Raw genomic sequence first — 72,089 nt, forward strand, 5'->3', positions numbered from 1 at the left:
AAAAACCCTCTAACTGTCTGTCCCCGTTTGTGACTTTAATTCTTTCCTTTTCTAATTCTGTTTCATTTTCTGTTTCTACTAAATACCATGACCTCATCTTACCGGAGGTACGGCCGGATGGCGTTCACACAGCACCATCTCACTCTCCATAACTATCGGGTGGAATTCACATAGTACCAACCCGTCTTAGTGACTACCAAGTGGGGATCACAAAGCTCCTACTCTTTTTTCCTAACTATCGGGTGGAGATCACTTAGCACCTACCCGTTCCTCATGACTTTTGGATAACGATCACCAAGCATTAATCCGTCCTAGCACTGTCGGGTGATATCACAAAGCATCACTCACTTATCTAATAACTATCGGATAGTGATCACAAGCTCTACCCCATTCTATTACTCATTGGGTGACATCACAAAGCATCGACCCTCTCTCTAAGGGCTATTCGGATGATACACAAAGCATCAATCCGATCCCATAACGGTCGGTGATGATCACAAGCATCATCCCAACTATACTACTCTTCTCATTCATTCTATTGTAGCATTTTCAATGCTCTCTACCCTTAGAGTAATTTTACCCAAGCTCTCTACTCATAGAATTGCATACACCATTTCCTTACACTTTCTTAGGTCACTTTTCCATGTACAACTAGTGCCTATGGATGGTTCATCTTCACCAATGCACTTATGAGATGCCAACATGCAATGGGCAAAAATTAAGGTTCATTACTCACACTCAACCTCTATTAGGCTTTCATCAAACAACTCATGTGCACTATAAAACTCTATCATGCCATGATTCTAAAACTTTTCCTAACCATCCAAAATGGGGAAAAACCCCTTCACAAAGTCATAATAACCTGTCAACAAAACACTTCAAAGAGGGTTCCATACACCTCTTCAAATCCATCTCAACTACCTTGCTATCCAACAACCCATTTCTCATATTTGCAATGAATAACAAATCACAAGGCATAAAAATCTCTATTTAATCCTTCATACATGACATATTACATGCTATCACATACATACATCAAGTCTATCAAAACCCTAATCAAGAAATTTCATAAATCTCAACTTGGGTTGAGTTTTACTTACCTTGTTATAGAGAGACTTCACCAAATCTTCCTTTCACTTGGTTGCTTGACTTTTTCTCTACTCTTAACCAAAGAATAAAAACTCTCAAACTTCAATATAAACCAAAACTCAAAATCACACACTTAAGAAATCCTTACCTTAGGAAGCCTTAGGTTGCTTTTCTACTCCAAAATCACTTCAAAAACCCCTTGAAAAACCTTGATCAAAAGAAAAGAGAAGTTGAGAGGAGAAGAATGAAGAGTCACGTTTGAGAAGAAGAAATGAGGGGTTTCTTTGATTCTAATTCCTTTTAATGAAATATAAACACACTCATTCCCATTTTGCCCTCATTCTTCTTTGGGAATTCCATCCATATCCTTTGATTCATTACAAACTCACCCCTATATCAACATATTCTCCATGAAAATTCTTTACAATTAACTCCCCACTTTTCCTACTAATTAGGGGTAGAATGGTCAAATTGCTCTTAGGGAAGAAAATATCTAAAACTTCATCAACATTTTATTCGGCCTGTCGCCGCGGTGAAGAAACTTCTGTCGCCGCGGCGAAACTGTCCAGCAGCTCCCCCCATGGCTTCAACACCTCTTCGCCGCGGCGAAGCTTCTTCTTCGCCCCGGCGAAGACTGAAATACTAACTTTCTTCTATTTTCAACCAATTTTCAGGGCAAACATTCAACAAACCACTCAAACAAACAATAATAACAAAAACCAACTCGATTAAGGGCAAAAGAGGAAACAATAACAACGTACCTCAAGTGGGGCGTTATAACCTGCGGTTCCCTTCCCTGGCGTGTGTGCCTTACTTTTATACTTAGCCGCTTGAGGCTCCTTTTATATTGTACTTGTGATTCTGTTTTGCTACTTTGTGGATGAATGAGTTGATTACTTGTTTGTTTGTAGATGTACTAGGGGTTGAACCGGCTTGTGATGTGATTTTGACGAGGCCAAGTGGCTGAGTCGTGTGGACTGTCTAGTGGATTGGGTCGATGGCTCGTTGGTTGGAACTACGAGTCTTATGTTCGATCTAGGCCGATCGAAGATATAAATCTATAAATCGGTTTGGGTCGATCGAAGGTGTGAATTGAGAAATCGGTCTGAGCCTATCGAAGGCGTAAGTTTATGAATCAGTCTGAACCGATCGAAGGCGTAAACTTATGAATTGGTCTGGGCCGATCGAATGTGTAAACTCATGAATCGGTCTAAGCCGATCGAAGGCGTAAACTTATGAATTGATCTGGGGTCGATCGAAGGTGTAAACAGTTCTATTGTTGAATAACACTTTATTGTACTCGGGTCATGAGGCCGACTGACGGTGATGGAGGTGGATAGGCCCACTCATCCTTTTAAAAACAGAAAATAGAAAACAGAAATGTCGATGGAGGAGTTAAACTAAAAGTAGTAACGTTTGAGGTGGACTGCATTCCAACTGTTGCTGATGTCTTTGCCTTCGAGAGTTTGGAGTCGGTAAGCGCCCTTTCTTACTTCCTTAGCAATATTGTAGGGACCCTCCCAAGTGGTGCTGAGCCTGCCAGAGTTGATATCCCTAGTGTTTTGAAAGACCTTGCGGAGGACCTAGTCGCCTATTTTGAAAGATCTGATTCGGACGTTGCGGACGTAGTGTCGAGCGGCCTCCTGCTGATAGACTGCGTTGCTGATGTTCGCTCGCTCACGTAGTTTGTCAACGGTGTCTAGGTTCTGGCAAAGGTTCTAGCTGTTGGTTTCTTCGTCCTCCCACTGGAGTCTGGTGGAAGGGACTAATACTTTAGTTGGGATGACTGCTTCAGATCCATATGTAAGGAAGAAAGAGGTTTTGCCCGTGGATAAGGGGGCTGTAGTCCGGTAGGACCAGAGGACTCCAAGTAGTTCATCTGCCCATGCGCCTTTGGCTTTCTGCAGGAGCTTCTTTAAAGTCTGCATGATAATTTTATTTGACGATTCGGCCTAGCTGTTGGACTGGGGGTTGCGGGGGGTAGAGAAGCTAAGCTTGATCCCCCACATGTCACAGAAATCTCTGAAGCTTGAACTGATAAATTGGGATCCATTGTCAGTGATGATTTCCTTCGGTATCCCAAACTTGCATATGACGTGTTTCCAGATGAAAGCTTTACCTCTCGGTCTCTGACTTATGCAAGTGCTTCGACTTCGATCCACTTAGTAAAGTAGTCGGTGACTGCCCACATGAATACTTGCTACCTAAGCGCGGTTAGGAGCTTTTCGACTATATCCATTCCCTATTTCATGAACGGCCAAGGTGGGAGGTACGAGACGTGGGCGAACCTCTGACAACTGTCGCATTTCTTCATGTAAGCTGCTGAGACAGTGCAGATGGTTGGCCAATAGTAGCCAACGGTGATCACCCGGTGTGTGAGGCTATGTCCTCTTGCATGGTTTCCACATTCGCCTTCATAGAGTTCGGCGAGAACCCGTTTGGCCTCTTCTTTGCTTATGCCCTTAAGGTAAGGACCAGAGTATGACTTCCTAAGGAGCTAGCCCTCATATATGGTGAACCTGGCTGCTTTCGCTCTCAAACGGCATGCCTCATTCTTGTCGTTGTTTTCCAAGTATTTTACTATTAGGGTCATCCAGGAGTCGACCAGTTTGATGTCCATTACTTCTTCGGGCGACTTGTTCGTTGGTTGTTCCTTCTAGTCAGCCGGCCATTGGAGGAATAGTAGAGGGATGGATGACTAGGAACAAAATTGAAGGGCTGAGCCAAGGTTAGCAAGGGTGTCAACGTGGGTATTCTCTGTTCTTGGGACTTGGGCGATGGAGAATTCTTCGAAGGCGACTTGCAATTCTTTCACCAAGCTCAGGTAGGCTATCATCTTCTAGTCTCGGGCTTGGTAAGTGCCTTGTAGCTGGTTGACCACGAGTTAGGAGTCGGACTTTACCTCCAGCTTCCTTACTCCGATTTCTTTGGCGAGGGAGAGTCCAGTGATGAGTACCTCATATTCAGCTTCGTTGCTGGTGCACTTGAATCCGTATCGTATGGCCCGCTAGATGACATCTCCTTTCGAAGCAGTAAGTACAACACCGAGCCCGCTTCCATTCACGTTGCTTGAGTCATCCACTGAGAGAGTCCACTTTGAAGGCGATCCACTATTCATGCACAGTAGTTCTCTTTCTACTTGGTCAGTGGTGTTTGGGGTGAAATCAGCAATAAAGTCTGCCAGTGCCTGGGATTTGACGGCAGTGGGTGGTTGGAAAGATATGTCAAACTCACTAAGCTCTACTGTCCATTGTATGAGTCGGCCTGATAACTCTGGCTTATGTAGTATCTTCTTGAGTGGGAAGGAGGTGAGTATGACTATGGAATGGCATTGAAAGTATGGCCTGAGCTTCCTGGATGCATAGACGAGGGCGAGTGCCAGTTTCTCTAGCTGACTATATCGTGTCTCCACGTCGAGGAGTGACTTGCTTATATAGTAAACCGGTAGTTGCTTCATATTATCCTCCCGAACTAACACTGCTGAGATTGCTGTCTCTAAAACTGCCAGATAGGTGTAAAGCTTTTCCCCATCCTTGGGCTTGGAAAAGAGTGGAGGGGAGGTTAGGAATCTCTTCAACTGTTGCAATGCTCCCTCGCAGGAAGGGGTCCATTCAAACTTCTTAGATTTCTTGAGTGTGTGGAAGAAATGGTGGCACTTGTCGACGGATCTGGAGAAGAGGCAGCTCAAGGTGGCTACTCGTCCTACCAGGCATTGGACGTCTTTGATGCAAGTTGGTGACGGTATGTTGAGGATCGCTTGGATTTGATTAGGGTTGGCTTCTATCCCACGCTGAGTTACCATGTATCCTAAGAATTTCCCTAAGGAGACTCCAAACGAGCATTTGGCCTGATTCAGCTTCATGTTACACTTTCTTAGGACGGTGAATGCCTAGTTGAGGTGGTCGAGATACTGCTCGGCCATGAGGGACTCGACAAGCATGATGTCGATGTACACTTCCATGGTGTCCCCAAGGTGCTCAGCGAACATTTTGTTGACTAGCCATTGATAGGTAGGCCCAGCGTTCTTGAGACCAAACAGCATCACCTTGTAGCAGTAGGTCCCCCTCTCTGTAATGAAGGATGTTTTCTCCTGGTCGTCTGGGTGTATCAAAATCTGGTTGTACCATGAGAAGGCATCCATGAAGCTTAGGAGTTTGTGGCCTACTATCACATCGACCATCATGTCCATATGTGGGAGCGGGAAAGAGTTTTTAAGGCATGCTTTGTTTAAATTCGTGAAGTCTATATAGACCCTCCACTTTTCGTTCTTCTTCTTCACGACCACCATGTTTGCCAGCCAGTCGGGATAATGGACTTCTCTGATTAGGCCATTGTTCAATAATTTGTCAACCTCCTCATTGACGATCCGGTTGCGTTTTGGTGCAAATTTCCTACGCCTTTGCTTCACTAGGGGGTGATCCGGATCTACTTTAAGGTGATGGACAATTGCCTCTAGGCTGACTCCTGTCATATCTGCGTGGGACCAGGCGAAACAGTCTTGGTTTTGTTTGAAGAATTCTACGAGTCTCTCTCTTATTTCAGACCCGAGGCATGAGCCTATTTAGGGTCTTCCTTTCAGGGTCATCCGGGTGTATCTACACTTCATCCAACTCTTCCATGGATGGTTGATCTATCTTAGTCGAAGGAGTTGGGTGAGACTGTAATTGCTATGAAGCATGACCTTTGTTTTTGAAGGAGTTTTTGTCATAATCTCTAGAAGCCTTAGGATTGCCCTTGATCTCTCTTACTCCCCATCTCGTTGGAAACCTTATGGTTTGGTGGAAGGTAGATGGAATAGTGCGCATGTCGTGGATCCAAGGTCAACCCAAGATGACGTTGTATGGTGAAGGACAATTGAACACTAGAAAGATGGTTTACTTGTTGACTTTGTTGGTGTAGACAAGTAGAGCGATTTCTCCTATGGTGTACTTTTGCTCGGAACTAAATCCTACCAATATGGTTGGTCGTCTGCTGGTGTTTGTTTCATCTATCCCATGGCCTTCATTGCTTCAAGGAAGAGGATGTTTGCCGAGGAACCCCCGTCTATGAATACTCTTTTGACCAGGATGTTGGTGATCTGGAGGGAAACAACTAGAGCATTGTGATGAAGGGCGGCCAAGGTGATTGACTCATCATCTTCAAACTGAATTACCTGGTTGGTGTGTGACCAAGGGGACGGATGGATGGATTGGACTTCATGGTGATGGTTGGCCCGGGCGTAGCGCTTGGCCGAGGAATAGTTGACCCCACTGATCTCCGACCTTCCAAAAATAATTGAGCAGAGCCCTTTTGGTGTTGGTTCTCGTGGAGACGGAGATGTTTCCTTCGAGCTCCTCTGGTTGATTATATTTTTCCCTCTATCCGTTAACAGATCTCGGAGATATCCCTTCTTCAATAGTGTTGCAACCTCCAACCGTAGGGCGATGCAATTCGCGGTGTTATGACCATGGTCACCATGGAATTCGCACCACTTAGTCGTGTCCCTCCTCGCTTCGAGATTGAGCTTGTTCGGCCACTTAACGGTAGGTCCCATCCCTTTCATGATTGCCACAACCTGGGTTGGTTTAACGTTAAGGTTGTACTCCGAAACTTTGTATTGGCTCGACTCGGATGGTCTGTTGTCGATTCTAACTGGCGGGCAATCATATGGTCTTTTAACCTTGTTTAGATTGCGTGGAGTGGGTTGGTAACGGGGCTCAACTGACCTGAACTCTAGCCTTCTATCGTTCCATCTTTGGTGATGGTCGTCGTACCTAGCATGCCTCATCCTGTTCATTTCATCTTCCTCTCACCTTATTTGAATTACAACTCTAGCTAAGGCATCTTCCATCGTGGTGCAACCGAGCTTCATCAGGTCTTTATATAGTTCTCCATCAGGGAGGAGACCCTTTCTGAAGGCATCTACTGTCGTCTTTAGGTTACAGGAGGAGATGGAGATTTTTTCTTTGTTAAACCTGCTGACGTACTCTCTCAGCGACTCCCCCCTCTTCTGATAGACTCGGTACAGATCGACCGATAGTTTCTCGAGTTTCTTACTACTGACAAATTATTCAATGAAGGTGTCAGTGAGCTGTGCGAATGAGTTGATTGAATAGTTTGGGAGGTTAGTATACCACTGAAGAGTTGGGTCGGAGAGGCTTGAACCAAAGCTTTTACACATGCAGGCGTCCCTTAGTATTCGGGGTATCGATATGGCAAACATCCGCTGCTTGTAGGAGGCTATGTGGTCATCTGGGTCGGTTGTGCCATTGTAGGGCTTCATGCTGGGGATGGTGAACTTGTGTGGTATCTCAGCTAGTGCGATTGCGTCTACGAAGGGTGAATCGGCATAGCAGTGAGGTTGGCTCTTTTTTGTTGGGATTGGCATTCTGGGTATGCGCCTCATCATTGCCTATATGTCGGCCAATGTCTGTTCCATAGGAGATGCGGATACCACTAGGTCGTCTTGGTTAACTTGGTTGGCCACTTGATTCGCACCTAGTGCGTTTTGGTGGGTCAATCCACGTGGTGTAGCTTGACGGATCACTTTGTTATGTGCCGTTTAGTAGCTTTGATCCCCATTCATTCCCTCTGGTTGGGTGACTCCCCTTGTGACCGATCGGGTGTTTCGCCCCCTATAGATTGTAAGAGGTGTTATTTGGGATTCGCTCGGCCCGTTGGGATGAATGCACTCGAGCGGGATGGTTTGAAGGAGTGGGGGACCGCTCAACCCGCGAGGATGAGCCGAGCCAGGTGGAGTTTGGGTAAGGATGACTAATTGAAGGTAGGATGGGATGGCGAGGATGGGTGGTTCTTGTAGTGGGCTTTCTATCACTTGGATGCCTTGATCTCGTGCTTGAAGTGGATCGACTGAGAGTGGTTCTATCGGCGGCCCCCATTCACTATTAGTCGGGGCTGAATCATCAACTAATGACGAACATAATTGGCGCAACCTCGTATCCGAGATTGTGGGTCTGTGCTCTAGAGTTTGGAGAAGCTACATAGATAGAATCGAGGCGCGAAACCGATTGGGTTGTACCTGACAAGGCAGAAGCTCAAGATCATAAAACTGACTTACCTTCTCTTTTAGAGATTGATTCTCGGCCCTGATGGTGGCGTTTTCAGTTCGGATGGCAGTGTTCTCAGCTTCTAGTGTGGCCACCTTGTCTGAGTGCTATTGCATAAGGGCGGTTAGAGCCTCCAGTTTGGCCTCGAGGCCAGGATTAGTGTTATCAGAATTGTCAGCCATAGAGAGTCTCTTCACGTAGCAGGGTTTGTGAGACGAATGATTGCCAGAGGCCCCATGGTAGGCGCCAAACTGTAGATGCAAAAATCTACTATTACGGAAAGAGGGACTGATCCCATAAGGTTGATGCCACTAGCGATCTGCTACACCTGCACACGTAAGAAAAAAAGTGTGAAGCAAACGAAAAACACTGGAGTGGTGTTTTCCGTAGGCACTCCGACGCTCAAGTTAGCAAGGCTGAGTGAGGCTAGTCTAGTGAGGGTTAGGGAAAGGAAAGGTTACCGGAAGTCTAGTTGGGGACTATGACTACGGTTGTAATGCGAAATTCTCAAGTGGGAACTCCAGGGTCTGAAGGTGTAATGTCTCCGTCCTTTGTGAGAAGGCTGGCCTCTGTTTAAATAGTGACTGCTGAGTCTTCGAATCCTGGTGAGATTAAGGGTCCTTACAACGGTGGTCCCCTGAAAGAGTGGAGCCTTTGGCTCCCTTATCTCAGTAGGAAAGGGAGTCTCAGTTCGCCTAGGATACGAACCTTGGACGAGTTAGGATAGTGATTGACTTCCTTAGTAGAGTTCAAGCAGTACTGTAGTTCATAGGTGATTGTGGGCTTCGAGTTAGTCGTAAGTCCAAAAGGTGCTCTAGGATCAGAAGGCCTAGGTCCAAAGGGTGAGGAACTGGGAAAGCACACCGAACGGGCCTCATATACAGAACTCTTATTTGGGCCCCATCGGAATTGGGCCTGAGTTTTACCCTTTGTTGGAGGTATCTCCGTCTTTGGGCCGATCTGGGCCCAGGATATTTTTTGACCCTAACAGCTGTTATGAAGAAATGATCAAATGAGAACGAGGGGAGATAGAGAGAGGAAGAGAGCGGTAAGAGACAAGACAAAATGAAATGAAGAAAATAAGAAAATAAGAAAATAATGGAGAGAATGATGTGTTATGTACATTTTTATTTTTACCTTTATTAAAACTATTTTGATTTTAAATTATAAGACAAAAAAAGACTTTATTACATGCAAGTTCTTGTAATAGCCGGTAGTTTTAGGGGGGAATTGTAATTTAATCTTAACGGTTGTGATTCTAATGTTATATCTACCGAACCTCTAGGTCTAACCTTTCCCATTATGATCGGATGACAAGTCCTTTAGCCACTGAGTTAATTATACCCATTAGGTCTTGTATTCGAGTCATAGGAGAGGGAATTACCAATTACTAGGTTTACCAAAAAAAAACTTGTGGGTCTAAGCTTACTTAGGCTAAACCTTACGAATGTTCTTGTTTTAAAGCCCTAAGACAATTATGATGTTAATAGTTGAAACTTATAATTTTTTTTTAAGAATAATACTATATGTTCAAACTCATTGTATAAACTCACTCTCACTCATATAAATTAATGGATTTAAATGTGATTGAATGATTTTAAATTAAAAATAACTAAATAACAATAAATGATATATCAAACATACAAGGTTGTCACTTCAGTTTGTAAAATTAATTTGTATACATAGTATTACTCTTTATTATTTTCTTATAAATTAATTTGGTTTAGTTTGTGAAACCTTTTTTCTTTTAGTGGAGAACATAAAAGTTCTTTTTTTTACTTCTATTTATTTTCTTTCGTCAGTGAATAATCTTTATCAGAAGGATATTTGATTATCTTTCTTTTTTATTTAAATGAAAGACAGGACATACAAGATTTAAGATTTAATAGATATGTCCTTCTAAAATGTTTTAATCAAGTTTTAGTTTAATAGAATTTTTAGTAACATTTTAGCCTCTAACATTAGGAAATTAGATAGAGATGGCAATTCTACCTGAAATTTTGGGGATTCGCCCCGCCTGCCTTGTATGGGGTAGGGATTCTTCAAAATAAGCAAGGACGAGGATAAAAAAGTTCTCTGAACATGAGGATGGGGTGGGGACAAGGATAGATATCTCTCCATATCTCCTTGCCTCGTACCCACCCTCCCTCTGTTTAAACCTCAATATAAAATTACTAAATTAACCTTTACATATTTATATAATTACAAAAAACCCTCCATATATATAGCCAAAGTCACCTAAATCCTAAACCTAATTTCTCCCTATAGTGTGGGGAATGAGGCTGGGATTTTCTCTCTAGAATTTGGCCCCTAGTTCAGGTCGATGTTGGAACAGGGTCAATATTTCCCCATGGGGCGGGGACGGGTAAAAGTTCATCTAATAAGGACGGGGCTGGAGAATGGGAAATCCGACCCCACCCTCCCTCATTGCCATCCTTAAAATCAGACTAAATGTTACTAAGGGTCTAAGAGGGACCAAAATATTTTTGAAAAATTTTAATCTAAGTCAAATGTAAGGGACAAAATGATTAGCTGCAAGGCCGATTACCACAATTATTTGCTTCACAAACAGTGCTCATAATTTTGGCTTATTTCTTATTTTCCTTTAGCTTCCCTCACAAACTTGTACAATGGATAAGATCTGCATTCTTTGATCCTATTGGGAATCGCTGCATTTCCATTCTCCACCACAATCCTAGCACTCTCCACCACTTTAGGCAAAACGGCCTTCAATTCCTCCTCAAAAGCTCCAATCTTTTAGAAGATTGAAGAGTTCGCATTCTTCTCATTTTCGCCATTGTTCACTGCATGATCAACAAGTACTTGTCTTAGCTTTTGCATCAATGGATAGGTGGCACTATAGGGGTCATCTATGTAAGCGAAAACATGTTCGCGATCGACCACTTTGATCAGATCTTTCTCACAGAATCTTGATGGGTGAAGTTCTCCGTTTGCTCCAATAGTTAGAACTTTCTTAGCCACTTGGCTCACGATGCTCTTGACTGTGTTCTTCAAATTCTCCTCCAAGTGCCTCAGATCAATGGCTTGGCAAAGTGCTACAAAGTATGTAGAAGACATGAGCTTCAAGATGTCAACAACTTCAGCAGTTATCCTTGAAGAGATGAGTCCCAAGGAGTTCACATCTTGGTTGTGTTGCCCGACACTTTGGACATGGCTGGTGACTTGGCAAGGTATTGGAGCTTTGAACAATAGGAAGTCATGGAAATTTCAGCACCTTTGAAACCATAATCCAAGCTTGGATTTCTGCCGCCAGAGAGATTTGATGGCAACCCATTGTTGTAAAAGTCGTTGACAAGCTCCGAAAATTAGGCAAATATAAGTTTTCCAATCAATGTAATAGCCAAACGTGTATTGTCCGTGGAGACACCAATTGGGGTCCCCTGGAAGTTGCCTCCATGTAACGCCTTGTTCCTTGAAACATCGATCAGAGGGTTGTCGTTGATGGAGTTGATCTCCCTTCCAATGATGGTTGAAAATCTGATACTTCAATCAGTGGGCCAAGCCATTATGTGAAGTCCTGAGAGCATAACGATCCTGTTTTGGCTTTTGAAGACGGTCCATCTCGTGAAATTTTTGGTAGCTTTAAAATACGAACTGCCATCTAAAATGTGTTCCATAATAGCGGCAGCCTCCATTTGGCCTGGATGGTGGTTTAACTTATGTGTCAAATGGTCAGTGAAATTCAGGCTTCCTGCATCCACTTTCGCAAAAATTACTGACAAAACTTCAAAAAACACCAAGAACATTGGCCTCAAAAAGAAACATTGAAGCCATTCCAGAACCAACAGCAGTACCATTCCATAGAGCAAGGCCTTCTTCGGCTGCAACTAAAACAACTCAAAACCGACGAGTTTAGAGGCTTTGAGCATTATGATTTCTCATTAGGGCCAGTGGCCTTGGAATTGGAGCGACCGCTAAGTAATCCAGCAATGTAAGACAGAGTGTGAAACAGTGAATGCTAGAAATTTGGTTGGAAATTCAGTTTGTTTTTGAATCAGTTTTTGGCGCCAAAGAACTGCTGCTGTCTCCTCGTCTGTCGTGTATGAACTGCTGTGATGGTGGGTTTTTGTTGACATGTTTAGGTGAATCAGTTAAGATTAATGATGTATTTGGGTAAATCTTAGTTTTAAATTTCAAATCTGAATTGCTGTTTTTAGTTGGTGTAACAGTAAGTTTTGGATATATAAATTGTATATGCTGTAATGAAGTAGACTTTTCTCTTAACCAAAATTCATCTCATCTTTTCCTTAGTATTCACCGGCGCTAAACACAATAATTGGTATTAGAGCCACACTAAAAAAAACCTGAAATCTCTCCTGCAATCAATCACCATCCCAGCTCAAGAACACCTCCCAATCTCAGCTCAAGAACATTATGTTCCAGCCTTCTATTTTTCCTGCTTTGACATCTAAACTGAATCAATGGTACTCAATCAGCCTTGATGTCACCTCCAGTGTTTAATGGGGAATATATCATATATGGGCTGTAAAAATGAAAGTTTTTCTTTCGGTAGAGGGCTGTGGCAATATGTGGAAGAAACAGGCAGCCACCACCGTGGGACCAAATCTTACTCTAAATCAGATGCGAACGCAGAGGAAGAAGTTGCCAAAGCACCGAGAGCCTATCCACATCCATGCGTTGTAACAGACCTTGTATTCACAAGGATTATGGCTTTAGAAACTCCAAAGGAGGCATGGGATAAGTTGAGAGAGAGGAATACATGGGAAGCAACACAACAAGGAATATGCAGGTGCTGAATTTAAGAAGAGAGTTTGAGATGCAAAGGATGCAAGAATCAGAGAAGGTTAAGGATTATGTTGATAGGTTGATGAGTATGTCAACAAAATAAGGGGCTGATGAAACAACCAACAACATGCATGAAGAGTGTGGAAATGAAGATTGAAGCATGAAAGGTTACATTCAAAAAACGTTTTCAAACAAAGCTTGGAAAAAGGATTATACCTACTCCTTTGCTCTGGGTTGATGAAGACAAGACTCAAAATGATGAGACATCCACGCTTAACACCACCTTGAGAGAGTTAGAGAGTGGCTTGGCTAGGGAGAGAGAGCTTTAGTTGCTTTGAGTGAACAAAGTGAAGTTATAAACTAAAATGCAACCTTTGCATTTATATATACTTGGGCAATTTTGCAATTATTTATTTTTCACTTCCAATCCCAATAAAATCTTATTTAAAAGGGACCCCACGAAATTATGCTACCTTTAAATAATCAATTTATTCAAGGGCCCATGTAAACTAAAACTAGTTTATATTAACAACCCATAAATTTACCCTTTTCCCTTTAAACTATTAAAGGTTATTTTCGTTCATCTCATTAATTAACACTTTAAGATATAATAATTAATATAATTAATTATTGCTTGACCATTTTAACCTTAAAATGTTACAAACAATTTTCTATGTAACTATTACCATAGAAATCCGTCATTACCCTCGGAAGGAGCTAGCCCTCTTGGATAATCATTTCTCTCTCTATCATTCTCTAACTTCCAAGGCTATTGGTGGGACCATGTAGGGCCACCATGGATTAGCTGTGAGCTAGTTCTGGTGAATCCGGAAACCTGTCCGGAGGCCCAACAACTATGGTAAAATCTAGCAATGTGCTAGGTCCCTAAACCACAATGAAGAAATACTTCATCGAACCCATTTCAGATCATAGTACCATGCAGATAAAGTCCCTCATTGATGTATCCTGATCGAGCACGGATTCATGGAATGTCAAAATCCTAAACTCGATCTTCTACCGAATCATCGATCAATATGTTTGAACTCGTCATCACAAACTTGCTTTTGTATGACTAATAAAGACTCTGGCCAGAGATTCTGATTTCACATTATCGACATTCGTCTAGGAACTCAAATCCGGATGGAATCAGCGTACTCCCGATCCTAATTTTTGAGTCAAGGATCCCTTCTTGACCATCGTTCGTTTCCGCATATGAAAAACACATGACCAAATAGGCTTTATTATACGAAACATAATAGTCTCGTATATACCCCGTATGAACCATACGCATCCGTATCGGATCCGATACATGTCTCAGGTTAAAGGACTACATCGTGCACTGATAAACCAAACGATAAATCATTGACTACATGTTTCCAAGTGATTTGTCGTTATTCGTCACGTTCGAAAAACAGTTCACCAACCGCTAATCCATACCATGCCCAGTGACATGACTATCATCGTCATCCATTCTTATATCAACTCATGATATCTTTCGGAAGCATCCGATAGCCTACTGCAATATAGTTACCAAAAATATATTGCTTCCGTAGGGAACCCTTTCGATAATCATTTACCAATTAAATGAATCATCTGGACATTCATATACATACTTTATTTAAATGCATGACTGAATAAAGGAAGCAAATTATATATGAATTGAAGAACTTTTCTTTTATTATTTATAAAATATAGACACAAGACAAATGCTCTGAAATCGACAACACGGATGGTTTCTAGGGCATACACATATACACTAACAAACTCCCATTTGCACTAAAGCCATTCGATGTTGTATCTCATACCCATCTTCTGAAGATGATGGTCCAATGCTTCAGTGTCATCGCCTTAGTCAGTGGATCAGCTACATTTTCTGCTGAATGAGTCTTCAGAATCATAATCTCTCCAGCTCCAACAAATTCTCTCAAATGTGGTTATCGTGAATGTGTTGAATTTTGGTGTGCCCTGTTTCCTTTGCTGTCCAATAGCTCCAGGATTGTCACAAAATATGCTTATCGGGTAAGCCATGTTCGAATCACACCAAGTTCGATTATGAACTTTCGCATCCAAACAGCTCCTTCGCTGCTTAAAGAGCAATGTATTCAGCTTCTGTAGTGGAGTCAGCTATGGTTGTCTATTTGGAACTTTTCCACATAACATCACCTCCATTACATATAAAAATGTACCCTGACGTAGACTTTCATCAAAATCTGATTGGAAATCAGAATCTAAGATCCTTGAAGTTTAACTCAGACCTAGACCTTAGTTTTCTACAGTACTTAAGGATCGATTTTACAACCCACAATGTTTCTCCTTGCGTTTGACTGATATCTGCTCGTAACACTTACAGCATAAGCTATATCAGGTCTTGTACATAGCATTGCGTACATTAAACTGCCTACGGCAGAGCAAAAGGCACATTAGCCATCCGCTGCCGTCTTCATCGGTCCTTGGACCCATCTCTTAGAAAGATGAAGACCGTGAGTGAAGGGCAAGAGACCTCTCTTAGAGGTCTCCATTCATTACTAAAAACTAGGCACAAACAAGAACATGCATGTCACTTTCATACATGATAACACAAGAACACTTGGAAAATGTCCTTTTTGTCTATAAATTCGACATGCAAGGAGCTTTTAGCTCTGATACCATTTGAAGAACCAACAACATGCATGAAGAGTGGGGGAAATGAAGATTGAAGGCATGAAAGGTTGGATTCAAAAAAACCGTTTTCAAACAAAGCTTGGAAAAAAGGATTAACCTACTCCTTTGCTTTGGGTTGATGAAGACAAGACTCAAAATGATGAGACCTCCACACTTTAACACACCTTGAGAGAGTAGAGAGTGGCCTTGGCTAGGGAGAGAGAGCTTTTAGTTTGCTTTGAGTGAACAAAGTGAAGTTATAAACTAAAATGCAACTTTTGCTTTATATATACTTGGGCAATTTTGCAATTATTATTTTCAATTCCAAGCCCAATAAAATCTTATTTTAAAAGGGACCCCACGAATTTATTATGCTACCCTGTAATAATCAATATTATTCAAGGGCCACAGTAAACTAAACTAGTTTACATTAACAACCCATAAATTTACCCTTTACCCTTTAACTATTAAAAGGTTTTTTGTTCATCTCATTAATCTTAACGTTTTAAGATATAATAATTAAATATATATTATTGCTTGACCATTTTAACCTTAAAAGTCACAAAAAATTTTCTAGTAAACTATTACCATAGAAATCCGTCATTACCCTCGGAAGGTGCTAGCCCTGTTCGGATAATCATTCTCTCTTCATCATTCTCTAACTTCTCAAGGCTATTGGTGTGACCATGTAGGTCCACCGTGGATTAGCCGTGAGCCAGTTCTGGATGAATCCGGAAACCTATCCGGAGCCCCAAGACTTGGGAAAACTAGCAATGTGCCATAGCCCCCAAACCATGATGAAGAAATACTTCATCGAACCCATTTCAGATCATATGTACCATGTAGATAAAGTCCCTCCAGATGTATCCTGATCGAGCACGGATTCATGGAATGTCAAAATCCTAAAATCTATCTTCTACCGAATCATCGATCAATATGTCTGGAAATCGTCATCACAAACTTGGTTTGTAGGCTAATAATAGACTCTGGCCAGAGATTCTGATTTATAGATTATCGACGTTCGTCTAGGAACTCAAATCCGGATGGAGTCAGCGGTACTCCCGATCCTATATTTTTGAGTCAATGGATCCCTTCTTGACCATCGTTCATTTCCGCATATGAACAACACATGACCAAATAGGCTTTATTATACGAAACATAATTAGTCTCGTACTTATACACCGTATGAACCATACGCATCCGTATCGGATCCGACTACAATGTCTCAGGTTAAAGGATTACATCGTGCACTAATATAACCAAACGATAAATCATTGACTACATGCTTTTCCAAGTGATTTGTCGTTATTCTGTCACGTTCGAAAAACAGTTCACCAACCACTAATCTATACCAATGCCCCAGTGACATGACTATCATCGTCATCCGTTCTTATATCAACTCATGATATCTTTCGGAAGCATCCGATATGCCTACTGTGCAATATAGTTACCCAAATTATATTGCTTCCGTAGGGAACCCTTTTCGATAATTCATTTACCAATTAAATGAATCATCTGGACAATTCATATACATACTTTATTTTAAATGCATTACTGAATAAAGGAAGCAATTTATATATATGAATTGAAGAACTTTTTCTTTTATTATTTATAAAATATAGACACAAGACAAAATGCTCTGAAACCGACAACACGAATGGTTTCTAGGGCATACACTAATATACACTAATAGCTAGGAGTGGAGTTAACAGACAAAAGAGTGGTGGAGAAAGTCTTGGAAAGCTTGCTTGAAGATTTGAGTCCAAAATCTTCTCTCTTGAGGACTCAAGGGATATGGGGCAGGTTACTCTTACAGAGCTGGTTCATGCACTGTAAGCATAAGAGCAAAGAAGGCTCTTGAGGCAAGAAGATGTAGGTGAGGGTGCAATGATGGCAACTCACAAAAGTAAATAGTTCAAGGGAACAATAGGAGATATGCCGGTGATAAGATGGGGAAAAAAATGAGCAATGGTCAGTGGGGAAAACCAGGTAGGATGAAGGAATATCCACTTTGCTCTCCTATAAAAGGAAACGGTATTCTGAGAAAAGATGTTGTTTAGGCCAGGGATATAGTGCAAGGCCTGTAAACAGTTTGGCCATATGGAAAGGGTTTGCAAGAACAAAGGAGAGCAGCCCCAACAGTAAGCACAAGTGACTGATGATCAGCAACCTGAACAAGGGATAGAACATCTATTTGTAGCCTCCTGCAGTGCAACACCAACAAGCTATAAAGGCTGGCTGGTTGACAGTGGATGTACAAACCATATGACACCACACCTGCGGGATTTTGTCAAATTAAATCCAGCACATCGGTCCAGAATCAAGATTGCAAATGGTGACTATGTTGAAGCAAAGGGAAATGGAGATGTTGCAGTCCAGACCTCTACAGGTACAAAACTCATTTCTAATGTACTATATGCACCCGAAATTAGTCAAAGTCTTTTAAGTGTGGGACAAATGTTGGAAAACAATTATGTCTTGCATTTTGAGAATCAAATCTGTCAAATTTTGGACAGTAAGTGGTGTGAGCTGATGAAAGTTAAAATGGTGGGGAAAAGCTTCCCCATTAAGTTGAAAAGAACTAAAAATAGAGCTTGTAATGTAAGGGTAGATGAATTTGAGAAATGGCATAAGAGACTTGGTTACTTTCATTATCAAGGTCTCAAGGAAATTCAAACCAAGAAATTGGTCCAGAATCTGCCCAAAATAGAGGAGAGTAAAACAGTATGTCCAGCTTGTCAACTTGGCAAGTTGAGTAGGCAGTCCTTCCCTGTAAACCAAGCCTGGAGAGCAGTTGAAAAACTCCAGCTCATTCACACAAACGTGTGTGGTCCTATGGAAACCTTGTCATTGAGTGGCAGTAGGTATTTTATATTGTTTATAGATGACTGGTCCAAGATGTGTTGGGTGTATTTTTTGAAGTAAAAAGGAGAAGTTGTTGGTGTATTTAAGCAGTTTAAGCAGCTGGTGTAAAACCAAACTGGAAAAACTATAAAAACGTTGAGAAGTGACAATGGTACATAATACACTTCTCAAGAGTTTGAACTAGTATGCAAAGAAGCTAGAATTAGGCATCAATACAGCAGCCCCTACACTCCACAGCAAAATGGAGTCAGTAAAAGGAAGAACAAATCAGTTGTAGAGATGGCAAGATGTATGGTGGCAGAGAAAAGGTTGCCAAAGAATTTTTGGGCAGAAGCTATCAACATAGTAATGTTCCTGCTTAATAGGCTTCCCACAAAAGCCTTAGATAGGAAAACACCTTATGAAGCCTAGTATGGAGCTAAACCAGTAGTAGATAGGCTCAAAGTATTTGGAAGCATATGTTACATTTTGGTTCCAGTAGCAAAAAGATCCAAGCTGGACGAGAAGGCCTTAATTAGCATTTTTATTATTATAGTAGTCAATCCAAAGCCTATAAGGCGTATGTTCCAGAAACCAAAAAAAATCATATTTCCAGGGATGTCAAAATAGATGAGGATGGAGTTTGGAATTGGGAAGAAAATAGAGCTGATGTGGAGACAAAACCAAAATGGACAGAAGCTGCAGGTGATCAGATTATTGAGGATGAGGAGAGTAATGCCGAAGAAGAACTCTCGGTTAGAGGTACCAGACCTTTAGCTGATGTTTATGAGAGATGTAACATGGCTTCACTTGAGCCAACATGTTACTTTGAAGTAGCAAAATCAGAGGTTTGGAAAGTTTCCATGAAGGAGGAGCTAGCAATGATTGAGAATAACCAAACTTGGAACCTGGTAGACAAACCTCAGAACAAAAAAGTAATCCAAGTTAAATGGATTTTCAAGAAAAAGCTCAGCCCGGATGGCTCAATTCTTAGGCTGGTTGTCAAAGGTTTTGCTCAGCAGTATGGAGTTGACTTCCTGGATACCTTTGCACCAGTTTCAAGGCATGATACAATCAGGTTGTTACTTGTAGTGGCAGCACAGTTTGCATGGAAATTTTTTCAGTTAGACATCAAATCAGCCTTCCTCAATGGATGGTTGAATGAGGAGATATATGTTGAACAGTTGGAAGGGTACAAGATCATAGGAAAATAAGATAAAGTTTATCTCCTAAAGAAGAAACAAGCACCAAGGGCCTGGTATAGCAGGATCAATGATCACCTATTGAGTTTGGATTTTGTGAGAAGTCCAAATGAGCACACATTGTATGTTAGAGAGATTGATGAAGATGTGATGATTATCTCCTTATATGTTGATGATCTACTTGTGACAGGGAGCAAACCAACTTAGTTGGAGGAATTCAAGAAATCCATGCTTGATGAGTTTGAGATGACAGATTTAGGTGAAATGGCTTACTTTCTCGGGATGCAGGTTTATCAAAGCTCAGCTGGAATTTTTATTAATCAAGAGAAGTATGCAATTGAAGTTCTAAAGAAATTCAATATGGAGAATTGCAAATCAATGGACATTCCACTGGTTCCTAATCAAAAGTTGTTAAAGGATGATGATGCAGAAAGTGTTGATGAAGGGTAGTATAGGAGCTTGGTTGGCTGCTTGTTGTATCTAACAACAACCAGACCTGATATCATGTTTGCTACAAGTTTGTTGTCCAAGTCTATGAATCAGCCCAAGGAAACACACTTCAAAGCTGCAAAAAGAGTGCTTAGATATGTAAAAGGGAGCACCAACTTTGGAGTGTGGTTTAGGAGGTCAGAAAACTTTGGATTAAGGGGATTTTCTAATAGTGATTGGGGTGGTTCTATGGAAGACATGAAGAGCACTTCAGGGTATGCTTTCTTCCTGAATTATGGTGCAATTTGTTGGCTTTCAAAAAAACAGGAAACTGTGGCACAATCCACAGCAGAAGCAGAATACATTTCGGTTGCAGCTGCTGTGAACCAAGCTGTTTGGTTGAGAAAAATTCTGGAAGACTTAAAACTGAAGCAGAGACATCCTACTATAATTATGTGTGACAATCAGTCGACTATGGCTATGGCTAAAAATCCAGTCCATCACGGAAGGACTAAACACATAAAGATCAAGTTCCATGCAGTGAGAGAAGCTGAGCAAGAAGGGGAAGTTAAACTGGTTCACTGCAGTGGTGATGATCAAGTGGCTGACATCTTGACTAAAGGATTATCCAAAGCCAAGTTTGAAGACTTTAGGCTCAGACTTGGTGTTTCCAGCAAAATTATCAAGGAGGAGTGTTGAAACAGTGATAATTTGCTAGAAATTTGGTTGGAAATTCAGTTTGTTTTTGAATCAGTTTTTGGCGCCAAAGAACTGCTGCTGTCTCCTCTGTCTACTGTGAATGGAACTGCTATGGTAGTTGTTTTTTGGTGACATGTTTAGGTGCAATGGATTTATTTGTTGTAAATCTTAGTTTTAAATTTCAAATCTGAATTGTCTGTTTTTAGTTGGTGTAACAGTAAGTTTTTGGATATATAAATTGTAATATGCATTGTAATGAAAGTAGACTTTTCTCTTAACCCAAAATTCATCTCACATTTTCCTTAGTATTCACCGACACTAAACACCAACACAGAGGAACAAGATCACCGGAGGCAGTGATTGTGCGGCGAAGTGGGAGGCATGGAGTAATGTTGTTATTGAGAAGACTCGAAATTGCTTCCAAGATTTCAAACCTGATTCCAGAGTAGCCCTTGAAAAGAGTGCTAATCCTCACAAGCATGGCTGCTCTTGTTGCGGAGTGAGGCAGTGTGTGGCACGATTCTGTTCCATTACCAAAGATTCCAGAATTCAAGAATCTAATGAGCTCCCTCTGAAGAGCGCCACCGTTCTTGGTTCTCCTATGGGAAGTTGTGCCGAAACCAATGGTGACACCATAACTATCGGTTCCATTATTCATGCTCTCCATGACCCAATCGCTGCTAGCCTTAACACCATCTCTGGCAGACTCCGAAAGCTCAACTTTGACGCCATACTCATCGGTTGCAATGGCAGCAACCTGGGCTATAATCAAAGTCTCGCCACCGAGCTTCACCACCGGCTTCCTGTACTCCGCGACCATACGCTTCACTTCATCCAAGTGACTCCCTTTTAGACATTCAGCCACTAGTCCCTAGTTCAAAGGATCATTAGAAGTCGTGCACAAACTCTTCAAACAACCGTTTTCATGACCGTTAACTGCAGCTGCTTCCATTGCTTTACCGTGTATAAAATAGACAAATACTAAAAATAAAGAGAAGTGAAAAACTCAGGTACAGAGCTGAGAAATCTATTTAAATAAATGTATGATTATGGATGGAGTCGTCGGAGGTGCTCATGATCAATAGGTTATATATGGAGAGGAAGATACTCAAGTACTCAATGGAATTTTTGGACTTGGTAGTCAAAAACGTGCCTTGATTCTTCTTCATAGATTTGGTTTAAAAATTTCCTATTGCATGGGTAATAATCTCTACTGCCATGAAGAGTGGATGTAGGTAATCAATTGATTACTGAACCACTATAATGATATGTGTTACTTTATCAGTTTTCTTTTATGCTCTTTTGATTACTCATATATGATTGTTTGTGTTCTTGCTGAATTAGAAACTTAAGAATCTGATTTACTCTAATTCGATCAGTCTTGAGTCCTACAGTCTTACGATCCTTCCCATTCTTCCACATACGCTGATTATCCTTGTCGTTACGATGTCTGCAACATTTGTACTATAAAAATAAGTGCATGTACCAAATTTCATATGTAGATGATACCAACTCAAATGGAACATTTGCCTCTTAGCAATTCACATTTGAGACATCAGACGAGGGCACAACCATAGTGAAAGATGTAATCTTTGGTTGTAGTACAAGCCACAAAATTCATGGTGACCATCGACAACCAATAGGACTGTTTGGACTTGCTAGTCAAACACCTACCATATCTATTTCTAATAAATTTGGCTTTAGATTTTCATAGTGCATTAGCAATATATCTAATCTAGAATATAGCCAAAACAAATTAATATTAGGGCGACGATATTGTACTTAAAGGCGATTCAACCCCTCTCAATTTCAATAAAGGGTTGTATATATTATGTTACTCTTAAAGGGATTAGTGTTGATGACAAAATGCTTGATATAGACCGTAATACATTCAAGAATGATAGCAACGAAAGTCAAGTAACAATCGACTCTAGTACTACAGAGACTTGGTTAGTCACAAAGGCATATCAAATTCTTCAGGAAGAAATCAAGCATCACCTCAAAGGGTTCTCAATCACAAAGTCTCGAACAGTAAAGAAATGGCAATTGTGCTACTATGGATCTTCAAGGATTTCCAGTGGTCACATTACATTTTGCTAATGGGGCTAATTTAGTTTTGGGTGAGTGGAGTATATTTATACAGATAAATATTTCAATGTTTTGCTTGGCTTTTGCTCCAAGTGAACAACATAATGAAGACTTCCACAGCTTGAATGTGATAGGACTTCAAGCTCAACAATTTCATAACGCAACTTTTGATGTTGTGGGGGATAAGTTGTATTTTCTGAGAATTGATTGTGATCTTCTTGAAAATTAACTATATTAATAGAGATAATATTGTTTTAAGAGAATTGATAAATTTCATTCATCTCTTATGTTGTAGTAATATGCATATATAATATTCTCATCAAATCTAGGTTTTTGAAGCTTATAAAAGTTATACGAGATGAACTATTTTACTTGGTATTAATTATATTATACGGACTTCAGCTCCAATAATGAAGTAGAAATTCCCTCACGCTCTAATTCAGTGGTCTTGTTACCATCTCTGTATCCCTTGATGGGTTTCGATGTTTCAAAGGCTTCATAGTTCTCTCTGCTCACTTCAAGCACGAATCAGTTTTTTCACCATGTTTGAACGCTGCAATAAACAATAGTTAATACACTATGTCCAAGCCCAAAACCATATTACTACCCCAAAAAGCTCCATCATTTCTGGGCCCTGCAATGGTATTATTGATCCAAAGAGGGCGAATAAAATTGAATATTAAAAAGTTAATGACAATCTCGAAATAGTTCTTTTGAAGTTTTTAAAATAACAATAATCCTTATATGATAATTTTTAAGTGTTAAAATCAACGGTGGAGAACAATTATATAAATATATATCAACTTATAATATTGTATTTCCCAATGACTAACTAACGGTTTACTAATGATAAGAACATTTTATTGTTAAATAAAACCTTTGGGGGTCAAGTTAACCCTAAAAGTACGACCAAAAATTCAATTACCTCTCTAATCTTTGCTAAATAATCACTATAAGTCAATTATTAATATTTTAATCAAATACTTGTAAAAGATTAAAAAAATTTATATTGACTATCTCAAGCTTCAACTTTGTTAAATTTCTGTTACTTTCAAAACAGTAAGATTTTTATTTTTTGTATTGAGTTTGGGTTTGATGGATTGAGAAGGAGTTTGAATGAAGGATTAGAAGTTTAATAAATTGAATAAGATTTGATTTTTAGGAACTTAAAATTTTAGGGTTTCTATAGTATTTTAATTTTTTTTGGTCTTAAATTTTAGTGTTTGATTTGATTTGATATAAATATTTTAATTTTTGTGTTTGAATTGTTTTAATAATATCTGTAAATACTTGTATACATACTATATGTACATTCTAAATTTATAATATATTTTATGATAATTATAATTTATAATTTATAATTTATTGATATTTTAAATCTTAAAATTAGTACTTCATTAAATATTTTGTTACATCTTATAAAGGTCTAGGAGAAGTTTGATTAAAATGTGAGTAATTGGCATAAAAGCGTGATTTAACAAAGATCTGGGAGTAAATTGATTTTTGGCCTTAAAAGTATTATGCCAAACCTTATCATCAAGGTCAACCCTCGACACATTGTACATTGTACGTAGCCTTTCATTTTTTCTAATGGTCACTAGCTTTATTAAACAACTAACTTGATTCCATTCTACTAACAAATTTTATATATCTCCTGATTTATTTTTTTATACTTGTAAATAATCTTGTATATCAATTCACCCAAGATAAATCTCAAGGCCCTTTACACTAGGAGTGTTCGGTTCCGGATACTCAGTTCCGGTTCCTAGGTACCCAGAATCAGAACCTGTAACAATGGTTCCGGTTCTGGTTCTGGGTATCCTATAAAATTACATGACCCCTCAAAAGTTTTTAAAATTGAAAAAAAACCCTTAAAAACTTACAAATACCCCCCCACCTGGCACTTGTTAACAAAAATAAAATTACAAATTATAAATTCAAAATTACAAACTCCATTACTTTGTAAAGGTAGATTCTCAAAAGGCAAACCAACTTACTTTAAATGTTATGAAATATAAATATAAATGTATTCACATTACTTTTTCTACAAAAGTTTTTATTAACCCCCTAATCTTTAATTTTATTTTATATTAGTCTCGGTTCTTGGTTCCTGGTTCCGGTTCCGGTTCCTAATTATAGGAATGGAACCGCACAGTAACGATTCCAAAAATTTGGAACCGGAACCTACCCATTGACGACTGGTTCTGGGTAGGAACCGAAACCAAACCCAGGGTACCCGCCGGTTCCGATTCCAACCGGTTCTTTTGAACACCCCTACTTTACACACTTTTAATAAAATTTAGAAAATTTTTATTAAACCCCCATGCGTTTGAAGAATTTGAAAGCACCCATTGGTTTCGGAAATTGGACTCTAGCCTCCATTCCATTAAAAATTTCGGTTAACTTAACTAGAAGTTAGATAAACTTGTTATTTTGAATTTAAAGTAAGGGCATTCATGACTTTTCATGTCCCTAACCAAACCCTATTTTTTTCTCACCTTTTCTCCCTTTTTTTTCTTCTTCTTCTTCTTCTTCTTCTTATGTTTCTCCCTTATTCTTTCTTTTCTCTCCCTCCCTCCCTCCCTCCCTCTTCTTCCTCCCTTCTCACCACCAGCAAAGGCCTAACGAGCTTTCCCAAGGCCAGATGAGGCATTTTTGGAAACCCTAAAAGCCCATCAATTTTTCGTCCAGATGTGTATTGTTGGTCCAGATTCCACATCAATTTTCCATCCTAGGCATTTTTGGAAACCTTGGAAACCCAAGAATTGAATTTTCAATTCTACTTTCTTGGGAAAGTTAGGTGAGGTTAGCAAGCGGGAGATGGATTAGAAGAAAAATGACAAAAGTATCCTTGTTTATATTTTAAACATACATTTTGTGCTTGGGTTGGGCCGAATATGGCCTTTAATTAATGATACCAGGTTGGCCGAATACGACCTCTCACGATGTCAGCAAGCCAGATTTGGCCTCACTTATGCCAAGACTTTATCTGGCTTCTCGACCTCAGAAAAGGCTAGATCCAGCCTCTATGGCTCTAGAAAGTGCCATATTGAGCTTTTGCCAATGTCGAAGGGCCATATAATGGCCTCAATTGATGCCAACTTGAGGCCTCCAAACCTTTTCGCGGCTCCCACGAATCTCCATGCCTTTCTTAGTTGCCCCAAGGCTTATGGTGGCCTTCAGCTGCTTCCCCAAGGCCTAAAAGGCCTTTAACGACAGCCCCAAGGTTAAATTGTCGTTTCTGTTGAGCAATGGATGTTCACTATCAGACTTGGATAGAATAAGGGTTGGGTTCCTATTTCTAGAACTAGTTGGCGGTTAGTGAATTCATTAAACACATGGGGGTTTATAGAAATTTCCCTAAAACTTGTTCAACAAAGATTGACTCATAACCTAATCTCACAAATTTTCTCTCACAACCCCTACGTGGCAGCTTGCAATTGGACAGGTGGAACCCACAATTGGGTAAGCAAGATCTACTGCAAACTAACTAATTATGAGTTGCTATGTCGAGGTTGTGAGAGAAAGTTTATGAGATTGAGTTGTAAGTGTTGTATTGCCCAAACTTACTAAGAGAATAAATAAAAGATGGTTTTTAAAGTGGTTCAGATGCTCAAAAGAGAATCCTACGTCCACTGTATTGTATTAATAGATGGTTACTGTTAGTAAACGGTCCCGTATACGCAGCGGAAACGAAAAATATATTATAACAGGATCGTTTACGTGAGCCAAGATCAAGGGTATGATTTTACAATTTATATTAAATAAAATCTGCATAAATATTCAACATGAGTTAAGAGAAACAAACGCACGTTGAAGGCTCCTCCAAATTTGTCGACGAACGTTTTGCTACCGATCCAAGTGTAGGATCGAACCTGCGTAGTCCACACGAAGACAATCTTAAAAGAACCAAAGAGGGATTTGCTAGATCCTCTTTGGCTTCAAGATTAAGAAGAAAAGAAAATCAAGAAATTGATTCCAAAACCAAAGTGTTACTAGCCGTGGGACTGCCTTTCCAAAAGGGGCTGTGTTTTTTGGTTTTTCAAAGAAAAATCATCATTTTAAAAATCACACACTTTTCCTTTATAACTTAAAAAAAATTTGCCCTAATCCCATACGGGATAGGCTTGGGCTCCAACCCAAACCCCCATGTTGCCAAACACTCCCAATTTGATTTATTTAATTTCCATCATTATCTCAATTAAAATCAATTTATATAATATTTAATATATATTAACATTTAACAATAATGATAATATATTTAATATGTGCGAACACACTTTTAAACGTAATTTCACTTATTAATTTTTCTAACAATTAATAAAGGCTACTACCTCACAAATTTAATTCCACTGTGAAATTACCAAATACCCTTTCGCCTTAAAAGACGAAAACGCCCTTCTTTCTTCTTGCATCTTAAATTGTCTTCTGTGTGTGTGACCCTTAGGTTCCTCATCATATCGGCAGTGTACAGTATTGCGATTAACACCAATTAATCGTCTCACTAATACACAGACCAAGATTGGCCCCAGCGGCATCATGGCCACCGATAGATTCGGATTCAGCAAAGTAGCTACCTGTCAACGATATGGTTACCGTGCAATTCGATCCTTTCATCATACGTTATCTCGACGAGACGAAGGCATAGAAATAGTGTCAACCTTCGTTTACTCCGATATTATTATTCAGTTTCTGACCAATGACCCGTATTAAACTGTATGAGCAACAACTCATCCCACTGTGGCCACAGTTTTTAGTGTCATTGCCATATACTGAATTGCGCCGTAGATAATTTCCCGTACCCGGAGTGATGAATCCTCTGTCAACCCACCATAGTCTTGATACACTCCTTGATGCAGCCAATCACCACCGTATTGACAGCTCTGAAGAACTGCGTTAGGCTATTGTCAAACTACACTAATCGGTGCACAAGGCGCTCCGGTGACTCAAGTCTAAGGATCACATGCACCACCATTCGTTAGAGGATTTTTTCCATAGACACTGGGTTACCATCCATATGGAATCCGCTGGTTCAGTCCAGTGAACTTATTGTGGTGTATCGCCTACAACAAACACCCATGTTGCACCAGGTTGTCACCAAACAACCTTGACAAGTGAGATCAGTCACTGCCTTTCGACAGGGTCGTTCAACACTATGATAGCCTACCATATTACTATGCCTTAGTTCAGAAATACTGGGCTACGGACGTTTCTAGAATGGCCACCATATGTGCTCATAGGTTCTCACTATCAAGATTTGAACACTTGATACCCTCGTCACGGCTCTACCATTCTAAGGACATATATCAAACATATTGCATAATAATGATTTACGCATATAGAATAAAATGCCTTTTATTATTATGAACATTATTACAAAGAGTCAATTCTACAATAATTGATTGGCTCTAGGGCATCTACTCTAACAATCTCCCACTTGCACTATAGCCAACATTCATGCCCTCAACACTGATGACCCAAGTGCTTCACTGTAGCCAGTCATTCAGCACTCAACATTGAATGACCCAAGTGCCCATCATGCTTCTGCTACAACAGAAACTTTAATAGTGGGTTGGTAGGTATTCTGCAAATCTGCACTTCCCTTTCAAATCGATCCTTCAGATCAGATTGAATCAACTAAGTAAGTGTTTGATTACTGGTGAGCCGTGATTCCTCAGCCACAACAATGGCTCCATTGTTATCGCAGTACACTATGCTGGATTAGCAATGCTTGAAATCACATCAAGTTCAGATGAACTTCTTGATCCAAACCGCCTACCGGCTGCATTAAAAATGCGGTACACTTAGCATCAATTGTAGAATCCACTGCAGTACACCAATTTGGCTCTTGCAGCTCACTGCAGTTATATTGAGACAAAATGTGTAATCCCAAATTGCGAATTAAAATCCCTTTTCCTGTTTGGAAATAGCGTCACTGTATTCTCTTCAGTGAGCTCATCTTTCTTCCATAATCCAAGAATAATATTCTTAACCCTTTTCAAGCACTTAAGAATGTCCATTGCCACTCACCCAGTGTCATTCACTTGGATTTAGTTGATATCTTCTACTAGTGCTGAATGCACATAAGACATCATCTAAGTACATAACATATTGCTCACTTGAGCCTGATTGACATCCACTCAAATGCTGAATGCACTATAGATATCAATCTGAACATAAAGATGGATCCACTTGCTAAAGCATGTGGGATCCTCTTCATTCTATCTATCTCATTGTGTGGTTAAAGACACATATCCTTATAGAGATAGACACCATATGCCTCAGAAGAAATCCCTTCTTAGATTTTTTTATACTGAATGTGTTCAGTCCCTTGTCTATGTACTTGACTTAGTTTGACCAACCTCACGATCTATCACAATAGATCTTTATTCCAAGGATGTAGGCTGTTCCCCTAAGTCCTTCATGAGAAGCACTTGGATAACCAAGTCTTTACCGACTGCAAGTTCGGTATATCATTCCCATCTATTGTAGTCATCGACATACAATACTAGGAGCTACTGCGCTCCCACTCACTTTCTTGTAAACACAGTCATCTCGTTCTTGATAAAACCGAATTCTTTTATGGCTTCATCAAAACGAATGTTCCCCTCCTTGAAGCTTGCTTGAGTCCATAAATGGATCTCTGTAACTTGCTACCTTATTGGTTTGACTATCAGAACGAAACCATCAGGTTGTGTCATGTAACCATCCTCCTCAAGGTTTCCGTTCAGGAAAGCAGTTTTGACATCCATTTGCCAAATCTCATAGTCATGATATGCAGCAATTGCAAGCATAATCGATGGATTTAATCATGGCAACCGGCGAAAAGGTTTCTTCATATCAATGCCATGAATTTTTTTTTTTTTTTTTTTGAAACCTTTGGCAACCAGCCGTGCTTTATAAGTATGCACGTTGCCATCCATGTCAGTCTTCTTCTTGAAGACCCATTTACACCCTATGGGTTTACCCCTTTAGGTGGTTCCACCAGAGACCACCTTGGTTCTGGTACATGGAGTCCATCTCAGATTCATGGCTTCAAGCCATTTAATGAATCTGGATCCAATATAGCGTCTTCGATTTCTGGGTTCATCGTCTTGTAGACTATTACGTCACCATGTTGAGTCACGAGATAACCGTATCTCTCGGGCTCAGTGGCGTACTCTCCCAGATCTACGTAGCTCATGTTACTTGAGGTAGTTCACTTTGATCCATAGTTGTGGAGTAACCTCCTCATGATGCTCAACCACTTCCTGTGGCACATCATCCCGTCATTCGCTAGTATATCCGTGGTCCTAGAACTTCATCAAGTTCTACTTTCTCCCCCTAGTACTTCTTAGAAAATATTCATTTTCTAGGAAGACACCAGATCGAGCAATAAAATTTTGCGCTCTTCTGGGTGGTAGAAATAGTATCCTTGGGTCTCCTTTGGATACCCCACAATATACATTTACAAGATTTTGGCCCAGCTTGTTCGAAGTCAATTTCTTAACATAAGCTTCGCAACCCCAAATCTTTAAATAAGACAAGTGGGCTTCGCCCCTCTCTAGCAATATGAAGTCTTATCTACAGACTTTGACGGCACACGGTTCAAAACGTGAGTCGCAGTCTCTAGGGCATAACCCTAGAACGATGTAGATAAATCACTAAAACTCATTATGAACCTAACCATATCAAGTAAGGTCTTGTTCCTCCTTTCCGACACTGCTTGTGTTGGGGTGTATAAGGAGGAGTGAGTTTGATACTATCCCACATTCCTTCAGGTATGTTTAGCTCAACTTGCCAAAGTTGGCATAGTAGTCTTTGAGATTATCCTTGTTGCTTTCTTAAGAACATATTATATGAACCAGTTCCATAAAGAATATTATTATACTCAAGACAATAATCCATTTGTAAACTATTTCTCATTTGTCCTATGTGGACACAGAAATATATAATTCTAGAAACTGAAGAAAAACCATAATATCCACAAGTTCCAAGAAACAAGTCCATCGGCTAAATCAGACGATAAGATCCTACAGCAAATGTAGCAGCACGTGCTTCATTTCCAACTGGTAGGTCCACCTCCCTCGGCGAGCAATCTACTCTACCGTAGTTCCTACACATCAATCAAATGTGAGTACCACATCTTGTGTCAACTAGATGTTTACGGGAGAAGTTAATCTCAATAACGTACTTGACGAAGAAGTAACATTCTTCTTCTTTTTTGCTAGGAAGCCCTTGCAATGTTTTCTCCAGTGACTGGTTCCCACAGTGAGGACAAACGCCTTTCCTTTCTGCAACGTTCTTTCCATCGACTTCTGAGCCCTTTTTTTTCACTTGAGTTGGCTTCAACCAACGTCAATGTTTCTGACATTTTCATGCCTGACTAATAGTCTTCAACAAATCCAGAAGCTCGGAAAGGGTATTCTTCTTATCTTCCTCAATAAAGTCATAAACAAATTGAGAATAAGAATCCGGTAATGTGTATATTAGGTTTTTGCTAAACCTTCTCTAAGTCCGCATCCCAAAATCTCAAGCTTGTTCATATACTCGATCCACTTGAGTATATATCGCCAATTTTGGTACCCTCTTCCATCCTACATCTGAATATGACCGAGACACCATATGCTTCTCATTTCTTCGAAGAAAATGAAGAATAGAAGCTAAATCCTTTCTGGCACTGCTCTCGCAGTAATGGTGCCATTGATGCAAGCACAATGTATCTAGTCATTTCTGCTTTTGCATCATGTGTATGCTTCACATATACATACCCAGTCTCATGGATAGAACTATCAGCAAGCTCTGGTGATAGAGCTTGCTCAATGGTGTATAATCTTCGCTTGACTGAAGTATATTATTTATACTTCTTACCAGTCAACGAAATTTTCACCATTCCATTTCTCTCCCAGTTCGATGATTTGTCGCAGTGATATTTGGGATCATTTTGCTCAAATTTAAGTGAATCTACAAGTGCAGAAAAAGTAACCGTTATTACCATGTTCATTATTATTGTTTAATATGGTCTTTTATTAAACGAAGCTCCCACTATTTTACCCAAGCCAATAGCCCTCCATTAACTCGGGAAAGCCCGTTGACTTTCCTAGTGGTCCGAGATCCCCCTGCCCTTTCAAACCTTCGCTTTGGCGAACAAGCCAAAATGAGTTGATTAGGTAGGCCACAAACTTATCCACACCAGTTGATAGCTCCCACTATCAACCTCAAATGTGAGAAAGCCAACAACCAATCACACAATCCAATGGACAGTACATGCCATTGTCCTCAATGTGATTCTCAGTATCAGTAGAGTGGACACTACATGTCACCACGTACACACAATATGTGTACTGCTCTACTATGCCTATGACGCATGTTTATCAACCTGCTTTTGGCGAACAAGCAAAACCGTCATTTAAGTCGACCCTCACCATTAAGGAAAACTCCAATGTATTTTAACCTCCCACTGGTAGAAGTGTACCCTTCGCTTTGGCGAACAAGGTTTCGACGAACAGTGGTTTGATTAAAACCATGGTGATGAAGGCTTTCGTGACTTAATATACTTTAATTGAGGGTTTTGTTATTTAATGTCTCACCAAATTATTATCTTTGTTAGAATGACATTGTTTGACATGTTATCAAACATTCAACCTTAGCATGCATTCTAACAAAATTAACGTGCCGGTACATGGCCCAACTAAAACCGATTTCCTCGAGCCTAGAGGAATCGGTGGGTCACCTAGGGGTCCTGTATAAAATCTTGAGTCTTCAAGTATGGTTGCCTCGTCCTTTGCTCCGACTTCAAGTACATTACAAAAATATCTTTCTAAATTACAATAAATAATTATAAAATTCTTTACATCAATAAATTTAGAAACCTCGATTTACATTCGAGGGGAATTAGATGAGAAGAGAATGTACATCGAGAAGAGGAGAAAGGCAGGACACGCAGGCCCTATTTTAATAAAATACAACCATACATTCCCAAAATAATTAAAACATTCACCCTTAGGTCTAAGGCTCATGTACCGGGCACCATGCATATACAAACAAGTACAAAGCATACATTTCAAAAACAATCAATTTCTGAATTTATGGGTTAATTACAATTTACCCCCTGATTTTACAGATTTGCAGTTTGGTCCAAAAGTTTTGAAACTTGCATTTTACCCTCTGCACACTTGGAAGTGCGCTCGCTGCAGCGATGAGTTAGATCGCCGCGGCGTTCATTGGTTTTGGTATAGCGCACGTCCGAAGGACGATCGCCGCGGCGATGGGTTATATCGCCGCGGCAGCGTTGTTTTCGTACAACGCTCGTCCAAAGGACGATCGCCGCGGCGATGAGTTATATCGCCGCGGCGACGACGATGCTGCGGCGATGGATTATATCACCGCGGCGCGACGATCGCTGCGGCATGGATTATATCGCCGCGGCGACGTACACAGATCTGGGCTCCGGATCTGTTCATACAGCAACCAAAAACACTCTAACCAGATTTTGCAATCAATCAAACACATTGATCTCACAAAAATCCATCATCATTAAACCAACCAGCAGATCATCAACAAATTAAATTAATCGATTAATCAGTTTCTTAAAAACATATTTCAAGACAGATTTACACAGATCATATGGCAACATATTATCATCAAATACATGTTATCAACCATACACATAAAAATGTAAAATTCAGTACCCTAGGCTCTAATACCACTGTTAGTAAACGGTCCCGTATACCAGCGGAAACGAAAAATATATTATAACAGATCGTTTACGTGAGCCAAGTCAAGGGTATGATTTTACAATTTATATTAAATAAAATCTGCATAAATATTCAACATGAGTTAAGAGAAACAAACGCACGTTGAAGGCTCCTCCAAATTTGTCGACGAACGTTTTGCTACCGATCCAAGTGTAGGATCGAACCTGCGTAGTCCACACAAAGACATCCTAAAGAAAAAAAGAGGATTTGCTAGATCCTCTTTGGCTTCAAGATTAGAAGAAAGAAGAATCAATGAAATTGATTCCAAAACCAAGTGTTACTGCCGTGGGACTGCCTTTCCAAAAGGGGCTATGTTTTTTGGTTTTTCAAAGAAAAATCATCATTTTAAAAATCCACACTTTTCCTTTTATACTTAAAAAAAATTTGCCCTATACCCATACGGAATAGGCTTGGGCTCCACCCCAAACGCCCCATGTTGCCAAACACTCCCAATTGATTTATTTTAATTTCCATCATTATCTCAATTAAAATCAATTTATATATATATTTAAATATATATTAACATTTAACAATAATGATAAATATTTATATGTGCAACACACTTTTAAACGTAATTTCACTTATTTAATTTTTCTAACAAATTAAATAAAGGCTACTACCTCAGCAATTTAATTCCACTGTGAAATTACCAAAATACCCTTTCGCCTTAAAAGACGAAAACGCCCTTCTTTCTTCTTGCATCTTAAATTGTCTTCTATGTGTGTGACCCTTAGGCTCCTCATCATATCGGCAGTGTACAGTATTGCGATTAACACCAATTAATCGTCTCACTAATACACAGACCAAGATTGGCCCCTAGCAGGCATCATGCCACCGACCCATAGATTCGGATTCAGCAAAGTAGCTACCTGTCAACGATATGGTTACCGTGCAATTCGATCCTTTCATCATACGTTTCTCGACGAGACGAAGGCATAGAAATAGTGTCAACCTTCGGTACTCTCGATATTATTTATCAGTTTCTGGACCAATGACCCGTATTATAAACTGGATAGGCAACAACTCAATCCCACTGTGGCCACTTTTTAGTGTCATTGCCATATACTGAATTGCGCCGTGAGATAACTTCTCCCGTACCCGGGAGTGATGAATCCTCTGTCAACCCACCATATCTTGATACACTCCTTGATGCAGCCAATCCCACCGTATGACATGCTCTGAAAAGAACTGCTTAGGCTAGTGTCAAACTACACCAATCGGTGCACAGCGCTCCGGTGATCTCAAGTCTAAGGATCACATCACCACCATTCGTTAGAGGATTTGTTCCATAAACACGGGGTTACCATCCATATGGAATCCTCTGGTGGTCAGTCCAGTGAACTTATGTGGGGTAATCGCCTACACAAACACCCATGTGTTCACCTGTGTCACCAAACACCTTGACAAGTGAGATCAGTCACTGCCTTTCGACAGGGTCGTTCAACACTATGATAGCCTTACCATATTATCTGTGCCCTTAGTTCAGAATAATACTGGGGCTACGGACGTTTCTAGAATGGCCACCATATGTGCTCATAGGGTTCTCACTATCAAGATTTGAAACACTTGATACCCTCGTCACGGCTCTACCATTCTAAGGACATATATCAATACATATTGCATAATAATATTTACGCGATATAGAATAAATGCCTTTTATTGATTAATACATTATTACAAAGAGTCAATTCTACAATAATTGATTGGCTCTAGGGCATCTACTCTAACAGTTCATCAGCATGTAGCGAGTTGAGTTCAATCTAGAGAGAATATATATATATATATATATAATTATTGGAGAGAAGAGAGAGAGAGAGAGAGAGAGAGAGAGAAGAGAGAGAGAGAGTGTGTGTGTGTGTGTGTGTGTGTGTGTGTGTGTGCTGTTTAAGACTAAAGGTAAGTCAATCCCATAAATGAAAGAGGAGCCCTCTATTTATAGTAGGAGGATTCAAGGTAATAATCATGAGTCTGCAATCCGGCAAGTGTGGTACAATTCCTAACCCGTTTCCTATTGGTTGTCTGCACGAGAGACATCATTAAATTCCGTAGGGCTTGGGCAGGTGGACGATTCCTAGCCACTTGCAAGTCTGGCCTTCACCTGCTGCACTTATGAGAACCATACCTCTTTCATCATTGCGCGACGTGGCAACGTCTTGACAGCACAAAGCCTTCCTGAATTCTGATTGGGTCTTGCTGACGAGGGTCCACGTCAGCTTTGACCTTTTAGGCATAACAGAAGCCCCCCAGTTTTTAAGGTTTAAGGATTGAACCTCGAGAACTTCATGATTATGCTGCAACTTGACTTGTCCCAAATGACGTTTGGTCAAGCTGATCGAGCCACAATGAGGTTGCAGAATAGGTCTCTAAGAATAGCACAAGCGACCTGCCTTCTCCCATAGGTTTAACAACCTGGGTCAAACCCTACTCAGTGCCATACCAACGTGCTTTGAATCTCATCCGTACTTCGCAACCTGAGAATACTTAGCACATTTTTACCGAAAGCAAGGAATCACATTGTCTCGAAACCGATACACGGCGAAGAGTATTTTACTTGAACGACCTCTTCAAATATTATCCGTTGCGCTTGACAGCTAGTCTGGTCAATAAAATAATCTTTATTTTGACAGACGTGTCTATTGCACAATAAGTGCTAGCCATGCGCATTAAATGTAAGTCATGCTGAAATGACATTCTCTTTTAGAGCATTAAACGCGGATGAGAGCGCATTTAATGTGGAGGAGATAACTGTGCTGACGCTTGGTAGCTCCAATGAAGGGAAGCGTCGATTGGCATTCACGAAGCATGGAGGTTACTTTTTCTCGCGGATTAACGACACGTGGTCGCAATCAATGGCGAGAAATATATCCCGCCCAAGCGTCACTTGCCTAGGGAAACCAATCGTCGTTTTGCCCCCTATAAAACCCCGGGCTCGCTTCAAGTTTTGTCATAGAACTCATATTTTCAGAGAAAAGACAAAACTCTCACGAAATCAGTCCGTCCTTCTTCTAGTTGATGTGCACTCTCCGTTATGACAGGAAGTTCATTCCCAACAGCCAAGAGGTAAGAAGGATTTCTCCTTCGTTTTCTTTTATTATTTTGTTAATTGCTTGACTTTTGTAGTAATGGTGGGTATGAACTGTCTGGCAATCTTCTATGGTGCGTATTTTCGGACAGTGGCTTTTTTCTTCATAAAGAGTGAGAACTTAGGGCACGGATCCTTGGGGATTCATTCCCAAGGGTTTTTAGGGTTTTTCTAGGGGTTAAGGAAGGCACATTAGGGTTTCTTTTGCTCTTTCACGTAATCGTATGGAACACTGTATGGAGACTGAGTTATCTCTGCATGTCTCCCCCTTTTCAGACTTTAGGAGCAATGGATACCTCTGCGAGCAGGGCAGCCGAAGGGACGAGCTCACAGGCGTCGAGCACCCCAGCAGGTCCCGTGTAAGAGACCTTGTCAGTGGCCACCCGAGACGAGATATAGAAAGCAGTGGACCAGTACGCACTTAGCGTGGATGTCTACCAGCATAGGACATATACAACTCGGAATCTCTCAAAGAGAATGGTCGCGATCTCTGAGGCTATCTTTAAATGCGGGGTATTGATACCTTTTCACTCCTTCATTAGATCGATCCTCGACCACTTCGAGGTCGACGTCTAATGCGTATATGATAGATATCGCTATGTATATCGCATGTGGCGAAAATAGCTTCGGTGAGTTGACAGTGCTAGAGCTCACATGCGCTTATTATCTAAAGAAGAGCAAGGATAAAGACTATTTTTACCTCTCGAAACGATCTACGATCGAAGGAAGAATATTTGGTTACCCCAATAACGTCGGGGCTTATGAGACCAAATTTTTCTTTTTTGAGTATGATGGTGTCTACCAGTTTAGTGAGCCAAATAAGTTTTCCTTTCCTTTAATTTGCGAACTGTTCCTTTTTCTTCAACTTTCATTTCTAATGAACTTTTTTGTCTCATTGCAAGAAATAAGATGACCAGATTAACGGCTCTGACAGATTTCAACCGAATTGTGGCATTCGGTAATCTACCCGAGCAGAGTCACGACAGAAACTGCTCGTGACTACTGCCAACCTAAGAAAGTACAGTTTTTCCATTCCGAAAACATCTCTGAAACCCTTAGTCCATAAGTATCCTCACACTTAGAACCTCTTTCTTTTGTTTGTGGTGACCTTTTCACTAACATGCTTTCATGGCGCGCAGCGACCATGCCACACAGGGTTCTAAGGCCGACAACAAGGACCAGAGGATTCGTATTTCCCTGGGTCACCCCGATTGAGCCATTCGAGGCTATCCCTGGTGATATCCCCACAAGAGGGATACAGATTGACGCGCGAACACCCACAGAGCGACATGGGGAAGCTTCTTGGCCCGTGGTTGCTCGCGCCGCTAAGCAAAAAACCATGGACCAGAAAACTAAGAAAAGAAAGCAGTTGCAGGCTGATGAATCGGAGTCCAAGCTGGAGGGCTTAGGGGTGCAACCTAGGGGGATCGCAGCCTCACCAGGCTTTTCGCTCGGGGATGCCCCTGAAGAGCGCACCAGGCACCTCTGTGGCCCTCGAAAGCTCGCGTAGAGAAGCAGGGAAGGTAGTGGTTACCCAAAGAAGAGCAAGCAAACAGCGAGTCGATGAGATGCCAATTCCTCTAAGGTCAGACACACCTGTGCTGGATTCCATGGGGCAATTCCCAAAGCACCTGCAACCGGTAGTGTATACCCTGCTGGAGTACAAACTGGCTGCGACCTTTGAGGAGTTCGTGGCTTCCCGACCCGCGGACTTGGTAGCCACTACGCTTCAACTGCAAAGCCGGGTAAAACAGCTTTCTTTTACCAAGGATTTTCTAACTTTTATGATTCTCAGGAAAATGGAAGTTAACTCTTGTTTCTTTTCTTATGCAGTCCTTGCTCGCCTTGCATATGGCCCAACAGAAGATCGATCTGGACTCCGCCGGAGGGTTCCATGAGCTTAGGGAAGAAAATACAAAGCTGAAACAGGACTTCACAGCTCTAGACACAGAGGCGAAGATGATCCATATTCAGGCGAACCAGTATTTGGTAGAGAGAAATTATGCCCTTCACACAGTGGACTTCCAGAAGGCTGAGCTCGAGAAGAGAGACAATGAGAATAAAGAGCTCCAAAGGACAATGGCCAAACTCACCAAAGAGTGTAGCGAGAGAGAGAGAGAGCTGAAGGTAAACTCTGAGCGTGCCATAAAGGTGGAGGATGATAGAGCTCAACTGTGGGAAAATTCTGAGAAGTAGAAGAGAGCTTTGGAAATAGACCTCGAGTTGTCCCAAAGGCGGGTTGCTTCATTAACTAATCAGATGAAGCAGCAAAACCTTGAACTCGAGAGGAAGGTCATTGATTGGGCAATACAGGCCATCTACATCATGCAACCAAGGAATTCGAGGATGGACCTCTCCGACCTCCCAATTGAATATCAAGACATCCTTGCTTCCATGGCCCAAGCCGATGATGCCAAGAAAGAAGAGGGACAAGAGCCTCCTCTAGAGGATGACTAGCCAGAGGCATACGTCCTCAAGGACCCAACAGTTGGTCGGATGGTCAACGACCAATCTGAGGGATATAGAGGTCGCATTGGGAAAGCCTGGAGGTGGGGACCAGTGATCGCTCTTTCTGTTTTTGCACAACTTTTCTTTTCTCTTCCTCTTTCTTTTTAGTACTTGATCTCTTTTTTGGCTACCCACTATACTTATTCGAATCACATATATATAAAAGAAGTATTTTCAGCCATTTGTGATAGCACTTCTATAATTCAAGCACTTCACAAGACTAATGTTACATATCTGAACAAGAAACTTGTAAAATATCGTAACGAACAAGATCATACAAGACAAATATTTGTTCAAGATAAAGCAGGACGATCTTATTCATAAAGATTACAAGGAAAACTTTGCAAGCAAAAGAAATAGAAAATTAAGAGCGAGTTCAAAATTACTGGTAATAGGGGGGAAGATGCTCAGCATTCCAAGCTCAAAGTACTTCAGAACCATTAAGCTTCTTGAGGTGATACTTTCCAAGTCGTATTACCTTGGCGATGCGGTATGGACCTTCCTAGTTAGGTCCCAATACCCCCACAGTCGGTTCCCTTTTACCGAGAAAGACTTCTTTCAAAACCAGGTCACCAACCTGAAAGTCTCTTCTCCTAACCTTAGAGTCGAAGAACTTTTTCGCACGCTGCTGGTAGGATGTTATCCTAAACCGAGCCTTGTCGTGGTGTTTTTCAACTAGGTCCAGACTTGCACGTAGAAGTGCTTCATTGTTTGTTTCATTGAATAGGTCTCTCTGGAACAAACCAGACCCTACTTCCACTAGCATCATAGCCTCGTAGCCATATGCTAGCGAGAAGGACGTTTCTAAAGTAGAGGTTCTCGGAGTTGTTATATATACCCATGGAACTTCTAGGAGATCATTGACCCAATTACCCTTGGCAGTGCCAAGCTTGGCCTTCAGAGTGTGCTTTATGTTTTGTTGACAGCTTCAACCTAACCATTGGCTTGCGGTCTTGCGACTGAGACGAACTTTTTATGGATCCCCAACTCATGGCAAAACTGTTTGAATTCCTCATTGTCGAACTGCTTCCCATTATTAGAGATGAGTGTATGAGGAATCCCGTAGTGGCATACTATATTCTTAAAGACAAAGTCTTTGAGCTTCCTTGTAGTGATCGTGGCCAAGGGCTCAGCTTCAACCCATTTGGTGGAGTAATCTACCGCAACCAAAACATACTTGACACCCCCCTTTTTGGCTGGCATGGGCCCAATAAGGTCAATTCCCCACATGGAGAATGGCCAAGGGTTGTTCATTGTCGTCAGCTGGTGGGAAGGAGCTCGCGTGATGTTCGCGAACCGCTGGCACTTGTCACTTTTTTTCACAAAATTGAAAGTGTCTTCTTGAAGTATAGGCTAATAGTACCCTTGGCAGACAATTTTATTGGCGAGGGATTGTGCAGCAGTGTGATTACCGCAGATCCCTTCATGTATCTCCTTCACAATATAGTTTGCTTCTTCGCCGGTTACACATCGGAGGAGAGGGGCGCTAAACCCTCGCTTGTATAACTGATCTCCAATGAGAGTGTAACGACCAGCTCTGGTGCGTAGGATTTTTGCCTCAGTCTTGTCACTGGGCAGAGTCCCATCTCAGAGATACTGAATGATTAGAGTCATCTAAGAAATTGACTTTGTTGTAGCTACGGTCTGCTCGGGTGAGCTGATACTAAGAGTCTCTATGTACTGAGCTGGAATACTTTCTGGCACATCTGAGTCTAGTGACGAGGCTATTCTTGCCATGGCATCCGCGATAGAGTTACTGTCTGTCGGGATTTTCTTGATCGTGAAGTTCTTGAAAGGCTCGAGTGCGTCCTTAGCTTTCTTCAGATAACTGATCGTGTTCTCTTCCTTGGCTTGATATTCTCCCAAAATTTGATTAACAACCAGCTGGGAATCGCTGTGAATACTGATTGCACTTGATCCCATTTCTCTCGTTAATCGTGGACCAGTGAGTAGCGCTTCATATTCGGCCTCGTTGTTCGTAGCTTAGAACCTAAATCGAAAATTCCATGGATGCGACTCCCCTCGGGACTGAGGAGGAGAAGACCTGACCCGACTCTTTTCCTGTTTGAGGAACCATCAACATAGAGGCTTCAAGTCGATAAGTTCTGAACAGATTCCTGGATGACTTCGCTGGCTTGCTGCTCAAATTCCTAATTCAGCTGGTATAAGAATTCCAAAATGAAATTGACAATAGTTGCCCTTTGATGGTAACTTTCGGTCTATAATGCGGATTGAACTGACTCAGTTCCATTTCCCATTTGAATAACTTACCCCAAGCTTCCGGCTTCTGAAGAACTTGCCTAAGCAGGTAGTTGGTCAGAACGTGGATTATGTGGGCATGGAAATAGGGTCGTAGCTTCCTGGAGGCGATCAGCAGGGCATAAGCTAATCGCTCCATTTCTGGATACCGTATCTCAACGTCCAGCAGTTGCTTGCTCGTGTAATATACTGGCCATTGAACTCTGCCCTCTTCCCAAATGAGAGCTGTGCTAATCACATGTTGAGAGACGAACAGGTATAAGAGTAGAATTTCCTTGGGAAGAGGCTTAGACATGAGAGATGGCTTTCAGAGGTGTTCTTTTATACTCCGAAAAGTCTGCTCGCACTTTGGAGTCCACTCGAACTTCTTGTTGGCCCTGAGTATATTAAAAAAGGGCAAGCAACAATCAGTTGCTCTCGACATGAAGCGATTGAGGCCACTATTCTCCTATTTAGGCTTTGAACTTGTTTTTGGTTGGTCGAGCTTTTCATATCAAGAAGTGTCTAGATCTTCTCGAGGTTGATTTCGATTCCCCTTTGGTTAACCATATACCCTAGAATCTTTCCTGAGGATACTCCGAATGAGCATTTAAGAGGATTAAGCTTCATCTTGTACCTTCGGAGTACATCGAACATCTCAGCGAGATACGCTATGTGATCTGAAGCGAGATGCGCTATGTGATCTGAAGCGACATGCGACTTGACCAGTATGTCATCAACATAAACTTCCATCGACTTTCCGATATGCTCGGAAAACATATAGTTAACTAGCCGCTGGTAAGTTGCCCCAGTATTTTTTAGGCCGAAGAGCATGACCTTATAACAATACAGTCTCCGATCTGTAACGAACGAGATATGCTCTTCGTCCGGTGCGTATATCGGGATCTGATTATATCCCAATTAGGCGTCTATAAAACTCAACAGCTCGTGCCCGGAGGTGGCATTGACGAGCTAGTTGATCCTTGGCAAGGAAAAACTGTCCTTCAGACAGGCTTTGTTGAGGTCGGTGAAGTCGACATAGGTTCACCACTTGCCATTGGGCTTCTTTACCAAGACCAGATTGGCAACCCAGCTCAGGTAAAACGCTTCTCTAATGGACCCATTCAAAAGGAGCTTATCTACCTTAGTTTTCAAGGTACCATAGCGCTCAAGGTCTATGGCTCTTCTCTTCTGGCAAATCGGATTGACTGCACTGTCAATGTTAAGTGCATGAGTCCATGCAAAAACATCGACATTCTCTCTAAGGAAGCTTGCTAGGATTTTGGTGAGCTAGGGGTTAAGATTACTCCCTATTGTTAACACTCGGGTCAGCTCATTTTGATCGACTAACACCTTAGATAGGTCCTCAACTGACCCACTGTGAGGGCACTCTTGGATGCGAGGATCCATGTTGTCCTCTACTGGGCCAGGCTGTGGCTCGATTCTGCTGATCGCCATAGCCTGCTCGGGGATGCCTATTGGCCTTCCTTTTCCCTTGCACACCATATGCACTACTCTTATGTAGCAGTCGTGAGATTCGCGTTGAGATCATTTTACTTCCCCAATCCCCATCGGAGTGGAGAACTTTATTTTCAGATGGTAGATGGAGGTGACTGCCTTGAAATTTCATAGTAGAGGTCGTCCTAGAATGCCATTGAAGGTGGACGGACAGTCTACCACCAAAACTCCATCATTTTGGTCATTTCGTTGGTTTCACCTAACGTGACTGAGAGTGAGATCATTCTCCTAAGAATCAGATGATCCCCAGTAAAACCATAGAGAGAGATGGAGGCAGGCTTCAGGTTTGCCTCGTCCAATTGTATTTTTTTGAAAGCTCGCTGAAACAAGATATTCACAACGCTTCCATTGTCCACCAACATTATGTGGACTTCGCACCGACTTATTTCAGGCGCGATGACAAGTGCATCCTCATGGGGATGATGCAGTTGCACCGCGTCTTTCTCAGAGAATGTGATCTCCTCTTCCCTACGAACCTTAGCAGGTCATGGCGCTGTGCTCATTACACTCACGGTGTCATGCCAAGCTTCCCAAGCATACCTTTATTGGGCACCTCAAGAATTCCCCGCAAAGTGCGGTCCTCCAAAGATGATCCCTACACAGTAGAGACCCTTGCGACCATGGCGCTTCTTCCCTTGTTCCTCTTGATCTTTTCCTAAACGAGAGTCAGACCATCAACATACTCTTTGAAGTGTCCCTACTTGATGAGGTCTCCCGCATCAAGTAGGGACACTTCAAAGAGTATGTTCATTTCGACGTGGCGTGGGAATCTCCTTGCACTCTTTGAAGTGTCCCTACTTGATGGGGTTTCCCGCATGATGACAATCGAGGTCATCATTTCGACGATATTGGGAATCTCCTTGCCTTGCAATTTTGTGGGAGTGCCCATGCGACGTGGCGTGGGACGGCTCATGATGTGACACGTTGCTAAGTCGCAATGCCACGGGCATTCTACCCGTTGCACGATCAGTGTTCGCTAGTCCCTCGGAGCCCTTCGGTCCACTGCTCGCCACTTGTTTTCCCTTACTTTTACGCACTACAATGCTCGCGGTACAGGCTTTTGCCCTTTTCCGCGCTTTCGCGCAACTTGCAGGCGTCTTTGGTGGTGGCACCGCTTCATTGGACTCTAGTGGTACGACCAGATCCAAACGGTCCAGCCTTTGGCTAACCGTTTGAAGAGTATTATTGAACCTCTCTAGGTAACTCATCACGGTTGGGTCGAGCTGTGAGCTTGAAGGAATATCCACCATGATACTCTGTTGGACTGGCGACACTTCAGGAGAAGTGTCATCCTGTACCTGGGGGATTTCCTCATTGTCAAGGTCGATTCGCACAGTTTCGAAACTGCGAGCTATTTGCTGATAGGTATGACCGATTGGTCAGAGGTTTTTGATGAAGAGCAAATACTAAATCAAGCCCTCCTTCTAGCGCCAAACTATTGATGCTTGATTTTGACACCAACGACTCACATGTGCAAAGTGCTAAACAGACTTAGAAATTACACGTGATATGGAAATATGTAGCAAGAGAATAAATAAAAGACGGTTTTTAAAGTGGTTTGGATGCTCAAAAGCGAATCATACATCCACTGTAGTTGTATTAATAGACAGTTACAGTCAGGTCGCATGTAGCGAGCTAAGTTACAATCTAGAGAGACTATATATATATAGAGAGAGAGAGAGAGAGAGAGAGAGAGTGTGTGTGTGTGTGTGTGTGTGTGTTGTTAAAGACTAAAGATAAGTCAATCCCGTAAATGAAAGAGGAGCCCTCTATTTATAGTGCGAGGATTTAAGATAATAATCATGAGTCTGCAGTCTGACAGGTGTGGTACAATTCCTAACCCGCTTCCCATTGGTTGTCTGCACGAAAGACATCTTTAAATTGCGTAGGGCTTGGGCAGGTGGACGATTCCTAACCACTCGCAAGCCTGACATTCACCTGCTGCACTGATGAGAACTATACCTCTTTCGTCATTGTGCAACATGGCAACGTCTTGACGGCACAAAACCTCCCTGAATTCTGATTGGGCATAACAAAGAGTAACTTCTATAAAAAAATCTCTCATAATTCTTATTAGGTCATGTAAATATATGACCCATATATTTACCAATTCCATATTTATTCAATTGGAATAATTTTTTCGTGTTCTAAACATAAAGTAAAAAAATTCAAAATTCTTATTTTCCTTTAGCAAAATACAAAATTAAAATAAATAAATAAAAGTGTAGCCTCACGGTTTTCGGACCAAGACCTTTGGACTTTTGAACAGGTATTGAATTCCTTTTATACAAAATAAATAAATAAATAAAAATTAAAAAGAAATTAATTTTCTCTCTTTTATTTGCGTTTTACTTTTATTATTCTTTTTCATATTACATCGACGGACCAAAAGCAGAGTAATCAATAATGGCGACTCAGCTCGTGAGACGGGTCCTCGGTAGCCAATCGAACCAGATCCTCTCCGCTACAAACCCCAACCCAAGCTCAATTTTACCTATAGCTAGATACTTTTCTGCCGACACTACTCCGATCCGAGCCACTCTCTTCCCCGGCGACGGAATCGGCCCCGAAATAGCCGAGTCCGTTAAACAGGTCTACTCCGTTTCAAAACTGCTTTGCTTCTCTTCTTTTTATGCTGGTGTTTGTTCTTTTAAATTTCTCCTTTTGATAAATATTGAAGATTATTTACTTTTTCTTGGCTGAACTAAATGCAATTTCGCAATTGGATGACTTCTATGGTCCATCTTGTAACTTAATTATTCGTTGTGTATTTTGTGTTAGGAAAAATCTTTTTCATATCTCTGGCAAAAATAAGCAAAGACATTACTTGAATATTGTCATAAACCTCTTATGAAATTCATCAGAGATGTTAATTGAAGTTCAATAAAATCTATCAGAACTTCCCTTTTGTGGAAGGCCTTCTGTAATTAAGTTGTCGCTTATGGAGATAAATAAAATTCACATTTTCTATGTCATATTCTTTTGCTCTTCTGCTTGAACGCTTTTCATAAGTTGAAGGGTAAAGAGATGCATGGTAAATATTCAATATTACAATGGAAGTGTGGATTATGGTTGAATGGAGAGAATTTACTTTATTGTTGAGAAAAGAAGTGAAAATAAAGTGTGAGATTGAATGCTTTTTTGAAAAATTGCATTAATTGTTCATTATAATATGGGTTTTTTTAATTTTATTTTTATTTTTATTTTTATTTTTTGTAGTTAAGGGTTTTGTTGATGCTCATTTTGTAATTAGGAGGTATAAGGTAAGATTTGACCTTGTTTTGTCGATGGGAATATGTTGTATTCTTTTTTGTGTTGAATTTTTCTTTATATAATTTTGTTTTTCTTTCCTTGCGTCCTAGTTTGTAGATTGTTATTGGGGAAGAATTTTCTGCTGCTTTGCTCTTTGCCATTTGTAGACATAGTATCTTGAATACTCTTTTCCTATTCACTCATAGCTTTTTTATGTCAATAGAAAATGGATCATGTTACTGATGACTCTAGCTGGCAAACTTCAAGCATTTGTAGTAATAGTTCTTTGTCAGAATGCAACTTAAAGTTGTGACAAATGTTGTCATTTGTACTCATGTAGGTGTTTAGAACAGCTGAAGTGCCAATTGAATGGGAGGAGCACTATGTCGGAACTGAAGTTGATCCCAGAACTCAAAGTTTTCTGACATGGGAAAGTTTAGAATCAGTACGGCGAAATGGGGTAGGCTTGAAAGGGCCTATGGCAACACCAATCGGAAAAGGTCATCGTTCTTTGAACCTTACTTTGAGGAAAGAGCTTAATTTGTATGCCAATGTTAGGCCTTGCTACAGCCTTCCTGGCTATAAAACTCGGTATGATGATGTAAATCTTATCACTATCCGTGAAAATACTGAAGGGGAGTACAGTGGTCTGGAACATCAAGTGAGTTCGCTTCTGCAAGAACAGATTTTCTCACTAACAAACATACAATGAATATAGTATAAATCTAAAGGAGTTTTTTATTTCTTATGATAGGTGGTAAGAGGTGTGGTTGAGAGTCTCAAAATTATTACCCGTCAGGCTAGTTTGAGGGTGGCTGAATATGCTTTTCACTATGCTAAGGCCCATGGAAGAGAAAGAGTGTCTGCAATACACAAAGCTAATATTATGCAGAGAACGGATGGTCTCTTCCTTAAGGTCTTGCATTTTTAAGTCATTAATTATAGATTCCTCTACCGCAAATCTATGTATCTGTTTATGAAATATGATTTAATTTTTACTTGCAGTGTTGTCGTGAAGTTGCAGAGAAGTACCCTGAGATAGTATATGAGGAAGTTGTTATTGACAATTGCTGCATGATGGTATTATTACAATTCCTTATTACAACATGAGAACAATACACTTCTATAAAATCTAAATATTAACTACCTCATTATTTCTTGACGTACCTACCTTGAAACAAGAAAAAGACTAATTATCATTACTTTGTTTTAATCCCCGGTGTTGACTGATGAAACAAAGGTACATGTCGAACACTTTTTAGGTCGTGATAAACTACATAACCACTACGGGTTGGATTATGGTGACATTATCAGTGATTTATGTGCTGGTTTGATTGGTGGATTGGGCCTAACACCAAGGTAACTGGGATCTTCTGTCTTCTCCAGTAACATATGTCTAGGTCATCTAACAGCATTTAATTTACTGTGCAGTTGCAATATTGGAGAGGGAGGAATTGCCCTTGCTGAAGCTGTTCATGGTTCAGCACCTGATATTGCTGGAAAGGTTGGCCTTCAAACCTGCATCATGATTTCTATCTTGCATTGATCCTTATCAACTTGCTATTTAACTTTGCCATATGCATATTCATGTCTGCTTGGTTTTCTAATGGTTTTCTAATTGCTTTGGAGTTTCCTTTTTTCTCCTGCCTGTTGTCAAACAAGGAGGTGTAAACATCTATTGAAGCTATTTCATATGGCCTCAGCCTCACTTGGGGTGTTAGCATAAAATTATAATGATTTAGTGTAGCACTCTAAAGTTCTTTCTTAACCTTTATTAATTAATGTAATTCTTTAGTTATCTTGATGTATCAGAAAATTAACTTGCCGAAGCAACATCTAACTTTATTTGGTATGGTATTTAATGTTATGCTATAATGACGAAACAAGCTCCAATCATTGTATATGATAAGATAATAATAGCGTTTGTTTAGTTATTATAGATAGAATTGTTCTTCAGAATTGAGTATGGGAAGGAGGGGGCTCATGAAAGCTTCGGAAGAAGTACTGGTGGCCTTAAGTTGTGGGTTTCTATCGTGTCCTTTTAGAAACATAAAGAAAGCCTGAATAGATCTGGATATTCTCTCCATAGGTTGACAGCTATTTTGATGTGTGATCATGCTTGATAATTGTTTTTTCCAAATTAAGATAGGCATATATACTAGATAATAGTGAGGTGAATAGACATGTATATGAGATATTAGTGAGGTGAATGTGTTGTGTTAGTATTCATGGTTTCTCCTCTGTAAACTTCTCAATTGCTTTAAAGTGGGTGAGCTTGGTGCTCACCAAGTTCCTTTGGATCACATTATATTTTCTACTGGTTGTCGTAATGAAGCACACTTTCATGTCCTATGTCACTATTTATTTACTACTTATTTTTTTATGTGTTTTGACTTGCCCCAGAATTTGGCAAATCCAACTGCCTTGCTGCTGAGTGCTGTGACAATGTTGCGGCATTTAGAGCTCCATGATAAGGCTGATAGGATCCAGAATGCTATCCTCAACACAATCGCAGAGGGGAAGTACCGAACTGCTGATCTTGGTGGCTCTTCAACAACCACCGATTTTACAAAGGCTATTTGTGATCATCTTTGAAGATATGTTGCTACATAGGATTGAGGTCATGTTGAATTGCCAGCTCTGATTTTTTTGAGCCATGTCTCAGATGTTCATTTCTTTAACCAAAGTTTTTTTCTTTAAGGGGAATAAGACCCATCACCTTGATGACTATTTAAAAGTTGCTCTGTTGTCACTGTTCACCCTGGGGGAATATGAGCGTCCTTGAGAAGGTAAATACAGCATAAATAATGTGCGCGATGTCATGTGAAATTTCAAATAATTTTAACTAAAAGATTGTTCAGAGAAAATTGCTCGGCTCTCAGTATTGTGTGTTTTCTTTTTGGTATTCTGATCATTAATATTATAAACGAAATAAAAGCATCATGATGTACTCGAGATGAAAGATGTTTTTATCTTCAGTTAATATGAATTTCTTTGTTTACCTTATTGCATGTCATTGTCATCTCTTGTATTATAAATGTCGGCAAGCTTTTCCATGTTTTGGTTGGTGTAAGATTGAGTTTTTAATTTTTTATAGTTGATTGCGAAGGTGAACTTGTGCACATGTTTTGCCGACGTACAGGCTGGTGGGGTTGGTTCAGTTATTAAAATCAGGACGGCCGAAAAATATAGCCGACATGCATTTGCAATTCGATGTTTCTTTCAATATAATCGTCATCTTATATGTTTAATTTAGTAGTGGAATATCATTTTAGTAAATGATGTTATTTCTATGCTATCAACCTGGCCACAAATCGTCATCACCCTTTTGATTATATTGTTGTAGATCCTTACCTTGAGTATAATAACTTGTTAATTTCTTTTCCAAAATTAAAAACAAACAAATGGATGAGTTAATTGTATTTATCCTAAGGTTCGGCTTTTAAAATTAGGACAATATCATTTATTTGGGATATTTTGGTTTGTAATCAGAGAAACCTTTCTAATTAATTGATTTTTAATTTTTTTTAACATTGGTTAAATTTTAAGGGAATTAATCTATTATTTTAAAATGTAGGATTTAAAGATAGTCAATCGAAACTTTAGGGTGCATAAAGTTTTTCTCTCACAAATGGACTCATAAAACTATCCTCTTTTATCTCCACGCATCTCATCTCATGCCATAGACTGTTAGTTGATTCTGAAACTCATATAAGTTAATAATATCACGTCAATAATGGTTATCAAAAGCATAATAAGATAATGCAAAAATATTAGAAAGTTTTTCATAGAAGACGACGATATTAACCACAATTCTCTCGTTAAAGTTAACAAAGACTTCACGGCGAAATTAGTTAAATGAGCAATAAGCCAATAACATAATTTCTTACCTACCCAAATAGCGGCAAGCAACAAAACAGGAAGCAGTGCCACACTTCCGCCGGCTGAGATTTTCTCAGCCTACGAATGGCCGACTGAATCGCTGAGATTGAGACACACAGCACTAACACATCCCCTTTTAATTACATCTTCGCTCAAACTCAAATCTTGCTCCTTTAGACCGTTGACTAGACACTCTCTCTCTTTCATCAACCAATGGCTGACTCTGGTGTTCTTTTGGGCATGGGCAATCCCCTGTTGGACATCTCTGCCGTAGTAGATGATGACTTCTTGAATAAGTATCTCACTTCTTCATTTCTACTCAGTTCTAAGAATTACTTTTGACTTTCTTTTTATATTTATAGTGTATTAGTATTGTGACATTTAATGATCTTGCTTGTTATGTTACTAAATTATGTCACAACTTATCAAATTGTCATTAGGCGTGGTGAGAATACTGAGACTGTAGCATTGCCCTTGTTTCAATTCACATTTTTCTTCTGATTATCTGGACTACTGCAGTACAGTAATGGCAAAAATTTGGTGTTTTCTCTGTTGCTGATTATTTGTATCTGCTTAGCTTAATGTTTTGAATGAGAATATGTAGATGTTTTATTGGCTTTCAGAATGTGTTAGGATGCTTCGCTTTGAAATTTAAAGTGGTTGTTTTTGGGTGACAGATACGACATCAAGTTGAACGATGCAATTCTTGCTGAGGAGAAGCATTTAACTATGTAAGCATTCTTTTTCTTTTTTTCTTTAGAGCAGCTTGATCTCTTGTTTTGGTCTCTTGTTCTAATTAGGTTGTTGAAGTTTTTATGCTGATCAAATATGCATTTGTTGCAGCTTTTTTATGTGTAAAAAGATTTCCTTCACTTTACATTTGTTGTAGATAGCATGGAGTAGAATAGCACTAATATTGATTCATAAATGTTTATTAAGTTACAATATTACTACTTCTTGTTTTCATACCCATGATGTTACATGAAAATTGAAAATGATTGTGTTATTTGACGTAACCCAAGTTCAATTTGGTAAGCCATGAATTTGAAGTCTTTTATAAAGTTTTCAAGCTCAAACTGACATTTGCGGTTAGTCATTGTCTTGCTGTCTTAACATAGTCTTATAAACTTTCAAGAGTTGTTAAGGCTTACACTGCTACAACAATATGAAAGTTTGATGGTGACTTTTTGAGGCTGAAAACATTGGAAAGAGGAGAGAGGCAGGAAAATATCCTCAACTGGTATATGGAAAATAAAATTTGAATGGTTTGCCACATATGCTATTTACTATTGAATAAACATGTTGATACCTTGTGTTAAAATGCATTCTTGCTTATTTATTTTGAAAATCTGCTCCCATCGGCTTATTATGGTAATGGTTGAGGAAGCTGAAGTTCTGACTATCCCAACTGATCTCCTAAAACATGTATTTTCACCTTGTTAATATTCGACAATTTCAATGTATTATCTTGTTAGACAATAACATGGTTGGTGTGACACATCTTCTGGGCTAACTGAAATATGGGCCAATCTTACATGGATTTTGTCTCAGGTATGATGAAATGTCTTCGAAATACACTGTGGAGTTCATTGCCGGAGGTAATGCGTTTGAAATTTAAAGAAATTGGTTTGAAAGAAAAGTGTGCTATGTACTTTAGTTAGCACCTAACAGTTTATGATGAGTTCTTTGTGATTTTATTATGTGCAGGAGCTACTCAAAATTCAATTAGAGTTGCCCAGGTATTTTTGTGGATTTATTTTGATGGCACTAGAGGAAGCCAGATAGATTTTATCTGATTACTAAAGTGGAGTGAGTTTCCTTTTATGTCTTCCAGTGGATGCTTCAAATTCCTGGTGCAACAAGCTTCATTGGCTGCATCGGAAAGGACAAGTTTGGTGAGGAGATGAAGAAAAGCTCAAATTTTGCTGGGGTTAATGTAAGTTTCTTTATTTTTGTCTCAGAGTTAATTATTTTCCTGTTATTTTCCTTGATGAAACTTCTGCATTTATATTGACATATTTGTTGTTGATGTTAAAAATCAGGTTCAGTATTATGAGGATGAGGCTGCACCTACTGGAACTTGTGCTGTCTGTATTGTGGGTGGCGAAAGGTTAGTTTGATACCAAGGTTCCTTCATGATTCTCATTTTACTGTTCAACATTTGCTATTGCAGTTCCTATATATATATATTAAAAAAATCATTTGCTATTGCAGTCTTTTAGTGTTTCTACGAGTACTGTCACGAAAGGCAATCTTAATATTCATCTACTGTATTAACAACATTCTGTGTTGGTGGATGTATAGGTCACTAGTTGCAAATTTGTCAGCTGCAAATTGTTACAAATCTGACCATCTGAAAAAACCAGAAAATTGGGCACTAGGTACCCTTTTCACTTCTCCATTCTTCGTTTGCATCTTTCTTTTGTGCGATTGTACATTCTTTAAACTGATTTTTTTTAAACCTTTTCTGGCAGTTGAGAAGGCCAAGTACTTCTATATTGCCGGGTTCTTTCTCCCTGTATCCCTGGAGTCCGTACAATTTGTTGCTGAACATGCAGCTGCGAATAACAAGGTATATCACGTGACAGAAAATCTCCTCTTGTATGCTGCATATGGTAGCTTTTGAATTTGAATGAAACCAATTTGACATATATATCTGCAGGTCTTCATAACAAACCTTTCTGCTCCGTATCTCTGCGAGTTCTTCAAGGATGTGCAGGATAAATTTATGCCGTAAGAATTTTTTACAAAATATGTTGCTGTATAAGATAATCTATACACATTGGCTTGAAGATTCTGGTTTCGGGTTCAGGTACACGGATTTTGTCTTTGGAAATGAGACAGAAGCAAAAACCTTTTCAAGAGTTCATGGTTGGGAGGTAATTGTTGCCTGATACCAGATACTTTGAGATTCCAAGCTTTTGTTTTATAAATGGTAACCAGTTTGGATCGTTTCCATTGTGCAGACAGATGATGTTGAGGAGATAGCTCTGAAGATTTCCCAGTGGCCCAAAGCATCAGGAACACACAAAAGGATTACTGTTATTACTCAGGGTGCTGATCCTGTTGTTGTGGCTGAGGATGGGAAATTGGGGAAGTTCCCTGTGGTATTGTTACCAAAAGAAAAACTGGTTGATACAAATGGAGCAGGTATGCACGTATTTACAAATGCTAAATAAGATTATTGTACACCAAATTACTTGAAAATCGAAATCCATACATAAGAATTCTTATGGAATATTTGCAGGGGATGCGTTTGTTGGAGGATTTTTATCACAGTTGGTTCAAGAGAAGTCCATAGAAGAATGTGTGAGGGCTGGTTCTTATGCATCCAATGTTATCATTCAAAGGTGTGGCTGCACTTTCCCTGAAACTCCTGATTTCAAATGAGCAATGTTGCCGCCTGCCGGCACCGACTAGCCAGAAAAAAATTTGGGCGGGCTAATATTAATAAGACAAGAATTATACACTTTCAACTTAAGGGTCCGAAGGATTAATTGAAATATGAACAAGTTGGTTCAAACACTCCTGATCACCAAAAAAAAAAAAAAAAAAAAATTGTACACTTGATCGTGCGATATTGTGATGAATAGATGAAAATTCCAAATTTTAATTTATTTAATTTATATTTTTGTAGTAATAATATATGAGAAATTGTATAAATAAAACATTAGTATATAGCTCATAATTGAGTCAATTGTTTACAACAATTGCAGTTGTGACATTAAAGATTAAAAGTAGTTACATATCTTTTTAATTTATTTAATGGATGAGGATGCCGTTGAATTCAAAGTATTCTTATTCTAAATCTAAATCAATATTCCAAATCCCACACCATTTACTTTACAACTCAAAACAATTATCAAGTCATGTTGACTTCTACGTCAACACAAACTAAATTTCCAAATTAATTGAAAAAAAATTATTATCATAAATTTTATGGTAATTTTTTTTTCAATTAATTCGTTATTGATGTAATATCTATGATATTGATTACATAATCTTTATGATTTATTATATATTTATAACAAATATATAGTATACTTTTTTTTTTTTTAATGATTAGAGTTGTTCGGGTCAGTTTATATGCATCTTAACTAATTCTTTAAAACTTTGGAACTATCAATTGAATAAGAGCTTCAGTAGTTACTCTTATTAGCAACCGAGGAAGGACTCAAATACAAATCTCCTTGAATAATATACCCAAGAGTCTCTATCGAACAACAACTCAATCACCCAATGATAGTTATATAGTATACTCTTATAATAAGAATGCATTTAAATATAACTAATTAAAATGAAGTGAGATGTTAGTCTCACCAATCAGACCGACATTATCTGGATATCTAATCAAACTCTATCTTTCTTTATTTTCTGTAAAAGCTTTAAATAAAATACCAAAAATTTCTATATAAAGTTTCTCAATTCAAAATATGAAAGTTTCCTCTTACTAGTCCTGATTTATATCCAACACAATACACGTCGCGCGTACTTTAACGCTTTGATAAGCGCGTCATGGGAGATCCCTACTTTCAACACCCTTTGAAGCTCACACCACCTCCACCGCCACTCTCCATCAAACAAACTCCCCAAAAGCATTGACAACCAAAACAAAAAACAAAAAACAAAAAACGAAAACGAAAACGAAAACGAAAACACACAAAAAAGTCTACTCCACCACCACCGCGCGCGCGATGACCGATCAGCCACGGCTGCGCCACATCCGCAGCACCAGCCAATTAATCAAACAAACCACCGCTACCTTCACTGCCAATCTCCACACATTTCTCTTCCTCTCTCTCCTCTTATTCTCATTCCGCTCCCTCGTCGAGAGTGGGTCGTACCTACTCACCTCCTTCATCGACCGCGACGCCTCTCTCAAGTCTCTCCTCTCCCGTCTCGACTTCTCCGATCACCACTCCTCCACGCGCCGTCTCCATCTTCACCATCCTCACCACCACCACCGTCGCCGCCCCTTTTTACATCTGACGCGCGTTGGCACTTTGGACGATGATTTCTTCTCCGGAGATGATGACTTAGATCGCCCAATGTTCAATCCTCTCCTCAAAAAGCCTGTGAATGGCACTTTGGTAATTTTTTCTAATTTCGATCCCAATTTAGGGTTTTCTTATGAAATCGTTGATAATGGAATTAAAATTTCGGAAATTGTTCGTCACGGTGTCACATTTAAAATGAGTGGTAGTTTAGAGAAATCTTTTGATAAAGAAGAATTAAGGTATGATGATGATAGTGAACAAGAAGGGGCTCAAAATGGTCAAGAAATGGAGAGAATTTTAGATTTTCAAATGCTTATAAAGGGACTAGAGCTGGGTCGTCGTGATGTGACAGCATTGTTTTTCCTCGTGAGTTTCTTGTCAGCTGCTTATGGTTGGGTAATTTTAGGGTTTACCGCAATTTATTCTTGGGTTTTGGGGATTGTGTTTGTTACAGTCGTAAATGATTTGGTTGGGAGATTTAGTTCATTAGTTGGTGTTGTGTGGGATGGGTCAAGATTGGGGATAAAAAGGCTTACTGGTTTTATTTTAATGAGATGGGCAGTTAGAGATGCATTGACTCAGCTTCTTGGCTTGTGGTTTTTCGGGGAAATTGAGGATCAGTACTCATTTTTTAAGCTTTTTGTGAGGTTAAAATTGATGCCGTTTTCTGTTATGTCACCGTGGATACAAGGGTTTGAGAAAGAGATTTCAGGGTTCTTGTTTACATGGTCTTTGGCAGATACTTTTGTGGCATTTATATTTGCCGTTGATGCCTGGGTTGCCATTGTTGATTCGAGGAGGACTGGAAGAGAGATAGTTAAAGAAGGTTGTTATTTATTATTGACAATGATGAATCAGGCTATACAGATTAAATGTCTGGAGGCTATACTTTGTGGATCGTTTGCAAGGTGGGCTTTGGCTCACTTATTTGGCAAATCTTTTGCAATGATTTTACAGTCAATTGCGGAGGTTTACTTTATGGTGGCTTGGCTGATATTTTACTTTGCTGCACGGTCTAGGGATGCTAATATGGAGGGAAGGAGGTTCGGGCGGAGGGAATTGGAGGGCTTGGTTGACGGACATAGATGATATTTAGTACATAATGGCATGATAGTCTCCCTTGCTGTTGCAGGCTTCAATTGAACGCTAAAATTAGCGGTTATCTCTTCAGTGCTCTGTGTCTTCCTGTTTTGCAGTCCCATTGATATAGCACTGCCCCCGTTTGGTGTAATCACCAGCAATATGTTGTATGTACTTTACAACAAGATGATATATTACTTGTGTATATTTTCCACGAGGATGCTTCCTGTGAATATTTTGTTGCAATTATTGTTTTAAATCCACTGCAGTACCTGTTTCTGGTGATGGCAATATAATTGAGAATGGTAATTGATTTACCCCAGTTCTGATATGCTGCTGAGCTTAAGAATTTTTTTTTTGTTTTTTTTTTTTCCTTAAAATTCCATTGATCAGTGATTTGCTGAGATGTATCTATGGTTCCAAATTGATGCAATTATCAACACAGTCAAGCAGGGATATTGCTTACTGCATTATTATGAAAAAAAAAAAAAAAATTCTTTTTTCAGATTGTGTATGTAATCCATGTTATGTGTTTTTATGGTTTATGAGCTTTTAACCAGCAGGTCTTACTTTTCCTTTGGAATTATCTTGATATGTTACTTCGGCGGTAGGTTGAAATTAATAAGTGAGAAATGAGTAAAATAAAGTACTTGGGCTAGAGAAGCTTAGGGAGTGAGTCAATGTACTATGATAATTTAGTGACTTATGGAAAATTACGTTCTTAGGAAGTTGCTAACAAGGGCAGTTATAATACTGCTTTGATGAGTGGAAGATTGTATCACATATAAGTTTGCTATTGGTAGGCACGCTTTAGAGTTCATCATTAATATCCTATCCTTTTCCATTGATAATGGGTTTTAGTGTCCACATGAGGCTGGAAGTGACTTCCAAGATACAACGGAGGAAAGGAGGTGGGAGACAAAAAATTAGAGGAACTTGAAGATATTATATTTATAATATGCATTATGCTTGATCATACTTTATCTATTTTTGCAACTTATTTAGGCTGAATATATTCGTGGATTAATGCCTGGAGATGTCATCAGACTGAACTTAAATTGGACGAAACTTTAGTGTCCAGAGTAGTAACAGTTCTAGACAATTAAAGTCTTTGGGTGTTGATGGTTTGCTGCCTATGATGGGTTTAAATTTCGATTTTTATTCAACATTAGATAAATCCATTTGGAAACCTAAATTAACAGAAAATGGCAGGAATACAATCAGTCACGGATGCCGGTAGTTGTTCCAGCCTATATCTTCAATGTTAAAGTTATTAAGCAGTCAGCCTCCAATCAAATTTGTAAAAGGTCATTTTCTTTTACTCGATATAAAGAGATACTACCAGTCCTGTCATAGATTCCATTGCCATGTGCATCTGGTTCAGAGGGGTTTATGGTCAATTGTGGAAATAGTGGAGATTGTTTATATGAGGATGTCTACATTGGACTATTTGAATGTGCTTTTCAAAATTGAACCCTTTTGATAATTTATAGTGATATGCTTGTGTGTTTTAAAGTTGGTTTGGACTTGTTATAGGAATTAAATTCTCTAAGTCATCTTTCTTGCACTTCTATTTAGATTTATGTGCATCTCCTCTTTTAAGAAATTCTTTTCTGGCGATCGTATCTTCTGCTGATGGTGTTTGTTTGGCTGCTGCTATCTTTTGGGCTCATAGTATCTAAAAATACCTTATTCTACTTCAAGCATACTAGCTCCCCATAGAGATATCTTTTGGCTGGTTTGGCTGAGCTCTTTACTTCGGGATATATCGAGGTGAAGTTTGCTTATATCATATTCTCTTATGCCACCCTGGTATTTTGACATAGATGTCATTTTATTTGCTGTTTTATGCTAACTACTTGTATATTTTCTCTTTGGTTTGGGGTTTGTCATTAGAGCAATTATAGCAATATTCTCTTCGGATTGTTGATACAGATGAATGGTGTGTATAATATGAGCAGCATCGACAACTGAGGGATGTCTTGAATAAGTTAAAGAGCGATTCAGTGCAGTGAGATGGTGCACAAGTTCAGAATGTAGTCAAGACTTTGTGACATTATCGGCAGATTAGGTCTTTCCAGATTTCAGTCAGAGTGCTTACGTTGAAGTTTGAAGTTGGCTGCCTCAACAGACAATGAGTATCTTTACTGAAACAAAATTTCTCAGCCTGGCCTGGCAAATTTAAGGCTTTTGGTGGATGACCCATTTTGTTGTCGTCCAGGTTAACAGATTTAGCGTGTATCCTTTCAATCAGCAGCCCTGGTGTTATCTGATTACATTAGCTTTTCCACTGCCTTAAGTTTTTGGTTCATTGGTTCTGTTCGGGCCTTGGGAGTGTGATGAAGTTTTCTTGAATTTTTTTGTTTCTAGTTCACTAGGGCCAAGCTTTCCCTTGCAAATTAGAGCAATTCCGAAACCTCTTATGAGTGGTAATGCAGCCCACTGACTATAAGAAACTATCCAGAGTTTTTTTTTTTTTTTTTTTTTTTAGAGATAAAAAATTGTTTCTGCATCACAATGGGTCAAAGGAAACCCTTTAGGCAGTGCACTGAGTTTCTGACTTCAATTTTAGGGCAATCCAATGGTTGGGAAGGAGGGTAATGTTGGGTGGCATTTTATTAAAAGGTCAAATCAAGTTCAAATTTAATTAAAAGGTTATGTAGTTTGAAAGTGTTAAGTAAATAGTCTTATTATTGATTAAGGTTAATTAAACATGATTAGTGGTTAAATAGGATTAATGAAGTATTGTGTAATCTTTTAAAAATTACAATATATCCCCAAAGAGTCGAAATTCTTGCAAACAAACCCAAACACCTTCTTCTTCTTCCTCTCGCCATTAATGCATTCCTCCCTTGGTTGTTATTTCTTCTAAGCTTTGTCTACATCTTCTTCTTCTTTTGCATCTTCTTCTTCCTGTACATCTTCTTCTTCCTCCTTCCTGTACATCTTCTTCTTTCCGTCATTAACACTATCGTTTTCCTCCGCCTTTAACATCTTCTCCACCACAGATCCTCCTCCTCTTGACAATTTGTTCAAGTATGTGCATCTCCCCTTTCCATTTTATATTTTGATTTACAAAGATTTAATGATGGATTGGGTTTGGGTTTGGGTTATGATTTTTATTTAGCTGTTTAGGTTGTTGGGTTATGTTTGATGTAATGCAAGTTAAAAGGAGTGAAATTTGTTGAATATTTTCTTGCATTGTGGGTAGTTGGGGGTAGTAGCACCGATTGTAGGTGGAGATGACTGAAAATGTGTTCTAGATATGATGGATCGCTTAAGCGATCTGGTATATCTGGTATAATGCAGCAGATCATAGATCGCTTAAGCGATCAGGAATATGGCAGAAGATCACTTAAGCGATCTGCTATAAATCTAGTGTATGGCAGCAGATCGCTTAAGCGACTAGGTAAATGGCAAAAGATCACTTAAGTGATTAGGATTATTTATATCAGATCATTAAGCGATCCAGTAAGCGATGTACTAGATCGCTTAAGCAATACACCAGATCGCTCTAGTGACTCTGTAGATGTTTTTTAAAATCTTTCAACCCTTAATATATCAGTTAATAATTTTTTTTTTTCTTGCAGTATAGGTATTTGGCTATTATTAGACATGAGACAAGTTATTTTAGGTGTTAAATATTTTGGTGAGTGGGTGGAGGAAGAAAGTTGTTGGAAGTGGATTGGGAAAAGCAAAGAAGTTATATCAATTGTTGTGAGCACATGTGTTAGTTTTGATGAGTTGATTGATGAAATAATTAAAAGATGTGATTTGAGTTGCTCACATAGTGATATAGTTGTGAAGTATGTTTTAAGTAGAGTTCTTGAACATTATAAGGTACCTCCTGCTATATTAAAGTCGGATGAAGGTGTAAAGTTATATATGATTAATGTGGGCAATAATGGTTCGAGGCCGATTTTAAGGGTTTCTTTTGTAGATAAACTGTTGGAAGTTGGTTCAAAGGAAGGGGATAACGAGGAAGTTGGCAGAGAGAATGTTGGTTTTAATTTGCACTACGAGGGCATTGATTTCTTTGTTGAAAAATCAAGAGTAGGCGATGATTTGGGTGGTGAGGAGGACACTATATAAGAGGTTGGTCATGTGCGGCAGAATGAAAATGTTGAGGAGGAACACCGTACTCTCGCATATGTAGAGATTCCTTTTAAATACAGATTATGCAGAAGGTTTAGTTTGTGAGGAAGAGAACACTATGGTCTTTTATGCAGGTTTAGAGGGGGCAATTGCAGGTAGTAGTGAATCAACTCATGTTTTTATGGATGGATTGAAGTTGCGCATAAAGTATTTATTTGACAACAAAAAGGAAGTGGTAAGGAAGCTAAAACTTGTTGCCATGAGAGGTAATTTTGAGTTCATCACCAAAAAGTCTAATTCATCGGTTGTGACGGTTGCATGTTGTGACCAAAAGCGCAAGTGGCGAGTTTATTGTAAAAGGTTGGCAGAGTTCAAAAAATTTATTGTTAGCACATATACCCATGAGCACACTTGTGGTTTGGGACATATTTCAGGTGAGAATCGACAAGCCTCCACTGATGTTATTGAACAATTTGTCAAAAGTCGGTTCGTTGAAGGGAAATGTCCATCTACTAAAGACATTCAGAGACTTGTGCACACAGAATTAGGATGTGCTGTTAGTTACTAGAAATGCTGGAAAAGGAGACAACATGCACAAGATTTTGTGAGGGGCACGCCGAAGCACGAGTACGCAGTATTAGAAGCGTACCGTTATATGCTTGAGTTGACAAACCAAGGTAGCAAGACGACTTTGAAGTGGGCCAATAATATAAGGTTTAAATATTTTTTGTTGCTTACAGTTCTACTATAAGGGGTTTTGTAAACATGAGAAAGGTGTTGGCCGTTCATGGTTGTTTTTTGATAGGAAAGTATGGAGGTACATTCTTGGTGGTCACTGCACAAGACAACGAGAATCACATATATCCCGTTGCATGGTGTGTGGTTGACTCTGAGAACGACAAGTCATGGACTTGGTTTTTTCAGCAATTACGTATGATAGTACCTGACTGTGACGAGTTGTGCATAATATTCGATAGGCACAACTCTTTAAAGAAAGGGATTGCCACTATTTACCCTCAAGCACATCACAAATTCTGTATGAGGCACCTTGGTGAGAACATAAAACAAAAGTTTAAGCGTGCTGGCCTCCTTCAGACATACTACATGGCAGCAAAAGCTTATCGAGTTGATGAGTTCGAGAAGCACTTCCGGCAAATCTGAATCAAGATGATAGAATTGCTAAGTATCTTGAGCATGATGTTGGTTTCGAGCGATGAAGTAGAGCTTACTTTCCTAGAATAAGGTTTGATGTTATGACCACGAACATAGCCGAGTCCATAAATTCGAAGTTGTTAATAGAAAGAGAGTTTCCAATAGTTTCCCTTTTTGATGCAATCTAGATGACATTGTCACAATGGTTCCATGAGTATCGTACAGGGTCAGATAATTTTACCACAACCCTTATTCCGTTAGTTGAAAAATTATTGTAAGAACGTATGAAGCTGTCAAATGCACTGTTTGTCTATCGTATTAATGCTCAAGAGTTTACCGTGCGCGGCTATGGTCCGGATGCCCTAGTTAACCTTGTTAGTAAAACTTGCAGCTGTAAAGTACTTGACATTCAACATTTACCTTGTCCTCATGCACTAGCAACACTGAAACACCAACGGAAGCTGGATTTTGGTTCAAGAATTTACATGGAACTTTGATCCCCTCTCTACATGGCAAATCACTATATGTTGGCTTATTCAGAAACGATATATCTAGTTCCTCCGGAAGAGCAGTGGGTGATGCCGCCAGAGTGAGTTCACATTATCATCCATCCGCCATTCAAGAAGACAGAAAAAGGGAGAAAAAGAGTTAAGCATATTCCATCAGCTTGTGAGGTTCCCCAGAGGATGAATAAATGCTCAATTTGCAAGCAACCTAGCCATAAGAAAAGCAGTTGTCAGAATCAATCACATGCAGATCCAGAAAATTAGGTTCGAATTGACCAATAGTAAGAACGCAAGCAATCTACAGATAAGATCGGATCACTTAAGTGACATAAGATCGCTTCAGTGATCAGCTATTATCTACAGCCTTGAACAGCATATCGTTTAAGCGATCTGATGTTCATATCCGTAGATAACAGCCAGTCACTTAAGTGATCCTTGGTAGCTTAAGCAATCTGCGCTTATCTGCATATCTGAACGTCAGATCGCTTAAGCGACCTGAGATTGCTTAAACAATCTGCTACTCATATCAGATCTAAACACCAGATCGCTTAAGCGATCCTTGATCAGATCAGATGCAGATCTGACTAGCAGATCGCTTAGGCGACCTCAGAACCCTTAGCGATCTGATGAAGTTATTATGTTTCTCTTTTGTGGTGCACTAAACTGATTTTATGTCCTTGTATTTCTAGCTAAGTCATCAAAAAGAATGATGAAATCGAGAGAGTTGCCAAGGCCAACCGTTGAAGAGTTATTGTTTTCAATTTTTTATGTTTTAAACTTAATTGTTACCTTGAATAAATCATCCTTTACAATGTATTAAATTAAATTAATTATTTTTCATTTTCTCCATTTTACAAAACATTTAAGTAAGTAAAATTTTGTATATTACCTCTGTACGGCACTAATTGCTGCCCAAAGAAGTGAGACAAGCAAAATAAATATTATCAACATAATTGTCGTATGAAGATAATCAATCAATCAGTTAATTTACTGAATTAGTCACGAGTGTGTCAAGTTAGTAGAAACGTACCTCATTTCTCACTCAAACGTGCACAATATCAAAAGATCGGCAAGAAAAGAAGCAAATGCCCTTCGTTGCTTAAGCGATCATGAATCGCTTAAGCGACCAATGCCAAAAGTTAAGAATCGCTCAAGTAATCTTGATTTTGCCTTACACTTGATCACTTAAGTGATCCTAAGTTGCTTAGGAACGCTTAAGTGACCAAGGGTAAAAGAGAAGAATCACTTAAGCGAGACCTTAAATCGTTTAAGCGATCTTTCACTAGGGTGACTATATACAGCCTTGGACATGATCGCTTAAGCAATCACAGATTGCTTCAGTGACTAAGGGTAAAAGAGAAGCATCACTTAAGTTATCTTGATCCTTACTTGTGCATGATCGCTTAAGCAACTAAGGCTCAACATACATGATCACTTAAGAGAGAGAAAATATCACTTAAGCGATCCACTATAGCCGAATGACCTTTATTCTGCCTTTGACAAGATCATGTAAGAAATTTATTATCGTTTAAGCAACCAAAGTTAAATAGACAGCATCGCTTAAGCGACCAAGGATAAATAGGCAATATCGCTTAAGCGAAACAATATATCACTTAAGCAAAACAATATATCACTTAGGTGATTAAGAGTAATTTACTTTGGTACTTTCAAAACATTAAAATTTGTATTATATAGAATCATTCTATATTTTAATATTTCTTTTTCATGTTTATTTACCATGTTTATGTCCAGACTTAAAAGAATTAATTTAATTAAAATATAATTTTGACACAAGACAGATCATGGTCCACTGAACTAATCGTACAGTCAAAATTGAAGCTTATTTCAATCTAATCGTTCTCAAATACATCATCCATATTTATGAAATTAGGTACCTTGCTACTAATGTGTCACGCTAGTACGCTATGACATTTATCCATATATAATACGATTGTAACATTAATATGTGTTAATGGAATTATATTGCAAATAATCCTTCTTAATTGGCCTTAATAAGTGTTACTAACCGATATCGCTTAACATTAACGTTAACAATCATGTGATGTTGTGAATGTCCGAAATTCACATTAACGTCACTTAATATGGGGTTAACAACATACTCCAAAAAAAAAAAAAAAAAAAAAAGGGAATCGCTTAAGCGATCAAGTGTTTATAAGCTTTCATCGCTTAAGCGATCTTGTGAAAGTCAATGAAAGTAATCGGAATACACTGGATCGCTTAAGTTATTTCATTTCTCACTTAAGCGATCCTGTGTATTTAGCCTTAATCGCTTAAGCGATCACGCACAAGCAACAATTAAGACCACTTAAGCTATGCTTCATATTTACCCTTGGTCGCTTAAGCGATCACTGATCACTTAAGCGATACTTGACTTTTATCTCCCGTCGCTTAAGCGATCACATACAAGGCAAAATCAAGATCTGCCCAGATGCACGATCACTTAAGCGATTTATGGACTCGCTTAAGCGATACTTCGCTTTTACTGTTGATCTCTTAAGCGATTTGTAATCGTTTAAGCGATCATGTCCATGGCAAAAACAAGTTCTGCCCAGATGCACGATCGCTTAAGCGATAAATGTATAGTTTAAGCGATTCCTCGCTTTTTCCCTTGGTCACTTAAACGATTTGGTATCGCTTAAGCAATCATGTCCATGGCAGAATCAAGATTTGCCCAAATGATTGATCGCTTAAGCGATTACTCTCTTTTGCCCTTGGTCGCTTAAGCGATTTGGTATCGCTTAAGCGATCTGGTATCGCTTAAACGATCATGTCCATGGTAGAACCAAATTCTTCCCAGATGCACGATCGTTTAAGCCTTGCTTTTGCCCTTCGTCGCTTAAGCGATTTGGTATCGCTTAAGTGATCATATCCATGGCAAAACCAAGTTCTGCCCAGATGCACGATCACTTATGCGATTAACGAATCGCTTAAACGATTCCTCGCTTTTGCACTTGGTCGCTTAAGCAAGTTGGTATCGCTTAAGCGATCATGTTCATGGCAAAATCAAGATCTACCCAGATGAACGATTGCTTAAGCGATTTATGGTCTCGTTTAAGCGATTCCTCTCTTTTGCCCTAAATCGCTTTAGTCGCTTAAGCGATTTCGCTATCGCTCAAGCGATCAAGTTTGAGGCAGAATTAAGATCTGCCCAGATGCACGATTGCTTAAGCGATTTATTGTCTCGCTTAAGCAATTTTTTACTTTTACCCTTGGTCGCTTAAGCAATCATATGTAAGGCATAATAAAGATTTGCCCAAATGCACGATCGCTTAAGCGATTTATTGTCTCGCATAAGCAATCCTGTATGGAAAACCCTTTGTCGCTTAAACGATAATTTAGTCACTTTTGGATCGCTTAAGCGATCATGGGCAATACATATTTTTTGCATCTTTTCTCCTGAATTTTAACAAACTAAAATCACCAACAAATATTAATTCCATATTTTCTCCTGAATTTGACAACCTAATAACATCAACACATCAATTCCATGTAACAAGAATACTAAATAAACTCAAACTCAAAAGAGGGAAAGAAACACTCAATTGCTTTTGTACAAATGTGAAATGTATCAATTACATTAAATTACAATGTTATACACAACAAATGAATGTCTTATATATACCCAAAACAAAAGCAGGGCCGCCAGCCTCTATCCCCCTCTTCATCATTCTCTTTAGCCACTTCCCCATCCTCCAAAATTATCCAACACATCTTCAGCATCAGTAGCTATAGCAACAGCCTCTTCATCTTCTTCTACAGCACCCCTTCCAACATTATCCAGCATTGGCCTTGGCCACAAAGCATACATAATACCACAAACCAAGTATCAATAACCTCATGCCTAATAAGAACAGTTGATCCAATTCAAGACAATCCAATTGTACAAGACAACCCAATAAGACAGTATCATATAAACTACAAAATTCTAAGTGTAACTTCCATACCTTTTGATAACAGCATCAACAATGACTTGGATTGGGTTTTGGTCACTCAAAAGGGATCCATATGCCCAACGAAGCACTCAATAGCCCAACGCTCCAGATAGTTGCTCATTGTTTTATCATTCAACCCGTCCATCGGGGTGTTGGTCATATTGAACTCAATAAATTTTAATGCATATGCCCTGCAATCAGCACTACATTAGGAGGAAGACATTAGTATTATAATGAACTTATAGAACAATTGTATTATGTAAGTTTTATATAAAATTTACCTTGACTCATTTGTCGGGACGGGAAGGCGCTTGAGTGGCCACTTTTCCGTCAATACTTCATCATCGAAGTGCCAAAACATCCCACTGTCGCACAACAGCCGCGAGAACAATATGCACAGTGTCTCCAACTCTGTTTCCAACTACCTCTCTCGACAAATACTTGGGTTGCAGTCAAGGATTTGTAGCAAGCTCTCCTCCAGAAGCGCGACAATGGTTATCCAGTGCATATCCTTGATGTTGATGATGCAGTATACTCTTTTATAGGGGTGTTCGGTTCTGGGTACCCTACATTTTTAGAAGGAATTGGAACCAACGGTTCCTTGAATTTTGGAACCAGAACCAGAACCGACGATTCTGGTTCCTAAACACCCAAAACCAGAACCTGTAACAACGATTCTGGTTCTGGTTCTGGGTATCCTGTAAAATCCCAAATCCATATAAAAACTTTCTCTTGAGCATTATATTGAATACATTGCGTCTGCATGTTACTGAAACTGAAGAAATTCAGTGTTAAGAGTTGAAATATATTTAAGAAATGCCAACAATGCAATGCCTAAACATAATCTTCGTTGCCACAAAATTAACTTAAAAAGTTGTAATTACAAAATTGAAATAGCACAAGCGACAAGATCAACAATGGCAAACAAAACAATTCCCTACAATTTCAAGAACAAAAAATCAACAGAACCACACTTCAAGATAATGTTAAAACCACGTTTTTGTTTCCAAAAACAAACCAACTTCAACTTCAAACACTGACAACCCTCACTTCCCATTTCATCATCAACATCTCCAAAGGAAGAAACTTTCTACTCATTAGCCATAAAGAACAAGAACCCACTAAGAAAATACAAAAACAAAACAGAAAAAGAAAAAGAAATTTAAAAAAAAAAAAAAAAAAAAAACTGACATGAGTATGTGAGTAAAAGAGGTGAAAAGTGAATTGAAGTGAAGTTCGAGAATAGTGTGGAAGTGGGTAAGTGAGGGGTTAGGGTTTTGAGTTAAAAGGGAAAATTTTTGAAGGTGAGTTGAGTTGGGAGTTGGGTTTGAGAGGAGTCTTTTGTCTGTGTGTGAATGTTGTTTGAGTAAGAGAAAGAGCGACATAGACGTGAGTGAACAGAGAGAAAGAGCAACATAGACGAAGAGAACTGGGAAGGGAAGAAAGAAACAATGAAATTTTTTGCCCTAATCTAAAGTTTTTATATGTGGTAGGTAAATTACCAAAAACCCCCACTCCTTAATAATATTTCATTTCAGTTCTGGTTCTCGATTCCAGTTCTTGACTGTAGGAACCGCAACTGCACAGTGTCGGTTCCAGATTTTTGGAACCAGAACCTACCCATTGACTATCAATTCTGGGTAAGAACTAGAACCAAACCCTAGGTACCCAACGGTTCCAGTTCTGGTTCCAAATGATTCTTTTGAACACCCCTACTCTTTTAACTTTGCTCAACTATGGCCATGTTTGGGCCTTTCCCCCCATACATACTGCATCATCCTGTCATCAAACTAAAAATCATCAAGGACACCGTCGAAGTCATCTGTGGCCAATTTTTTTCGCTTGCCTCCGCTCACTACACCTCTACCAATGGTCTTTTTCATTAAAGGCCATATGTCATTACTAGTGTTTGGCCAAAGGCCACATCGGTGATGGCACAATTAGGATACAATATATCACTATTACTGCTTTGTCGTAGCCTCATGAGTGCCAATACCTAATTGATGTGCTGCATCAAATAAAAACAACATGATAAGTATACAATACCTCATGGAAAACATAAGCAAAAATAAGGGAAAATAACTCACCGAGTTGTCAAGCCACTTGCCCATTGTCAACATCTTTTCAAACTACTCCCGGGGATAATCTACAGTCTTGCACTTCACATGGGCATCAGTTCCAGATTCATTGTAATAGGCATGGAAGAGTTTTTTTCTTTTCCTCCTTTATTGGCCCATACAAATCGACCTTTAACTCCTCCGTTTTCGCTTGCCCACTTCCGCCCCTTTCCTCCATTTGCACATCCTCACTTCCTTCGCGTCCCGCCTCACCCTCCTCCAATATCACTTCCCCACTTCCTCCACCAACGTGCTTAACCTCCTCCATTTTTGCTTCTCCACTTTCTTGGACTTCCTCAATTTTTTTTTCATTTTCCTCTTCTTTCCATACGTTACTACGATGTAAGGAGATTTGACAAACCTACTCTTTTGGCTCTCTCTTTTTAGCTCAGGTTGCTCTTCAATTACTTTCAATACTCCACCAACGTCCTCCTCCACCCTACCAATTTTCTCTGCCATCTTATCAACTTTCTCCTCCCCCCTTGTCAAACCTCTCATAAACGAATGTTGTAAAACTCTCAAACAGACCGTTTATGAGGTCAACAACCTCATTCTTCAGACCTCGAAGCCTTGGCAAAGCAGTACTTGTTGTACCAGTTTGCCAATTAGGTGGAGGCGTCCAAACCACTTCATCCTTCTCCTCCTCCTTCTCCTCTTCCTCCTCCTCTCTCCTGTTGATTGGAGCTTCATCATCCTCGACGTCAACAACATTCTCAAGCAGTGGCCCTACAACTGCCTTCACATGCATGACCCCTTCTTGGTCCTGCATTAGCCGTTCTATCCCTTCATCTGCTACATTGCCCAATGCATCAAACAATGTAACATACTCCTCTCCTGCTTCACCTCTACTAGGGGTGAGGAAGGAACGGACGACTCCCTGCAATAAGAAAAAAAATCAATCAAATTTAAGCACATTTAAAAGCAATTGCATATTCAAAAGATTAATCCTTTAATCTTACCCGAGCTGCTTGAATTTCTATGTCTATTTTGTCGTAATCCCAATGGGTACACTTCTCGATGTGTCACCGCAACATCCTAGGAAATTGTGGTCGCTCATCGGAATTCTTCATCCTCCCCCCGCCTTAGCCAGGATAGGGACGGTCTCATACATCCCAGCCTACATTATAAAAAAATAGTTCATATCATAATTAAAACACATATAATACAAAACTATAACAAAAAGCTATTAATATTTACCTACATGGCCCATGGGAAGCCAAATAAATTGCACGTGCTTGGTCTATTCTTCTCAATAGATTGGCGATGCTTTAACGCCATGTCTTTTCCTTGTTGGGAGTCCATGGTTAGTTGAAATGATACCCATCCCTACGAATAAGCATTAAAGAAGTTCATGTTGCTTGCAAACTTCACCCAATCCATATTAACAGCTTTTGTTGAGTCTGAAGTCATTAGCATCGAATGAATGAACCATACCAAGCACATCTTGAACCTCTCTGAATAGGTAAACCCAACTTCTCCTAGCCTTTCCTCTAAATCGTGTCCCATAATAAACGCCCTCTCCCCAAAACCTTTTTAGCCAAGTTATCGGCTGCCCTACTCTTTTTTTTTTTTTTTTGCTTTTTACTGAGTGTAGAAACATATAATGCACTCCTTGCCCCCAGAAAGCCTTTTTCCAATTTTCTCCAATGTTCACAAAATGACCAAAGCAACTCTCTTTAAATCGGTTCATACCCTTCTTCTGTTCCTTTAAAATCTCCATTATTCTCATAAAAACTTGCCAACTTGACCTAACTGCCACCCTTACAAGGAAGTACAGTACCTTATCACTTACAATCTCCAACCCATAGTCTTTATAATTTATGCTTCGCAAAATTTGCACAAACGATATTAAAAAAAAAAAAAGCAAGAGACCAAAACAACCAATAGGCTGACAATTTGGGGGATATGGCCTTCAAGGGCATCGGGGAGTGGGTGATTTTGGCCTCGACAGGACTGGGGAAGCCAATGCAAGCCCTATAGAGCCTGATGTGGTAGGTTCCATGAGGTTGGAGGGCTAAGGATGGCAGGAGGTGGTAGAATAGGGGGTCCCAACCCTCCAACCTCCCACAAACAACCTCCCTACAGCCTCCCTTGCCTTTCCCGATCCTCTGGAACCCAAACAAAGCCACTCCCCCCATGCCCGCCAACTACTCGATAAAACGCCACAACCATCATAATAATAAAACCAACTACATATCCCCCAAATTCGCACAAATCAATCAAATTTCTCATCAAATTCAAAACAAAAAGTAAAAAATGTACCATTTCTTCACCGCCGTCCTCTTCCTCGCCTGAATTTTGGCCGGCGTCCTCCTCTTCAGAACTATTTCCCGATTCTTCTCTCTTTTCTTATGCTGCCGTTGTCTCCCCTACCTCTAGACCACCTTGACTCATCGGATGATCCACTGGAGCATCTTCTTCGAAAGCCTTTGAACTGCTGGCACCGCCAAAGTCTAGGATTCGGGGTGGGGTTGGGTTTTCCTCCCCTTTGTGAATGTCAACCATCGTTTTGTGTAAGGAAACTTTAGGATCGAATATTTGTCGGAATTATGGCACTATCGTAGTCGGAAATTGTAGAGAAACGAAATGTGTTCGTCAGTCCTTTTTTGGGTATATGGCTCGATTAAGCAATTTTGAAATGTGGGGGCTCGTTTTCAAATTTCAAAATTTAAACAAACTTTCGTTAATTATGTTTTACCCACATATGTTTAAATCTTTTCAGTTTAACCCATTTTACATGTTTAATGAATCCTAAGTGTGTCATGCCAGCTTTTCTAAATTAAAAAAAAAAAATTCAAAAATATTTTCAAGGTCATTTTTTTAAATGTAAATTTGGGAGGTTTAGCCAGTTAAATTTTCTCTAATGTTAGCCCTCTAACATTGCCATTCCGATGTAATTGTTGTGCATTTATTTGGCTATTGGGCAACATGAATTAACTAGGATTTTAACCCATTTGATTGATTGGTTTGGCTGGTTCAGCTTTCCTGACGAGGGACATTAATTTCCAACGCGGTAATGGGCCAGTATTTTGTTCTCATCCAGACACATCACACATTCATGCACAATATAGGAACATTGAGAAGTTGCCTTGAACTCCAGAAAGCGATAGTTTTCTTATTGCTTCCTAAAAAATAAGAGGACCACACGACTTTGGCTATTCATTTTGGTCCTCAGCGGGTGCCCGGGTGGGGGTTTTTTCCAACCAAAACAGACTCCATTTTTAGATATCCGAATAACACACATTATCGAAGTTTTGATTTCTGTATGTCTCTAGTTATTTTGCTATAGTAATAATTAATAAAACAGAAATATGACAATGAATTGAACCCAAAGGAAAATCACTTTCTTAGCTCCAATTATTGCCAGGTTACAGAAAGGATGTCAGAAGAACTTAAGTTTTTTGAACTTTTTCGCTGTCCTCGCCCCAATTTATATGGCCAGAAGACTTTCATATAAGCCACTAAAATTCTGGCAGAGCCGCAGAGGTAGAACTTCAGTTAATGGTTTGAATTATTTGGTCAAAATTTCTGGTTAAGCTCCCTTTCCCAGTCTTGTCTTAAAAAATTAATTGCCATTTCCTTTCTCTCATAAAGCTGAAGAAGAAACACCTATCGTCTTTTTCAAGGTTTTTTCTTTACCCTGGAAAAAGGATACCCAAAACTATATATATAGCTTATAAGAACCTGAAATACCGTGAATTCATCAGACCGTTCTCAGCCTGGTCAACTAGAAGTGTATCCATAGAAATTCAAAGACATTCATCTCTTCAGATGGAGTGCTGAGAATAGTATGGCAGGAAACTACTGTGTCAAAAATACGGAAATACCCGGTTCCTTAATTTATATATATGTTCTTACAAACTAGTAAATCACTGTCGGCAATTTGCTATGAGTTGTCTAATTTGTTCCTTCTGGCAGGTTCTTTTTAGATACATGGTGAACCGGTTCCACTTCCAAATCCAGTCGAAAACTTTTTCCCTTTTTTTTTTTTTTTCAATCAAAATGCTGTCAGGCTTCAGCGGGTGGGTCTAGTTTTTGCAGTTGTCCACCCTTCAGTGTTAAGTTGTGATCTGACATAGAGCCAGCTTGCAAACAAGATGAATTTAAGAAGCAAAATAAGCAATTTTTTATGAATTGAATTACATTAATAATTACCATCATCAACTAGA

The 72,089-nt window shown here is 39.6% G+C and overlaps 4 protein-coding genes and 2 pseudogenes across 5 annotated transcripts; 4 read left to right on the top strand and 2 right to left on the bottom strand.

Annotated features, from left to right (window-relative positions):
- Positions 1–6,076: 6,076 nt before the first annotated feature.
- Positions 6,077–6,856, bottom strand: LOC116144448. The gene has a single exon (XM_031429891.1). The coding sequence runs from the start codon at positions 6,854–6,856 to the stop codon at positions 6,077–6,079; it is 780 nt and encodes a 259-aa protein (XP_031285751.1).
- A 1,786-nt stretch (positions 6,857–8,642) lies between these two features.
- On the bottom strand, positions 8,643–21,668 carry LOC116144449 (annotated as a pseudogene).
- Positions 21,669–22,196: 528 nt separating this feature from the next.
- Positions 22,197–23,033, top strand: LOC116144450 (annotated as a pseudogene).
- Positions 23,034–45,239: 22,206 nt separating this feature from the next.
- LOC116144400 (isocitrate dehydrogenase [NAD] catalytic subunit 5, mitochondrial-like) lies at positions 45,240–49,019 on the top strand. Its single transcript, XM_031429844.1, has 7 exons — positions 45,240–45,478; positions 46,479–46,799; positions 46,893–47,054; positions 47,144–47,218; positions 47,379–47,497; positions 47,570–47,642; positions 48,542–49,019. The coding sequence occupies exons 1-7, from the start codon at positions 45,293–45,295 to the stop codon at positions 48,731–48,733; spliced, it is 1,128 nt and encodes a 375-aa protein (XP_031285704.1). The 5' UTR covers positions 45,240–45,292; the 3' UTR covers positions 48,734–49,019.
- LOC116144399 (adenosine kinase 2-like) lies at positions 48,801–53,427 on the top strand. 2 transcript variants are annotated; one of them, XM_031429843.1, is made up of 12 exons: positions 48,801–48,927; positions 50,698–50,751; positions 51,572–51,618; positions 51,728–51,759; positions 51,855–51,956; positions 52,063–52,130; positions 52,325–52,401; positions 52,495–52,592; positions 52,683–52,753; positions 52,833–52,899; positions 52,987–53,170; positions 53,268–53,427. In XM_031429843.1, coding segments are annotated over exons 2-12 (891 nt in total). In that variant the 5' UTR covers positions 48,801–48,927; positions 50,698–50,749; the 3' UTR covers positions 53,411–53,427. The 2 variants fall into 2 exon arrangements, with proteins under 2 accessions (XP_031285703.1, XP_031285702.1); XM_031429842.1 differs by lacking the exon at positions 48,801–48,927 and adding an exon at positions 49,904–50,316.
- Positions 53,428–54,316: 889 nt separating this feature from the next.
- LOC116144460 lies at positions 54,317–56,546 on the top strand. The gene has a single exon (XM_031429902.1). It carries the CDS (start codon positions 54,715–54,717, stop codon positions 56,104–56,106), a length of 1,392 nt encoding a protein of 463 aa, XP_031285762.1. The 5' UTR covers positions 54,317–54,714; the 3' UTR covers positions 56,107–56,546.
- Positions 56,547–72,089: the final 15,543 nt, after the last annotated feature.

The sequence above is a fragment of the Pistacia vera genome, unplaced genomic scaffold (genome assembly GCF_008641045.1).
Source record: "Pistacia vera cultivar Batoury unplaced genomic scaffold, PisVer_v2 Contig445, whole genome shotgun sequence".
NCBI lineage: Eukaryota > Viridiplantae > Streptophyta > Magnoliopsida > Sapindales > Anacardiaceae > Pistacia > Pistacia vera.

Bases quoted from the DNA above. Each gene is read 5' to 3' on its own strand.
- LOC116144460 (XM_031429902.1), top strand. From the start codon at position 54,715: ATGACCGATCAGCCACGGCTGCGCCACATCCGCAGCACCAGCCAATTA.
- LOC116144400 (XM_031429844.1), top strand. From the start codon at position 45,293: ATGGCGACTCAGCTCGTGAGACGGGTCCTCGGTAGCCAATCGAACCAG. The intron at 45,479-46,478 runs GTCTACTCCGTT...GTACTCATGTAG, and splicing joins TAGCCGAGTCCGTTAAACAG to GTGTTTAGAACAGCTGAAGT. The intron at 47,498-47,569 runs GTAACTGGGATC...TTTACTGTGCAG, and splicing joins GGATTGGGCCTAACACCAAG to TTGCAATATTGGAGAGGGAG.
- LOC116144448 (XM_031429891.1), bottom strand. From the start codon at position 6,856: ATGAGGCATGCTAGGTACGACGACCATCACCAAAGATGGAACGATAGA.
- LOC116144399 (XM_031429842.1), top strand. From the start codon at position 50,234: ATGGCTGACTCTGGTGTTCTTTTGGGCATGGGCAATCCCCTGTTGGAC. The intron at 50,317-50,697 runs GTATCTCACTTC...TTTGGGTGACAG, and splicing joins GATGATGACTTCTTGAATAA to ATACGACATCAAGTTGAACG. The intron at 52,754-52,832 runs GTAAGAATTTTT...TTTCGGGTTCAG, and splicing joins GTGCAGGATAAATTTATGCC to GTACACGGATTTTGTCTTTG.